We start from the raw sequence: 60,412 nt of genomic DNA on the forward strand, positions 1-60,412 counted from the left end.
TCCATAGGTTCATATTTTCTACACATGTTGCAGTTATTGTAGGGCCTTCCATCTGAGCTGCTTTCCGTACATCGTATCGGCCGTTTCTTTTTACCTTAGTTACTTCATATGGCCCGAGAAAACTGCTAGCTAGTTTTTTGCCAGTCACAAACAGATTTCGTTTAATAGCCACAAGATCTCCTTCTTTATATGTACGCTCGCCCTTGCGTTTGCGATAATAGCCGTCTTTATACTTAAGCTGTGCATGCTGAATATGTGTTTTTACCTCCTTGCGTAATTCAGCTCTCTCGACGGTCAGCAACTTGGCCAGGTGCTCTCGCTCAGCCTGCAGACGCTTGAACTCCTTTGGGTTGCTGCCACTTGAATGCCTCGGTGCGGAGCGAGGTGTTCTCCACATTAATCTCCTCGATCATCGATGTCAGTACCTTGTTGCTGCACTGCAGCGGGAACAGTTCCTTTTCCGCGCTGCTGATACGTTCAGTGAGGTCGGCGACGCGAAGAGTTAAAGCGTAACGCTGCGTTTCAGCAGCACGTCGCGCCCTCTCTGAGCTGGCCAGATCTTCAGTCAGCTGTAATACTTCTGCCTCCAGGGCCTTGACCTTGCGCTCGGCCTCCTTGCTCAACGCCTGTAGTTCCTCCTTGGCGGCCTTTGCTTCCTCGGCGTCTCGCAGCGCGTCCTTGACTTGCGCTTGCAGCTTTTTCACCTCGACGACTCGATGAAGATTTGCGCACAATGCCATCCTGCAACCAGGCGTCAACTTGTTTTGTAATCGACTCGGATTCCATAGCTGAGTGACGGTTTTGTTGATGACGAAATGGTTTTGTACGCTCCTCTAGCGAGGAGGATCTTCATCGACACCGGGCATTCAGCGTTGTTTTCTGCTGGCTTGTACTCAGCTATCATTGACTCGATCATCGGCTTGTACTGTGGAGAAGCATCTATGTTACTACCAGTCTCAACAATATTGTACATACTTAGCTCTTTTGATTCAGCGCATTCCGGCCGCGCTGACGCATTTGTAAAGGGACATTTTGAAGATATATGACCGCTGCCTGCACATTTAAAACATTTTGTTTCTGCCTTGCAGTCTTTTCTCATGTGTTCATTAGAACCGCAGTTGTAGCATTGGTTATATTTTTTCTGCCACCACTGTATTGCTTTTGCGGTTTTTCGATAGCACACTTGCTCTCGTACAACTCATATTTTTCCAACAGTTGATTTGCTGCCGTACAATGCAAATTTGAACTCGCTTTTAATATCCAGCCCGTCAACTATATAAGCGATAATAGACTCAACATCGACTTGTCCAAGCGCTGCAATTTTTTTCATTGTTAGCATGTATTCGTGAATGCTTTCGTCGCTCTTCTTCTTCCTGCGCGCCAACTTTGTACATGTACATCGGCACATTTCGACGCGCGCTTAAATTCGTCAATTAGGGCATTTTTAAGTTGCTCATATGTGCTCACCAACTCTGACTCCAGAGTTCGTATTTCGAATTTCGTATTCGCGCGCTTCTAGAAATTTCCGACCGACGCCAACAAACTTGCGAAATTTCACAACTTTTTATTTACAACTTTACAACTTTCTTCACGGTATTTTAAAATTATTTGGTCTATTGCTCATAGTACCCACAAGTTGCAGAGAAATAAAAGGTCCGCCCGGGCAGAGATCCGCAGTACCCGGGTAAGGCTAACTAGACCGGGCGGACGCCACTTGCCCGGACTCTCCGTCATCGACTGGGCTAGTTATTACACGGGCCCCCAGCCTGTCAGACCTTCGGCACGGGTCGAATAACACCTTAGTCCGGCCCGGAGGTGTGGAAATTTTTGAGAGTTACCAGCTCCAGCCCAACTACGATTAGCTAGTACTCTTAGCAGAGACATGACCTAACTAATTTGATTGATAATGATTTTTGAATGATATAATAAAAACCATTTTCTGTAAAAAAAATAATCGGTATTTTGATCAGAATTTTTTGAAATGATAAAAATTCAGAATGTTATGTATAGTTGATGAAAGATCTAATATTTTGTTATTACTAGACTAAGAAAAATTTGAAAAAATATTAATAAATAAATTGTATTTTATTTAATATAACTGAGTTATACGTTTATTAATGAATTTAATATTAAACATTTTCCTTTGGATACTATTTATAAAATAATATAAAAACGCTGTGCTTGCCGCCATTCAGTACTCGGCCGATTAAGGGTTACGGCCCAACTGACACATAGATGTCATTATGGCATAGTCATTTCGCACTGTACTTTTTATTATTTTTCATACGAGTGAACTCGTCGAGCCCGTGATTAACTAGATTTTTCCTATGGAAAAAATAGCAAATCACAGTAAAATCTTGTAGCCAGAACAACAGCAGCTGGATCAGTTGGTTCCTCGGGATCAAGGGCAACGAGTACCTCTGCCGCGTGCCCATCGACTACATTCAGGAGACGTTCAACCAGATGGGCCTGGAGTACTTCACCGAGACACTGCAAGTGATACTGAATCCGGGGTTCGACAGTTCCTTGGACTGGGTCTTCGGCGATGAGGAGAAGTGGTACGGCATGATCCACGCCCGATACATCATTTCGGAGCGAGGGGTGGATAATATGCACCAAAAGTATGAGAGAGAGGACTTCGAAGTGTGTCCAAAGCTCTCCTGTAGGCAGAAAGCCCTGCCTGTGGGCCCCAGCGACGTGTGGGTCAAGTCCAACGTGAAGATCTTCTGCCCTCGCTGTAACGATACACAGCCGCACCAAAGACACTAGAATAATTAGATGCGTAACACCATACGATTTTTTGGCAAGCGATTTTTTGGACGTGGCTCTAGAGGTGGCTCCAGGCTCTCTCGAGTTTTTGTTCGAGAGAGAAAGAGCGGAGAGCGCTACAGCAAACAGCTCTTTTCTTCGCATACAGTGACAGCAGACGACTGTATGTGTGCACACGTATGCTTATGCATTGTAAACTTTACAAAATATGCCCTTCACCTTAGAAGTTCGTTGACTTTAAATCTATTTTATTTTTTATCAATTGGCACCATTTGAAAAATTCTTGTTTTGCATTGCCTTAACGTTATTATTATTTAAATAAATCTTAGAAATTGTAATAACCGAATCTATGGCACTATGCAGCCACTTTTTTGGTGAAGGCCAAATTTGCTCTCTTTCCGCTCGCTTACGCTGGGAGCGTAAGAAATCTAAAAATAGAATTTGCTTGCTTGTGTGAGTAAAAACAAGAGGCGAGAACGCGTATATGTGTGCGTGTTGTGCTAGAAGACGATTTTCGGGCCGAAATCAATTCTGATCGAAGAAATGAATTTACATATTTGGAGTATTTCGTAGCAATATGATGAAATAAAATAATAATTAATTATTATCGAATTAGCTACCCTCTACATATCTATATTTATGTTGATAATTAATTATGTGTAATATATATACTACTTTTATTTGTGCACTTGATGTTCAACAATAAACTTTTTTATACACATTTGTTCTTTATTATTTTTAAAAATATTTCAAAATCTTTAATGTGTATTTTACAAATATTAAAAAAAGATCAGAAGGTACCTTTAGTTTTCCGAAGTATTAAAAATTTAAGTAATAAAAATATATAAAATAAATAAAAATTTGAAAAAAGGTTTGTTGCAAAAGTCATATCTGGAGGTGCGGACACAAGCACTCAACAATCATTGCCTTATTAATTTTTCACACGCCGCACGCTGAATACTCTAATGACTATTATTCTACTATAAAGTAATTTTTAAATTTATTTTGTGATATTATGATTCGGCTATTACTATTTCTAATCTATATGTAATAATAACAATGTAAGGCAATGCAAAACAAGAATTTTTCACATGGTGCCAATTGATCAATAATAATATAGATTTAAAGTCTAAGAACTTCTAAGGTGAAGGGCATATTTTGTCAAATTTACAATGCATGAGCATACGTGTGCAAGTTATCCAACCCGTGAACATAGCTCCCTTCCACAATTTATAAACAAATTCCAATTCTCAATCTCGCCGGAATTGCCCTTGTCTTTGTTTTTGTCATTGCCTTTGCCAGCACTCAGCTACCCGCTAACATAAGCAACCCAAACTTAACGTAAACACAGCTTCCGCTTGGAGACCAAGCCACGGCCGACTTATTGCGTATCAATCAAAAATTGCATCGATCAGCATAATTGAATTTCACAATGCAGTGGAAAATTTCCAGCATAAAGCTTTTATCGAAAGTTCGGTAATTTTCCGAAAGAAAAGCTTCTGGCCGAGGTTGATTGGATTAGGACTTAGAATTTGAAGATCAGTCTGAATCGGGAGTCTGAATCGGGAGTCTGAAAGAATCGGGACGAGATCGTCAACAGCTCGAAGTTAAACATAAGTTACCAAGTGTCTCGTAATAGTATAAGTGAAAAAGTTTATCACCAAATAAATGTTAAATAATAAAAAATAAAATTTATTTTTTAAATAAATAAAGAGTAACAATTTTAATTGGCGCCCAACGTGGGGCGGCGTATTCAAAAGTTCTAAATAAATATTAACGATAATAAGTTAAAAATAAAACGGAACTCGCGCCGCCAACAATCCATATTTTTAGTGGAAAAATTAAAACATCCACAACAATACAACGACGCCTAACTAATGTGAAAGTGATCGTGATAAAAAACTTAATTGGAAATCAATAAATGCAATAATCCAATTAAGTATTTAACATAAAAAGGTGGACTGAATACTTAATACAAATTACGAGAACATAATAATAATAATAAACATAACATAAACATAACATAATAATAAAGATTCAGAACTCAACTACGAAACCAAAGAAATTCAAACAAATTCAATTTCAAAATTCAAATTCAAAAATAAAAAGGCTATATAAAAAATTGAAGGAAGACCCCAATAAATAATTATCAAGACGACCCAATTGAAGGAAGACTCCAAAAAAGAATTATAAGGAACAACCAATTGAAGGAAGACACCAAAAAAGAATTATTAAGAACAACCAATTGAAGGAAGACCCCTACCCTCCACCAACTACGCTGAAGGAAGAACTCCCACGGAAAGTATCGTGAGCAGATAAAAAACAACACTAAGTCTTTAAATAAAATTAAAAAAAAAAAAAAAAAAATTAAGATTAAGATACAGAGAATACTACTTTGAAATTAAATATTACAATATCAATTTAATTTAAAACAATCTGGAAGATTTGATAAATAGTTTTGATAATTTAAATTTAACAATGGCAACCGGAGGTTCAGTATCAACCCTTTCTGCGGGCGGGATATCCAGCGCCAGTAATCTGACAATGGAATTAATAAACAGAATGATAAATGTACAGTTGAGTGAAGTAACCAGAAAACTTGAAGGGTTAGAAGAGCAGTTAGCCGCTAACAAAAATGAGGTAGAAGACTATAAGATCCAAACAATAGACCGAACCATAAAATGCGAAACTACATTAGAAGTAATTAAATCCTTACCAAAGTTCACAGGAGAAATAACCCAATATGGAGGCTGGAGAGAAGCGGCAGAAACCGCAATGAGTCTATATAAAATTGAAAGTGAACAATACTTTATCGCTTTAACAATTTTACGTAATAAAATCATGGGAGCAGCACATGATGCTCTAACCAACCATGGTACCGTTTTAAACTTTCAAGCGATTCTTTCTAGATTGGATTTTATCTATAGCGATAAAAGACCAATCCATATACTCGAAACAGAATTAAGCATCTTAAGACAGGGACGCATGACCATTAACGAATTCTACAACGAAGTAAATAAGAAAATGACGTTACTTATAAATAAAACTATAATGACTTATGGAAAGGACAGCCTAATAACCAAGGAAACAAATAAAACAATTAGGAGCAACGCGCTAAGAATTTTTATTTCTGGATTAAACGGTTCAATCTCAGAAACACTCTTCTCTCTCAACCCACCAGATTTGCCAAATGCTTTGGCAAAGTGTCAGGAATTAGAGTCTAACAACTTTAGAGCTCAGTTTGCAAATAGGTATAATGGATTTAGGAGTGAAAACAGAAATCAAGGAAACAACCTTAGATTTGCCCCTAGACAGATTAATAATACACCAAATAGGATAAATAATAATTGGCCGCAAAACGGGAACTTCGGAGCGAATAACAATTGGAATTTTAATAATAATTCCAAAGTTCAACCACCACCACACCACAACTTCGGAACGAATAACAATTGGAATTTTAATAATAATTCCAAAGTTCAACCATCACCAGAACCTATGGAAGTAGACGACTCCATAAGAGTTCAAAATCGTCCGTTTAAAAATTATAATCATCCTAGGAATAATAACAACCAGTGGAGTTATAATAATAACCGACACAATTTTAATAATAATTTCCAAAGAAATAATTATAATCAATACCCAGCGCAAAAACACAACACAAGCGCAGGCCTTGTAAATCAGTCCGAAACACACCCCCCGATAAAACGGGAATCAACGGGAACAGTCAACCAGCCAGCTCATAAAACAATGAGAGTAAATAATATCAACGAGAACCATTTTTTAGATCAGCACCTTACAGAGGGATGCCTCATATCACAAGGGTAGACAGAAAAACTAAAAGACAATTCAAAATATTAATAGACACAGGAGCCACCGCGTGTTATATAAAAAAGGGTATTTATGAGAATAAAAGGGAATTATCAATACACAAAAGAGTATCTACAGTTCATGGATATTCAATCATAAAATATTATCATTTGATAAATATATTTGGGGAACAACATTTATTCTATGAAATTGAGGGTTTAGAATCTGATCTATTAATTGGATTCAATTTGTTAAGAAAGATTGGAGCTAAATTAGATATCGAGAAAGGAATCATGGAGTATAAGGGAAATAAAGAGAAACTCCAATATTTTGACGAGGATAAAAACGATTTGTGTTTAATTGAGGAAAAAAATATTCTTCCATTAAAAGAATATATAATTAAAAAATATTTAGATGAGCAAAAGATATATAAAACCGAAACAGTAATTGCCGAAGGCAGTTTATATAGCTTGGGATCAATGAATCCTGAGCACGCCAGCGTAGATTTATCCGCTAATAAACAATATATCAGTTTGGGATCAAAAAATCCTGAACAAGCCGACGATGTTAATTCCGTCAGTCTTAAATCAAATAGCTTGGAATCCACAAATACCGAGCACGCAGTCGTTGAGTTTTCCGACAAAGAAAAAATTCATAACCTAAATATTATTTCAAATCAAATAAAAGAATTTGAAAAAAAAGTTATGAATAAAATTGAAAAGGAGCATTCTAAAATAAATACGCAAATTCCTTTTCGTACCGATATTCGAGGAGAAATAAATACAGTCAATGACAGAGCAATTTATAGCAAACAATATCCTTATGCTATGTCAGTCTCAGATTTCGTTAATAATGAAATCGATAGAATGTTAAAAGAACAAATTATAAGACCAAGTAGAAGCCCCTAAAATTCACCAGTTTTAGTAGTGCCTAAAAAAGGTCAAAACGAAGATGGATCTCCAAAACATCGATTAGTTATTGACTATAAAAAATTAAATGAAAGCACAATACCTGACAGATATCCGATGCAAGATCCGTCTGTAATATTATCTAACTTAGGGAAGTCAAAATATTTCTCAACCATTGATCTGGAATCAGGATTCCACCAAATTTTAATGAAAAATTCAGATATTGAAAAAACAGCATTCTCTATAAATAACGGAAAATTTGAATTCTTACGTATGCCATTTGGGTTAACAAACGCCCCTAGAATATTTCAAAGAGCAATGGATGACATATTGAGAGAACAAGTCGGAAAAACTTGTCATGTTTATATGGATGATATAATAATCTTTTCTAATACAATTGAACAACATTACACAGATTTAATTCAAATAATAAATATTTTACAACAAGCTAATATGAAAATTTCTCTAGAAAAATCAAATTCTTTAAATTAGAAACAGCATTTCTAGGTTATATAGTATCTCACAATGTAATTAAAACAGATCCTGAAAAATCTCCACAATTATGAAGTATCCGATTCCACAAAACATTAGAGAACTTCGAAGTTTTCTAGGCCTCACCGGCTATTACCGTAAATTTGTCCGAAATTATGCAAAAATTGCAAAACCTTTAACCAAACCTAGGAGGAGATAATGGAAAAATTTCTAGGAGAATGTCTACAAAAATTACAATACAGTTAGACGACCCAGCTGTTAAAGCTTTTAAAGAACTTAAAGATAATTTAATAGCACAAGTGGAATTAGTTCAACCAGATTATAACAAAAAATTCACTTTAACAACAGACGCATCAGATGTAGCTATCGGAGCAGTTTTATCACAGGATAATAAACCAATTACTTTCATATCCAAAACTCTAAATAAAACCGAACAACTTTATGCCACAAATAAAAAAGAATTGTTGGCAATAGTTTGGGCTCTTAAAAATCTCAGGAATTACTTATATGGTGTAATTGGTATAGAAATACAAACAGACCATCAATCTTTATCTTTCACAATCTCAGATAAAAACCCAACGTAGAAATGAAAAGATGGTACTCCTTTATAGAAAGTTTCACCCCGAAAATAATATATAAACCCGGAACAACTAATGTCGTAGCCGACGCATTATCTCGAATAAAAATAAATAATATTACTAACAGCGACTTAGAACAATCAAACTCAGATCAAAATACACAGCATTCTGCCGAAAGTAGTTTTGAAAATGTAATACAAGAGACCCGAAAACCGTTAAATCAGTTTCAACAACAACTGTTATTAACAAAGGGGAGGTATACAATACATGAGTCATTGAATGTTTTTGATAAGACTAGACATACAATTGAATATGATACGCCAGAAAACTTAATAGAAATATTAAGGGAATATATAAAACCAAACATAACGGTAGGAATTCATTGCACTTTAGAAGATCTTTATCATATTCAATTACCATTAAAAAATAACTTTAACAACAAATTTCTTTATACTAAAATATTTCTACAAGACGTGGAAAATAACGAAGATAAGGCTATCATAATAGAAGAAACACATAGTCGTGCTCACAGAGGATTAGACGAAAATTATAAACAAATTAATAGATTATTTTATTGGCCAAATTTATATATCAAATTAAAGGAATACATAAAAAATTGTACAATTTGCAACGAAAATAAATACAACCGGCATCCTATTAAAATCCCTATTGGAGAAGCTCCTATTCCAACTAAAGAAGGAGAGAATTTACACATCGACATTTTTTACGCGCAAAGTCTTATTTTCTTAACCTGTATTGACGCATATTCAAAATTCCTGGTTGTAAAAGAAATTCAAAATAAACTAAACATCGAGAATAAAGTAATGGAATTACTCCAACATTTTCCCCACGCCAAAGTAATTATGACAGATAATGAACCGAGCTTCACCTCAGCTCAATTTAAATCCTTTGCACAAAGATGTGGTTTAACTCTACATTTCGCCGACCCCAGACACAGTACCTCGAACGGACAAGTAGAAAGAGCACATTCAACATTAACAGAATTAGCTCGTTGTATAAAAGAAGAATTTAATCTACTGACTATTCTGAAATAATTATTAGAGCCGCAAAAGAATTCAATCAAAGCATTCATTCTACAACAAACCAAAAACCCTTTGATATTCTATATAATAAAATTAATCGCGAAAACATTTCAAGAATTCTAAAGAATACACAAGAAAAAATGTTAGTAACACACAATGAAGGTCGCAGAGAAAAAGAATATCACGTAGGTCAAGTTGTTTATGAGAAAAAACACGGCGAAAGAAATAAGCTAAAAACTAGATATAAAAAACAGGTTGTTAAGGAAACTTACCTAACAAAGTTATAATAAATAGTAGAAACAGGACTATTCACAAAGACAACATTAAGTTTTAACAAATACCATATTTTTTTATTAAATTACAGAAAATGCATTTCGTATTACTTTTAATAACATTCGTAATGATAACCACTTCAGAAATAATTGATTACTCCAATCACGAATTTTTCCTGTTCAAGGACAAAAAGGATGTCCTTACCTATGAATCATATGCTGATTTATACCACGTAACTAACTTAAGTTTTTATAAAGAAATAATCAATCTAGAATCAGGATATGTAAGAAAAGATAAAAATACACGGACACAATGGGAAATTACTTACGAAATACAGATAATAGAATTAATTTTGTCACAACTGATACCAACTAGATCAAAAAGGGGAATAAATGAGTTAGGCACTGTTTGGAAATGGTTAGCTGGAACTCCGGATCACGATGATTTCATTAAAATACAGAATAAAATAAATGATTTAATTGAAAACAATAACCAACAATTTATTATTAATTCCAAATTGTTTAAAGAGATAAAATCACTTTCCGATCATTTTAAAAACATTTTTATCGATCAAGAATTGCCATTAAGAAAACATCGCCTACGTTTATTAACATTTGACTTACAAAACATTATTGATACTATCACACTGGCCAAAATTGATTTATTCAACACAAAAATTTTAAACAATGAAGACATCAAAGAAATATTAGATCACGAAAAACAGCCTGTACTTATTGCAGACTTAATGGACATCGCCATATTCAAAATTGTATTGCATAAAGAACTCTTAATAATTTATATAAAATACCCCGTTATAACAAACAGATGCGAAATTTACTATGCCAGATCCATTTCACACAATGATGGAAAATTACTTATAAGTAATCAGGTCGCAAAATGCGAAAATACCTATTATGAAATATCTAATTTTAAGAACGAACTTTTGAACAACTATTGTATTATAAGTAAAGATAAGACTTGTTTTACCCGCTTACTAAATGGAGAAAAATCAATTTGCACTAAAATTCTAGAAAAGAATAAGAATATAGATATCATTCAAGAAGGTGCCATTCTAATAAATGGAAATAATATTGTGAACAATTCTCATTTAAATGGGTCATATTTAATAACATTTAACAGCACAACTACAATAAATAATATTTCATACACCAATTCAGAAAACAAAATACTTGAGTACATAACTACCAACCACTTTAAAAACTTAGAAATATCAGAATATATAAAATCAAACAATTCAGAACTTTCTCTTGACAACATTAATATTTTAAACCCATTTATTGAAATTTACAATTGGAAAATTTCAATTTCATTTATATTATTAATTTTAATCATTTTGTATTTCATTACTATATTAATAACAAAAATCAGGTATTATATATTTGTAACCAAACAAAAACGGCCAGAACCAGAAAAACCAAATAATGATGTAGAATTTTTAACAGAATTAAATGAACGTTTAAACGAAAGTAATAATGAAGCGGGACGCGTCATTTTAGAGGGGGGAGAGTTATCCAACCCATGACCATAGCTCCCTTCCACAATTTATAAACAAATTCCAATTCTCAATCTCGCCGGAATTGCCCTTGTCTTTGTTTTTGTCATTGCCTTTGCCAGCACTCAGCTACCCGCTAACATAAGCAACCCAAACTTAACGTAAACACAGCTTCCGCTTGGAGACCAAGCCACGGCCGACTTATTGCGTATCAATCAAAAATTGCATCGATCAGCATAATTGAATTTCACAATGCAGTGGAAAATTTCCAGCATAAAGCTTTTATCGAAAGTTCGGTAATTTTCCGAAAGAAAAGCTTCTGGCCGAGGTTGATTGGATTAGGACTTAGAATTTGAAGATCAGTCTGTAAGAGTCGGGAGTCTGAATCGGGACGAGATCGTCAACAGCTCGAAGTTAAACATAAGTTACCAAGTGTCTCGTAATAGTATAAGTGAAAAAGTTTATCACCAAATAAATGTTAAATAATAAAAAATAAAATTTATTTTTTTAAATAAATAAAGAGTAACAATTTTAATTTGCACACATGCAGTTGTTTGCTATCACTGTATGCGTAGAAAAGAGCTGTTTGCTGTAGCGCTCTCCGCTCTTTCTCTCTCGAACAAAAACTCGAGAAAGCCTGGAGCCACCTCTAGAGCCACGGCGAAAAAATCGTGTTCCAAAAAATCGTATGGCGTTACGCATCTTGTTATTCTAGTGTCTATGGCCAAACCAATGTATGGCCGTTACGCATCTTGTTATTCTAGAGTCTTTGGCTGGACGGAGCAATGTTCGGGACCAGCTTTTCGCACAACTTCTTCGCGAAGCGGCCGAACTTGAGACTCCAGCCGCCCCTGGACGTCCCCCGGTAAGTAATTCTCCGAATTTAGTCCTTGTTCTTTTCTACACAAAGTGCTTGCATTTGCAGTCTATTTGGCTACCGTTTTATACGAGACTGCCTTGATGAAGCTCGAATCGCCCGAGTCCTCGCCCAAGAATATCGGATCCTCGGTCAACAAGTCCCAATGAATGATCTGAATGTTTAACTCCACACGAGGGAGAGCAGAAATGTTTGTCCTATATATCAGTCAGCTTGTACTCACGCCAACAGACAAACATAAGCCTTTTCTATTAACGACGCGGACTGCGGCGCATGTTTTTCCTTCCCTTCACAAAAGGTTATGCGTGCACCAAAGTTGACAGGCCTGGTTGGCCAATGCTTGCTGCATACCGGCATCTCCGCAGCAACGACGTTACCAGCACCACTGAAAGCAGAAACAGGATTACTATAGGCAACGCGCAGGAACAGTAAGCTCAATTATTACAATAAGAAATAACACGCGAGTTTTCTGCTTCGTTTCCGCTTGGGAGAGGAGAGACCTGTTTCCCTAAATGCCATTGACACTGACAAACGCGAGTAACTGGCGGGAAAAATACTAGAATCCCAAAAATACTAACTTGAACAATTCTAGTATTTTTGCCCGATAGTCAGCTGGCGGAGAAAAAAGATACTAGCCGATAAACCCGCCAAAAAGGCTGGCGGGAAAATTGCTAGCATATCGATCATTCGCCGTGCCTTTGAGCTATCGAAGAAGCCCGCCTACGTGCCTAGCCCAAAGCTGCAAGTCAGTTGAGATTATAAAACCGACAGAGGCGCGCGCGCAACAGTAGCAGAAAGTGAAGCCAGCAGCAACAACAACATATGGACGGCCAGAACGTGAACCAAAGTGGAGGATGGGCATCGGTGTTATCCATCTCATCGGACGATGGTAACTGCTCATCCTCGCCGCCATCAATAATAGTCTCATCGCTGGATAGCACGTCATCGCTTAACTATACTCTAAAATTACCAAAACTATTTTTTCCTATTCCATAAGCTATTTCCTAAGTAACGTAATATTTAAATTTAAATTCCACACTCGAACCATGGCGCGCAAAACTGCCGCCAAGTAATTCAAAAATGTCTTCCGCAAATTTAAATCATAAATTAATACTTGTAACCACAAACCCCCCTCACCACACCCGTTTTCAAAAGCAAGGCAGCTCAATCCAAAGCCAGGAATGGACCCCCCGCCAGCCGTTACCCTACAGCATTAATGCTTCTGCTCGCAGCGCCCGGGAATGCCCCCCACCCCGTCAAAATTCAGATACAGAGCTATGACCACCTACCTCAAAATTAAAGAAGCTCTGACAGCTAACGGCTTCCCTCTATTCACCAACCAGCCCAAGTCCGAGAGGGGTTTTCGAGTAGTTATCAGACATCTCCACCACTCCCACTGATTAACCTGATTAACCACTGATATTTTTAAATATGTATATTAGTATTTGTAATGACTGAGTAAAGAATTATTAAAAAAATATATTTATTTAGATTGTATTTCAATGTAGTTGTATTTTGCAAAGTAAAAGTTTTGTATTTTTTTTTTTTTTTTTTTTTTTTTTTATTTCGCACGGGTCCCACGGCCACACCTCCCGCCCAACCGACCGAGGGGCGCTGCCGTGTATCGTACGGCTCGATTCGCGAGAAGATATAGACGCGATATAAAAAATAGAATAGGAACGAGGAAATGAATATAATGAGGAATAACTATGTTAAATATTAGTGTTAGTAGGATCTAATTATGTAATAGAAAAGATAGAATCGATTGTTTTAATAGCGGCAGAGAGTCAAGATTACAGATAATAGGATAAAGTCTATTATAGTCAGAACATAAAACTCTTTAAGGGTCATGCAACTCATAATTAGATCTACAATGATTTAAGATAAGGGGTATATAGTTTCTAGTGAATCTACTTGGAACCGAGAAGTTAAGCCGACTAATCAAGTCGGGACTCTCAACATCCCCACGGATAAGTTTACAAATAAAAACTGTTCCAAGCATAGTTCTACGGTTAGCTAGGGATGGTAAATTTATTAAAAGTAGTCTACTGGAATAAGGGGGTAATATATGGTTTGCATCCCAATTTAGGCGCCGCAAGGCAAAAAGTAAGAAGTTTTTTTGGACCGATTCAATGCGGTCCGAGTGGACTGCGTATTGTGGACTCCAAACAGGTGATCCGTACTCGAGAATCGGACGGACTAACGAAATAAATAAGGTCTTAGTCAAGTAAGGGTCATCAAATTCCTTAGACCACCTTTTTATAAAACTAAGCACACCCCTGGCCTTATTGACAATAGACGAAATATGGTCAGAAAATTTTAGTTTTGGGTCCAGAAGAACACCAAGATCATCAACTCGTGTTATTCTGTCCAGAGAGCACCCACTTAGAGTGTAAGTCGTGCGTATTGGGTTGGCACGACAAAAGGTCATAACTTTACACTTGGAGCCATTTAAGTTTAATATGTTATCACGGCACCATATTTGAAATCGGTCTAGATCGGATTGTAAGTCCAAATGGCAAGAAGTGTCCTTGTACTGGAGGCATAATTTAACATCGTCTGCGTACATAAGTACACGCGAATGTTTTATTATTAAGGGGAGGTCGTTAATGAATAAGGTAAAAAGAAGCGGACCAAGATGGCTCCCTTGTGGGACACCGGATGTGACTCGGAGAATAGAAGATAACGAATTTTTAAAGAGGACTTGTTGTGTCCTGCCATTCAGATAGCTTGAAATCCAATTTAGAAGATAAACAGGGAACCCTATAAGATCAAGTTTTTTTATTAGAAGGTAATGATTAACAGAGTCAAATGCTTTACTAAAATCAGTGTAGATGACATCTGTTTGAAGATTATTTTTGAAACCCTGTATTACAAAAGAAGTTAGCTCCAAGAGGTTAGTGGTTGTAGATCTGCGTTTCATAAAACCGTGTTGACACGGTGATATGATTGATCTACAAAGGTGCTGCAAATGAGGAGTGATAACATTTTCGAAAAGTTTTGGGATAGCCGACAATTTAGAGATTCCTCTGTAATTGCTTGCATCCAGTTTGCTGCCTTTTTTATGAAGAGGAATCACAAAGGACTCCTTCCATATACGAGGGAATTGTGAAGATTCCAAAGATAAGGTAAACAGTTTCAGTAGAGGCTTGCACAAGGCTTCCGCACAGAATCTGAGCAAACAGCCAGGGATTCCATCGGGACCTGGCGAATAGACCGGTTTAACGCGCTGAAGATCGTTAAGCAGTGAGCTTTCGTTTATAGTGGGGCAAAATATTAGATTCGACTTAGATACCGCATAAGAGTATGGCTGTTCGGAATGAGGTAAAGTTGAATATGTTGTTTGAAAAAACTTGGCGAATAGATCGGCTATTGCCTGATCCGAAGTAACCGTAGTGTTTTCAAAAAATAGCGAGGAAGGGTAAGAACTTGTTTTTCGCTTAGTGCTAACGAAATTATAAAACTGTTTCGGATCCTGTGCAAACTGGAACTTACAACGGTTTAAATAATTTTTGTAGCACTGAGCATTAAGCACGGTAAAGTTTAACCGTAACAATAACAATAAAGTAACAATAAAGTCATGTTGTGCTAAAGGGAGAAGGATATTCGATTGTTTTTCTGGGGACCATATTGTGCAAGGTATATTAAAATCACCTAGAACTACCAATTGGTCCCTGTCAGAAAGTTTATTCAAGATGGACTGGATAGCGGACAGATGATTCTGATATTCCGGGAATTCAGAAGATGGCGGAATATAGGAGCACGTAATATAAACTGATCTGTCGGAAAAAGACAGCTTTACACATACGAATTCCGAGTTACGGGAATCGTCCAAAAGTAACGTCTCCGACGCGAGGGTAGATCTAACCGCAATTAAGACTCCACCTCCCCGTCTGGAGGGACGGTCAAAACTATATATAGTGTACATACCTGGGAAGACTTCGGAGTTGAGTATCTCCGGCTTTAACCAAGTCTCTGTGAGCACTATAATATGGGATGCAAATGAAAGACTATCACAATACAATTTGATTAATTTGCTACGCAAGCCTCTAACATTTTGATAGGAGATAGTAAGTTTTGTAGTTAGTTTTTTGAAGAGGAAGAAGATGAAGAGGCGGATGGTGCAGTGGTCTGGCCACGTGAGGGAAGTTTAATTCCCACGGGCACCTTTGTCTTATTTTTGGTCTTAGCTTCAAACTCTTTTACCACCATACTATCCGGCCAAAAATCACCCGAACATATGGCCGAAAAGAGCTCGTTTGGGACAGTTATCTTGAAAGATGATATGTCCCTAGCATAAGAGAAATTAAATTTTTCCACTTTTATATTATCGGCTTTTGTTTTGTATATTATAATGTTTTTATTAGTTTTTTATTTGTGGTTGGCCAACCAAACAAAATGTATTAGGAATTACAAATTTTTAACCTATCTTTATGGACTATCTGTTTTTTATTTTTATTTCCTATAATTGTAATGTTGTCATTATCTCCTATTTCTGAAACTAAATATGGTCCTAAATAATTATTCCAAGGTTTATGACCCGTTTCGTTTTTAAGTAATATCTTATCTCCTATTTTTAATTCAAAGTTACTAATATTTCTATCATATTTATTTTTCTATCGGCTTTTGCCTTGTCTAACATATTTTTAGCTCTTCTATATGCTATTTCTAATCTTAGCTTAACTTCTTTTGAATAGTCATCCATGTTGTAAATAGGATCTATTCTGTCTATCCTGTTAAAATCTGTGAACTGTCTTGGTAATCTTCCGAATACTAATTCATATGGACAATATTCATGAATTATCTTATATTGTATTATATTGTATCTATATATCCCAATCGTTTTTGTCAACAGATATATATGAGCGACCATACTCGTTGAATGTTCTGTGACTTCGTTCTATTGTTCCTAATGTCTGGTGATGGTGTGCTGTTGAAGTAATGTTTTTTATCTTCATATATTTGCACAGGTCGTCTATAATTTGGTTTTTATATTCCGTTCCCATGTCCGTTATGATTGTTTTCATTGGACCGTACTTTAGAATAAAATTTTCGAATATAGCCTTAGCAACTGATCTTGCACTTTTATTTGGAATAGGTACCGTTACCAAATATTTTGTTAAATCGCAAATGATAGTAACAGCATACTCATTTCCGTTTTCTGATCTTGGCAGTGGACCGATAGTATCTATCAAAACTATATCAAGTTGCTGGCGTTTCTGTTATTGTCAAAGGTGTTTTAGTATGTTTTGTTGTCTTTGCTTGTTGGCATTTTGAACACGTTTTAACATATTTACTTATTTCCTTTGTCATTTGTGGCCGATAATAATAGTTTTTTATTTTCTTCAGGGTTCTAGAAATTCGTGAATGGCCTCCTTCTGACTGATTGATCTAAATCGATTAATTCATTAGAATAAAAATTAGTGATATCAAAACGTGTTATAATGTGTTTTCCTCTTTTTTACAAGCACTTATGGTTGTCTATTTTGAGTATAGATCTGTAGTGTAGATCTTGTTCTGACCTTTAGTATTTGTCTATTCATTGCTTTAAGTTCTCCGATGGTTATTCGGGACAAAGCGTCTGCAATATGATTTTCTTTCCCCGTCAGGTATTCTACAGTGAATTCAAACCCCTCCAAGTCCAGTCTCATTCTGGTTAATTTTGAACTGGGGTTTCTCATCGAAAGAATATTTAGAAATATTTCAAATGCGTATTTTACAAATATTAAAAAAAGATCAGATGGTGCCTATAGTTTTCCAAAGTATAAAAATTTAAGTAATACAAATTTAGAAAATCAAAATATGAAAACCGTTTGTTGCAAGAGTCATATCTTGAGGCTCGAAGTGCGGACACAAGCACTCATTTGACAATCATTGCCTTATTAATTTTTCACACGTTGCAAGCAGAATACTCTAATGACAAATATTCTAATATAAATTCATTTTTGAACTTTTTTTCGTGATATTATGATTCGGCTATTACTATTTATTACTATATTATTACTATTTTAATTAAATAAGAATAACGTTAAGGCAATGCAAAACAAGAATTTTTCACATGGAGCCAATTGATCAAAAATAATATAGATTTAAAGTCTACGAACTTCTAAGGTGAAGGGAATTTTTTGTTAAATTTACAATGCATGAGCATACGTGTGCACACATACAGTTGTCTGCTATCACTGCTGCGCTATCACTGTTGTTCGCTGTAGCGCTCTTCGCTCGAAAATATTTACAATCGTATACATTGAATTTTTGAAAAAAAATGAATAATTTGATTGAAAATGATTTTTGAATGATATAATAAAAACCATTTTCTGTAAAAAAATAATCGGTATTTTTTTCAGATTTTTTTTAAAATGATAAAAATTCAGAATGTTATGTATAGTTGATGAAAGATCTAATATTTTGTCATTACTAACTTTTGTCATTACTTAGAAAAATTTGAAAAAATATTTATAAATAAATTGTATTTTATTTAATATAACTGAGTTATAAGTTTATAAATGAATTTAATGTTAAACATTTTCCTTTGGATACTATTTGTAAAATAATATATAAACGCTGTGCTTGCCGCTTTGACGAGTTTGAGATTTTTGTAAAGGCCATTCAGTACTCGGCCGATTAAGGGTTACGGCCCAACTGACACATAGATGTCATTATGGCATAGTCATTTCGCACTGTACTTTTTATTATTTTTCCTACGAGTGAACTGGCAACATGTCGAGCCCGTGAGTAACTAGATTTTTCCTATGGAAAAAATAGCAAATCACAGTAAAATCTTGTAGCCAGAACAACAGAATCTGGATCAGTTGGTTCCTCGGGATCAAGGGCAACGAGTACCTCTAACCAGATGGGCCTGGAGTACTTCACCGAGACACTGCAAGTGATACTGAATCCGGGGTTCGACAGTTCCTTGGACTGGGTCTTCGGCGATGAGGAGAAGTGGTACGGCATGATCCTCGCCCGATACATCATGTCGGAGCGAGGCGTGAATAATATGCGCCAAAAGTATGAGAGAGGCGACTTCGAAGTGTGTCCAAAGCTCTCCTGTAGGCAGAAAGCCCTGCCTTTGGCCCCAGAGACGTGTGGGTCAAGTCCAACGTGAAGATCTTCTGCCCTCGCTGTAACGATGCACAGCCGGACCAAAGACACTAGAATAAGATGCGTAACGCCATACGATTTTTTGGCACACGATTTTTTCGACGTGTCTCTAGAGGTGGCTCCAGGCTCTCTCGAGTTTTTGTTCGAGAGAGAAAGAGCGGAGCGCTACAGCAAACAGCTCTTTTCTACGCATACAGTGACAGCAGACAACTGTATGTGTGCACACGTATGCTCATGCATTGTAAATTTTACAAAATATGCCCTTCACCTTAGAAGTTCGTTGACTTTAAATCTATATTATTTTTTATCAATTGACACCATTTGAAAAATTCTTGTTTTGCATTGCCTTAACGTTATTATTATTTAAATAAATCTTAGAAATTGTAATAGCCGAATCTATGGCACTATGCAGCCACTTTTTTGGTGAAGGCCAAATTTGCTCTCTTTCCGCTCGCTTACGCTGGGAGCGTAAGAAATCTAAAAATATAATTTGCTTGCTTGTGTGAGTAAAAACAAGAGGCGAGAAGAGGCGGATGTTCACGCTGTGGCGTTGCAGCAGCGACGAGAGCGATGGGCCTGGCGTGGCGGTAAACTCCTACGCTGAGTTGGCGGATTGTGCCGGCGGGAACGTTGGGACGAGTCCGAAGCTGCTTGCCGGGTTGGCACCGGTTGGAGACGCGAGCGCGCTCGCGACCGCGACAACGAGCTAGCCTGCTGGTGCATGTGGAGCAGTGTGTGGTGGGATCGGTCGCACTTCTTGCATCGATCACCGCTTCGGCAGTCTCCCGTGGAATGCTCGTGAGCGAGGCAATTGGCGCAGTATTTGTTGATGAGGACTGCTCGCAAACGCGGACTGCTGCAAACCGCGGCAGACTCGGCATCGGTAGGATTGAATACCCCGGGTACGTCTGCTCTCCAAGGCACGAGCATTGCGTGCGTTTTGTTGACGAGGGGCCATGCTGCGCGTAGTTGAATGTTGAAAGGAGATCGAAACGAAAAATAATGGATGATTAGTGCTAGTGAACTACAACTAGGGACGAAAGGAGCGCCTATTATTGTGGAGATTCGGAAGACTCCGTCGGCAAAAGCACCACTTTTGCCACTGGACGTTTAACAACTCCACGTGCAGTACGGATATTTACTACACGGACGTTGCCGTCGGCTCCTGGGAAAACAGACTCAATTGTGCCGAGCCGCCACTCATTAGAGGGTAAGTTGTCGTCCTTGATGACGACCATGTTATCGATGCGGTGATTTTTGGACGGGGCCTGCCATTTAGAGCGCTTGTGGAGTTCTTTGAGGTACTCTTCTTTCTATCGCACACGGAACTGCTGATGGAGAACTTTCAAATGCTGCCACCGATTAAGAATGGACTTCGTTTCCCCCTTTACTTCGGGTTCCACCGTGGACATAAGGGGTCCCCCGACAAGGAAATGACTTGGCGTCAGAGCCAGCAAATCTGTCGGATCCTCAGACATAAGAGAGAGCGGCCTGGATTTAAGGCACGCTTCTATTTTTGCCAAGAGCGTGGAGAGCTCTTCGAACGTGTATTTTCGTGTGGCAGTGCATTTGTAAAATAGCGTCTTAAAACTTGTTATGCCTGCTTTCCAAAGGCCTCCCATATGGGGTGCCCCCGGAGGAATAAATTGCCATTGCATCTCTTGATGAATATAGGCATTCGTCACCGACTCTTTTACGGCTTGAAGGAAATCGCGGGAAAGCAGGGTGGCAGCGCCAACAAAGGTTTTGCCATTGTCTGACTGGACTTGACGTGGACACCCTCTTCTGGATACAAAACGAGAGAAAGCGGCAAGAAACTTTTCGGTCGTTAAGTCAGATGTAGGCTCTAAGTGGATGGCCTTGGTGGAGAAACAAACAAACACTAAGACATACCCCTTTGTAATAAGACATGCTCTTCCCGTATAGTTCTTTATATCGAACGGACCGGCGTAATCCATGCCAGTGTACGTGAATGGTCGGGAGAACGATGCTCTTGCTTTGGGCAGGACACCCATCAGTTGGCTTTGCAACCGCTTTTTGTGGATCACACATACTTTGCACGAATTCACTACTGCTTTCATAAGGTTCTTAATTCTCGGAATCCAGTGTTTCGACCGGATGAGGCGCACCATTAACTGGTTACCACCATGGAGAGTTATGCGATGAGTGAAATTCGCAAGGAGGCGAGAAAGCAGGCAGTTATACGGAAGAATCACTGGATGCCGTTCATTGTATTGAAGGCTTTCGGAAGCCGCCACACGGCCGCACGCCCTGATCAGTCCTTGCGGATCTAGAAACGGGTTCATGCATAGGATAGCACTTGAACTTGGCACTGGACGCTTTTCACTTAGGCAGTGATATTCCACAGGGAATTCTCTGCGCTGAGTATTTGAAATTAGGAACCGGCGATTTCAGTGGCCAGCAAATGCACATCAGATGGAGATGTCTGCTTCCTGCACCGCTGAACGAAGCGATGAACATAAGCAAGGACCCGTAGAGCTTTCTCTAGCATGGAGAAACATGCCAACAACTCTTCAGAAGGAGCTTTTGCGAGATGGACTTTTAGAGCACGCTTCTCCAGGTCGGTCACCTGAGCGTTGTCGACCTAAGTTGGCCATTGGTTGCGTGGATTTTGCAACCAAGTCGGTCAGTGCCACCATAACTGGCTATCGGCTAGATCTTGGAGGGAAACTCCTCTACTTGCCAGGTCAGCTGGATTATGCTCAGATTGAACATGAGACCAATTCTCTATTTTTGTGGCCTGGGCGATCTTTGTCACCCTATTGGCTACAAATGTGGTCCACTGGCACGCTGGCTTGCTTAACCATGCAAGCACTATTGTGGAGTCCGTCCAACAGTAAAGTTCGGAGTTAATCGTAGGCATCTGCGGAATGATGGCTGCAGCCATTTCGGAAAGCAATAACGCTCCGCACAGCTCCAGTCTTGGGAGCGAAACCGTTTTGACTGGTGCTACCCGGGTTTTCGCGGTTAGGAGTTGCACCATAATGGTGCTGCCCACTTCTACGCGGACATATATTGCCGCCCCATAAGCCTTTTGCGATGCATCGCAAAAGCCATGATGCTCGACCTTGAAATCTGGACGAAACGATAGCCAGCGTGGAATGCGTATCTGCTCTAAAACCGAATAACTTTGGAAAAAATTAAGCCATCGCTGAAAAAGCTCATTTGGAATGTTTTCGTCCCACCCAAGCTCCTGCAGCCAAATCTCCTGCATGAATTTAGCTCGAACGATAAACGGCGCTAACCAGCCTGCAGGGTCGAACAATTTGTCAATTTGGGATAGGACTTGGCGTTTTGTAATGGACGTTTCGATAGCCAACTCTGGCGGGACGAAGAAGAATTCGTCGGAGGTTGTCTTCCAGCGAATACCGAGGGTTTTGTCAGTACTTTCTGCATCGATCTCGAGAAAATCAGTATTTAAAAGATGGTTGCTCTGAATTTCCGCTAAAACTTCCTTTTGGTTGGAGGTGCATTTCCTCAATGGAAATCCGGCGGAATTCAGAGCGTCTCGGAGCTCTTGCACCATGAGCTGAGCTTCTTCTGTGCAGTCCGCTCCGGCTAGAACATCATCCACATACATGAAATTTCAAATGACATTGCTAGCTTTTGGATGGCTGAGTTCTACGTCAGCTGCTAGCTGCTGCAGTACTCGGATGGCCAGGTAAGGCGCGCAATTGACTTCAAAGGTTACTGTTTTCAATTCGAAATCTCTGATTTCCCCTCTATTGTTACGGAAAAGCATTCGCTGGAATGGAGTGTGTTTCGGATCTACCCAGATCTGCCGATAAATTTTTTCGATATCGGCGCTGAACACGTATCGGAAATAGCGCCATAGATATCATTTAAACTGGTACCATTCGATGAAGGGCTGGAGGCATTAAATACTACACGGAGTTTAGTAGTTACGCTTTCCGGTTTTAAGACGGCGTGATGTGGCATATAATAGGCGTTGCAATCATGGGTAGGAAGAACTTGTCGCATGTGCTTTAAGTCGAGATATTCCTGGATAACCGAATCGTATCTCGTTTTCAAGGCCTCATCTCTTTTTAGACGCTGCTCATTTCTTAAGAACTGAGCCAACGCGAAAGACCTAGAATGCCCTAGCGCGGAACCGATATGTTCTGGGTCGCGAAAAGGCAGAGTAACGACATATTTTCCGCACTCGTTTCTCGTGATCGTTTGAAGGAAATTCTTCTTGCACATGGAATCGGATTCTTTTACCAACTTTGTTGGTATATCCTCCACCTCCCACAATTTTGTGAGGAGTTTGTCCAGTGAATTATCGTACGCGTGGGAGATCTGTGTCGAAAAAGAGGAAATTCTGCTTTGGGCTGAGGCTGACACTGGCCCAGTTAGTATCCAGCCGAAAGTGGTCTCTTGCCCCAAGAGAGAGCCACAGATGTTGGTTTTTGCTCCACTCAGAAGCACCGAAGGTAGAATGTCGGCTCCGATAAGGACATCTATTTGTGCGCTCTCATAGAATTTTGGATCCGCCAGTGGAAAATCGGGAAGATCCCGAAGGAAATTTTGCGGAATTGGGTAGGAAGGCAGATTTCCGTCTAGTTGAGGGAGGACATAGGCCGTCGTCTCCAACTGCAACGCGGGCCTAGTCGGAGATCGGATGTTGAAACTGCAGAGCTTCTTGGACTGAGCAGCTACTGTTTGGTTCAAGCCCGAGACTTGGGCTTGAACCACCTGGAATGGCAATCTAATTAGATTGAACAGTCGCTCGGTTATGAATCTCGCCTCTGATCCGGAGTCGATCAGGGCGCGTGCCTTAAAGTTAGTGCCAAGATGGGAAATATTGATTATGGCAGTGCCAAGAAGGATAGCTCTTGAGCCCGTGGAACGAAATTGGCCTGATTAGCGGAAATTGGCCTTGCAGGATTTGAAGGAAACCCTCGTTGGTGAGAGGCGAAATCGAAACTATGGCATGCGCGTCGCCACTTGTTTTGGCATTTAAATGGAATAACTTTTCAACCGGAGTCAGCCGTGTATTATTGATATAAATGGCTGTGAAAAGATCCCGGAAAGTCGGCCAGCGAAGATAGTCGCCTGCGAAAACTTCTGTATCGCATGGAGGCAACCGACAGCCAGAGGAAATGTAGGCCTGGGGCGCAGCGTTCGCGGTTGGGATGGACTGAGACGTGCCCTGCTCGATTTTATCAACGAGCTGGGCAACACACCTTTCATAGACTGAATACCAATAACTGTATTTAGCCCTGAGAATAGGCATGTTGCTTGCTGCCGCTTCGCCCGCTGACACAAAGCACTCTGAGCAGAGGTCGAATTCCTTTTCAACTTTGTCCCATAGGGTTCGGACTTGGTCGCGACGGACGCCAAGCATCGTGACGGTTGGAGCTGCGGATTCCGGAGTGTTGATCTGAGCCTCAAATTCGCTTAAGCGGTCAGAAACCGAAATGAATTTGGCTAGCGCTAGATCGGAAGCAGCCATATTTTCAGCTGTGCGCTGTACTGTGGCTTTGGATGGAGTAGCACAGTCGTCGGAAATCAGCGCAGGCGTTTTCACCGAAATGCTTGGGATTCTTGGACTCTAGGGCCCTTGTGGTGAAAAAATAGACCTGGGTTTGTCAGCGGACAATTTCTTCTTATAAATGACCTGTGATTTATGGTAATTGGGCCCACCATTTTTACGGTTGGAACACTTGGAATTTGGAACACGGTGAAATAAAATGTTTATTAGAACGAAGAACGATTTTTGTTTACAACTGGAAACGGAGAAAATGGAATGGTGGAATTGGAGTCTTTTCTCCGCGTTGTAAGTACTTCTAAAACAAACACAAATTAATATCCAAGCAATACAGGAAATATTTTTCGGGTGAACGACTTGTATTTGGCGGTCGTATTATTTATTTATGTATGATATTTTAAAAAATTTTCAAAAAAAATTTTAAAAATAATTTAATAAATATTGAAAAAGTTACATGTTAAAATAAAGAGAAAAAAACGCTTTTAATTTATTGCTCTGAAATTAATTTGGAAATTTACGGAAAAAATTGATGGAAAACAAAACGCCTTTTCCGCGTCGGCACTTGGAATAAATTTTATTTGTGGTTTGGATTTGCCGACGGGAAACAATTTAAACTTTGGTATATGTTTAAAAGGAATGCAGATAATATGGGCAATTTATGTCGGTAATATATGTGGATTAATATATGTTGATGTAATATATGTAATATATATATTTACGAATTCAGACCGAGTGTTTAATAAAAAAAGAACACAGGAGGTTATTTTATTTATTATTAAACGTTTTATTATTTCCAGTAAAGGAAGAACTATAGCCTTTGGATTATCACTAGGTTGGATAATGGACTTCGAGGTTGAAGTGGGCTTAGCAGTGTTATCGCGGACATGTTTGGGTTTATATAGGCGGATTGGGATAGCTTAAGAGCGAAGTTTAAGAGAATAAAGTTATCAACGTCTATTCTCCCGGAAAGAGAGGTGTCTATTCTCCCGTTAAGAGAGGAGCCCCGAAAAATAGGAGTAATTTGAGAATCCTGAGACGATTGTGTGGGCGGAAGTTTTTGTTATTTCAGTTGGCTCGCCAAGTGATGGAATGTTTAGGGGACGTGGACATTGGCTCGCCCCAGAGTCTAGACTTTGGACTTCGGACTTTTGCACTTTGCTGTGCGTAGATGAAAGCTAAGCATAATCGAAGGGCTCTCGATCTTTGAATACATTTCGTACTTAGACATTAATGTGTGTGTGTGATTGTTTACAATAGTGTGTGTGGTTGTGATTGGGGGGAGTTGTGGGTGTAGATATTTTACTTCCCCATCCTTAAGAAAAAAGCCTGTCCTCAGGCGTTTAGAGTAGGGTACAATCAAAGACACTAGAATAACAAGATGCGTAACGGCCATACAAATTTTTGGCACGCGATTTTTTGGCCGTGGCTCTAGAGGTGGCTCCAGGCTCTCTTGAGTTTTTGTTCGAGAGAGAAAGAGCGGAGAGCGCTACAGCAAACAGCTCTTTTCTACGCATACAGTGATAGCATACAACTGTATGCGTGCACACGTATGCTCATGTATTGTAAATTTGACAAAATATGCCCTTCACCTTAGAAGTTCGTTGACTTTAAATCTATATTATTTTTTATCAATTGGCACCATGCGAAAAATTCTTGTTTTGCATTGCCTCAACGTTATTATTATTTAAATAAAGCTTAGAAATAGTAATAGACGAATCTATGTACATCACAAAATAAATTTCGAAAATGACTTTATATTAGAATACTTGTCATTAGGGTATTCAGCTTGCGGCGTGAGAAATATTAATAAGGCAATGATTGTTGAGTGCTTGTGTCCGCACTTCGTGCCTGACGATATGACTTTTGCAACGAACTGTTTTCATATTTTTATTTATTTTATTAATTTTTATTTTCTACTACGTATTATTATTTTTTATGAAATATTATTATGAAATATTATTATTTTTATTATTTATTAATAAAATTATTATTTTTATTATTTATTAATAAAATTATTATTTTTTTATGAAATTAAAAAATAATTATTATTTTTATGAAATATTTATTTCTCAATGTTATGTCTTCTTTTTGGAAAATTTATGTTTCAAATTACAGTAGTTATAATAATTTCCTTTGTATTTGCTTTAATTATTATTATAATAATTATTATAATAGTCAGGGAATTTTTATTTTATTTCATCATATTGCTACGAAATTGGACACAACTCCAAATATGTAAATTCGTTTCTTCGATCAGAATTGATTTCGGCCCAAAAATCGTCTTCTAGAACAAGTACGCACACATATACGCGTTCTCGTCTCTTGTTTTTACTCACACAAGCAAGCAAATTCTATTTTTATATTTCTTACGCTCTCAACGTGAGCGAGCGGAAAGAGAGCAAATTTGGCCTTCACCAAAAAAGTGGCTGCATAGTGCCAAACGAATGTATGGCCGTTACGCATCTTGTTATTCTAGTGTCTTTGGTACAATACAGGGGTATTGGGGGGTGCAGTATTGTCTGTTCCAGGACTTATAATATTTTCATTTTTTTGCGTTTGATTTTTACATTTTACAATTAACTTTTGGGGTATAGTTTTATATTTATAGATAAAGTACAATATCACAATAATAACTATCATGATTAATGTTGCAAGTGTTATTATTTGAAAGATATTATTCGTCTGATTGTGTTGTTCGATTATTTCTTTTGCCTGGATGTATTCGAGTGGTTCAAGTTTTGTTACATTATTGTTTACATAGATAGTTTGAGTATAGTTTAACATTGTGCTGGTAATTAATATTTCTTCTAATTGGACCGAACAATTAAATGCTTTTATCATGTTATTGCCTTCTATTATAGTTTCTCTATTGATACAGTTTTGGTTTAGGATAGTCTTGGGAAGGTTCCAAGTTGTGATTATATTAGGTTCTACATATTTTATTTTAAAATCAGAATGTGTTTTACTGTATCTACATTGTGTTGGGACCTGGTTTAGTGTACCAATTATACACTTATTTACAACTAAGCTTTGAGAACTTGCCGTGTATGTTTGATTATTGTGTGAAAAATATTTGTCATGTATTGTTTCGGTTAGTATGTAACATTTTCCGTCTATTAGGGTAGGGTATTATTTTAAAAACAGGTGTTTTGGTTATTTCTCTTTGAATTTGGGATATTATCAGGATTTCGTTTGTATCAGATTCAAGCCAAGCTGAAGTTTTAATATTAAGAAGTTTTTCAGAATTGACGTGAATTAATGAGTCGTGTTTTAAAAGTTTTGGATTAAAGATACCTAAGCGTGTCAGTTGCAAACCAAGCTCTATGTCTTCAATGTATTCAGTGAATTGTTGTAAGTTGAAAATTATTAGATTTATCATTTGTTCTCCTTCAAAGTTATTATTTAGATGGTTGGTCAATTCGATTCCTTGGTTAATGACTTCTATTACGTGGTTAAGTTCTTTTATTTGTACATTATTTTTAGAGATGTCGGCTATTTTTTGTTGTAATTCTTCTTTATCTTCTTGATCTAAGGTACCGAATAAGTATTTGTAAATTGTTCCCATAAAGTTAACAAGACCGCGTTTACTACGTTTTACAATTCGTATACCGTTCATTTCTCTGTTAAGTTTTTCTACTAGATACTGAATTTGTGGTGAGTTATTAAAATGTTGAGTTTGTTTAATAAGTTCTTTATAAGTATTTTCTGTTTTAGTTAAGTTAATAGATAAGTAATGATATTCGTGGTTTATCGGTAAATCTATTGATCCGGTTTGAAAGATTAGGTAACCGTTTTTAGCCTGGATAGGGGTTACTTCTAGGTATTGTGTGTTAATTGTCGATAGGCAATGTGTGTGACTTAGACTTATAGTGTGTTATATTTCTACCTCTATTTGTTTCTTCGAAATGTTTATCATCTATTTGTCTTGCATTTCCTGTCTTTTTGAATGGGTTAGTCGTTTTTGATCTAACTAGAGGTGATTCTTTGAAGTTTGTGTTTATGTTTAAGTCGTGTCTATTTTCGTTGAGTTTGTCAATTTTGTTTACTTTATTTTGTTGAGTGTTATAGGCAGGGGTTCCTGCAAAAATGAAGATGTCTGCTGGGGTTCTACCAGTTGTGTTGTGTTTTGTTTTGTGATTGTAAATGTAAAGTATTTTTTCAAATTTTGTGAATTGGTTTTCAGGTTCATTTTCGCTTGTTATTATTCTTAATTTTTCATTAACGGTTTTATGAAATCGCTCAACGTCAGAGATTCCATTTTTACTTGTTGTTATATTTAAAGTTACTCCTTCTGATTCTAACCAAATTTTAAGTGCAATGCACATGAAGGCGGAGTCTTTGTCGGCTTTTATTTCTATGGGTTTACCCATATCGTTGAACATGCGTAAAATAGCTCTTTTGGTTTCAAGCCAATCTCTACTATTTACTTCTATCAGGGAGGCGTATTTAGAATAAATGTCAATGCATGATAGGAATTGTTTATTGTTTACTAAGTAAAAATCCATGACATACTTTTCTCTGGGACTAAAGGATTCTGGGGTTGTTTCAAGAATTAAATTTGTGTTTCTATGTTCAGTTTTAGCGATGTTACAGATTTCACATTCGTTTATGATGTTTTGGATAAGTTTTTGGTAATCAGGGTAATAGTAAAGTTCTTTGAACTGAAGTGTGAGTTTTTCTATACCAGGGTGTAATAATTCTTTATGTGTTTTGAGAATGATTTCCTTGAATTGGGCGTATGTTTGAATGTCTATTAGTTTTCTGCTGGTTTTCATAGTTTTAGTGAAACTGTCGGGACTTATGATTTGAATATACGCATTTTGAAATATTTGAAAGTCGATCTCATCAGGAAAGTAAATAACACTTTTCTTAGTGCAAATGTATTCTTTAATGATATCTTTAGCAAGGGTATCAGTCATTTCTTTATAACTGATTTTAATTCTGGTTTTATGGAAATATTTTATTATTTGGACGTCGTCAAAATTGTCTTTTATGAATTCGAATTGTCTGTTATAATAATTAAGAGGTCTTTCTGTTATTGAAATGTGATTTTGGTTGTCTTCTTGTGCACTATGCACAGTAGCTGTTGTGAGCAGGGAAGCTGGGTCATCTTCTCCTAGGAAGTTTTCCTTAATTTGAACTCTAGATAGAGCGTCAGCTACATGATTTTCTTTACCGGGTAGATATTGAATATTATAATCGTATTCATTAAGTTTTATCTTCCATCTCTGTAATTTCATATTGGGATCTTTTATGTTATTTAGCCATACAAGTGGTCTAAGATCACTTAATATGTAGAACTTTATACCGAATAGGTAGGACCTGAAATATTTTGTTGCCCATAATAGTTCTTTTTCTATAGTTAAGTTTATGTTCGTTTAGAGTTCTGCTTGCATAGCAGATGGGTTTATGTTCTTGGGATAATACAGCACCTATGGCTATATTACTAGCGTCTGTTGTCAGTGAAAATTTCTTTTCGAAGTTGGGGTATATTAGGATTGGATCGGACGTGATGAGTACTTTTAGTTTCTCGAAGGCGGACATGTAATCATTATCTTTTGTGTTAATTACTGCTCCTTTCTTTAATTTGGACGTCATAGGTTTTGCTATTTTTGCAAAATTGGGAATGAACTTAGGGTAGAATCCGCAGAGTCCAAGGAATGATTTTATTCCTTTTGTGGTTTTAGGAATAGGAAAATTAATAATTGCATTTATTTTGTTAGGGTTTGGTTTTATACCGTCTGTTGTGATAATGTGACCGAGAAATTCTGTTTCTTTCTTCAGAAATTCAAGTTGCAATTTTAGATTAGCTAATCGTAGCTTATCAAATACCTTTTTTAGTGACATTATATGTTCTTCCAATTAAGTGGAATAAATGATAATATCATCTAAATAAACTAAACAATCTTTATAAATTAAGTCTTCTAGAAGATTGTTCATGCAGCGTTGAAATGTTGCTGGTGCATTTTTCAGACCAAAAGGCATACGAGTATATTCGTAATGTCCATGTTTTGTTGAAAATGCTGTTTTGGATATTGATTGCTTGTCCATTTGAATTTGATGGAAACCTTTAGCTAAATCAATGGTTGTGAAGTATTGACAGCGTCCAAGCTTGTCTAATATTTCGTCCATTACTGGAATAGGGAATTTGTCGTCGATGGTTATTTCATTGAGACTACGATAGTCTATGACAAATCGAAATTTTGGTTTACCAGAAGCATCACTTTTCTTTGGCACAATCCAAATTGGAGAACAATAGGGCGACTTAGATTTCCTAATTATTTTTTGTTCTATCATTTCGTTGATTTGCCTGTTGACTTCTTGATCAAACGCTTGGGGGTATTTATATGGTTTTTTATAGATAGGGTCTTCGTGTTTTGTATGAATGGAATGTTTAATCGTACTCGTGAAGGTCAAAGTTTCACCTTCTTTGTACTGAATATCATGGTATTCAAGCAAAACGTGGGAAAGTTGCTCCCTTTCTTCCGTATTTAGATGTTCTAATCTAAATACGTTAGATTCTTTTAACTCGTCATCTAGGGCGTAGTTAGAGGATGTTACTAGAAGGGCTTCTTCTATGTATGGGTTAATAAGAGGGTTTTCCTCAAATTTAGAAGTCTTGGGACACTCATAGGTAGTCTTGGACTCTTCTGGGTTAGATGAGCTGGGGCACTGATTGGATGCTAACTCATCTATTTTTAAGTGGTGTTTCCGCTTAATTTTCTGGAGGTGTTTCTCCTTTTTTTGTATATGTAGAGGGGTTTCCTCTGAATTGGATGATCTGGGGCACTCATTGGTAACCTTTGACTCATCTGATTTTAAGTGGGGTTTCCGCTTAATTTTCCGGAGGGTTTTCTCCTTTTTTGGGTATGTAGAGGGGTTTCCTCTGAGTTAGATGACTTGGCACTCATTGATGGCCTTGGATTCATCTGTTTGGATGTGGTCGTACCACATTTTAAATGTGTAGCCATTTATAGTGACTGTTTGTGTTGAATAATTAATCTGAGTGTTAGTTGGTTCTAAATAGTTTCTGCCTAATAGTAAGTCATATTTTTCTGAAAAGTTTTGAATATAGAATGTTTGTTTAATGGGACAAAGTTTGCTTGACTGCAATGAAACGCTTTGATTTAACGTTATAATGCCATTAATAGTGTGGACTTTAACTTTAGAAGGTTTGAATGGGAAATTAAAGAAATTTTGTTTCATAATATTAATTGACGAACCGGTGTCTACTAAGCATTTGAGAGTAATATTATTCATTGTAATTTTTAAGAATGGGTTTCCTCCTCCTCTGAATCGCTTTCTGATTCCGAGGCTGGTTGAAGAAAATTTTCGCATCCTGTATCCATTCTGTATTGGGCACTATCACTTTCTCTCTGTCGTTTGACGGGAGGGTTTGGGGCACTATTATTTCTTTGTTGAAAATTTAATGGATTCTGGACTCTTCCTGTATTTAATTTTTGTGTGAGTTCTCTTGCTAACCTTGGATTTAGTTCGCAGGGTTTCGGAGTAGTGCTTGGATTTGACTTAGTTGTGTTATGCATAGCATTGCTCACGAAATTTTGATAGTTTCCCTTATTCTTAGAGGTTTGTGGTTGGATTTTGTTAGGATCGGAATAATTTTGGGGTCTTGTTCTGTCATTGAAAGTTATTTCGTATACGCCTTCTTGTTGCGCTATTTGTTTGAGTTTAGATACTGTCGTAATGTCAAATCTAGCAAGAGTCATAAATAACCTATCGAGCAATTTTCTCATGATTACATCTTTGATTGTATTATTTAATGCATTTGTGTATAATACAGTATTATTGATATCATTTTCTAGGATAAGTTTATTCGATATCGTGAATGATTTTATTTCTAATTCTTCGACGAACTTACGGATACTTCCGTTGAAGGGTGTGTTGTAAATACGACGGAGTAGTTCTTCACATGGTGTTTGGGTTTTATACTCGCTGATGAGCGCATTCATAAGGGTTGGCCAGGTTGTTGCTCCGGATAACTGGGATACACGTTGAGCATCTCCTGCAAGTTGCATTTCAATTGCGCTGAAGAATACATGCCTTTGCCCGATGTCCGTCGATGGATAGAGCTGAAGTATGAACTCAATCCTTCGGATAAAGGCACTGAGTTCTTGGGTGTTACCGCTGAATATTGATATTTGCCTAATTTGGCTTAGGGCTTGATTAAGATGGGATTCCGATAACAATTGTACTTGCTCGGTTGCCATGGTTGTTGGTTTTATTATTTTTCGTTTTTTGTTTTTACACTTTCGTTAACCGTATGCAGTAGATTTGACTATTATGTGTCAACCACCGATTATACGTAGTTCATTTGCGGATAAAAAGAGTTAATTGTATTACGATATTATGTTCACTTTAGCGCCGATTCGCGTGGTTCAATCTTAAAAGATACGCTTGGTCGTACAAGGATCTTTTGTCACTAGATTGATATATGTAAACAACTCGCACAACTTTTTCTATTTATCCTACCGACTGCGCCATTTACGAATTCAGACCGAGTGTTTAATAAAAAAAGAACACAGGAGGTTATTTTATTTATTATTAAACGTTTTATTATTTCCAGTAAAGGAAGAACTAGAGCCTTTGGATTATCACTAGGTTGGATAATGGACTTCGAGGTTGAAGTGGGCTTAGCAGTGTTATCGCGATTGATAACGTACTCAGAACTGAACTAGTGTATGGGGACATGTTTGGGTTTATATAGGCGGATTGGGATAGCTTAAGAGCGAAGTTTAAGAGAATAAAGTTATCAACGTTTATTCTCCCGGAAAGAGAGGTGTCTATTCTCCCGTTAAGAGAGGAGCCCCGAAAAATAGGAGTAATTTGAGAATCCTGAGACGATTGTGTGGGCGGAAGTTTTTGTTATTTCATTTGGCTCGCCAAGTGATGGAATGTTTAGGGGACGTGGACATTGGCTCGCCCCAGAGTCTAGACTTTGGACTTCGGACTTTTGCACTTTGCTGTGCGTAGATGAAAGCTAAGCATAATCGAAGGGCTCTCGATCTTTGAATACATTTCGTACTTAGACATTAATGTGTGTGTGTGATTGTTTACAATAGTGTGTGTGGTTGTGATTGGGGAGTTGTGGGTGTAGATATGTTACTATATGGATGTAGTATATGTTAATGTAATTAATATATGTAATATATATGGATGTTGATGTAATATATGTTGATGTAATATATGGAACTGGCGGGTAAGTGTTTAATTAATATTTTATTTGGAATGGCCAGAGGGTATGTGTTGTTTGTTTCGTTGTTGTATTCTTCGATAGCAAAGCAAATTGTATTAAGTGGACTGCGGAGTTAAAGCAAATAATGTGTTGCGAAAAGAATTTGGCTTTCGTTGGACACAGTGAAACGAGAACAGAATTTTTGCCACTTTTGGCAGAGCTTTGGACTTAGAAATTTTCACTGAACTTGGCACAAATTATTTTCACTTTTTCAAATTTGGAATTTTCGTAATTGCGCGGGCGCGACCGGCAGCGGAGACTCCTTGGAGACTCTGTGGTGAAGAGCGGGAGAGCGTAAGATGGAGCGGAGAGCGTAAGAGGGAGCGGAGAGCGGGTGACAGTCCAAACCCCGAAACTTGAACATGGAGTATTTCGTAGCAATATGATGAAATAAAAAAATAATTAAAAATTCACGCCCGTTCGAATTAGATACCCTCTACATATTTATATTTATGTTGATAATTAATTATGTGTAGTATATATATTCTACTTTTATTTGTGCACTTGATGCTCAACAATACATTTTTTTATACACATTTGTTTTTTATTATTTTTAAAAATATTTAAAAATCTTTAATGTGTATTTTACAAAAATTAAAAAAAAGATCAGAAGGTACCTTTAGTTTTCCGAAGTATTAAAAATTTAAGTTATAAAAATATATAAAATAAATACAAATTTGAAAAAAAAGTCATATCTGGAACCACGAAGTGCGGACACAAGCACTCAACAATCATTGCCTTATTAATTTTTCACACGCCGCACGCTGAATACTCTAATGACTATTATTCTACTATAAAGTCATTTTTAAAATTTATTTTGTGATATTATGATTCGGCTATTACTATTTCTAAACTATATTTAAATAATAACAATGTAAGGCAATGCAAAACAAGAATTTTTCACATGGTGCCAATTGATCAATAATAATATAGATTTAAGGTCTAAGAACTTCTATGGTGAAGGGCATATTTTGTCAAATTTACAATGCATGAGCATACGTGTGCACACATACAGTTGTTTGCTATCACTGTATGCGTAGCAAAGAGCTGTTTGCTGTAGCGCTCTCCGCTCTTTCTCTCTCGAACAAAAACTAAAGAGAGCCTGGAGCCAACTCTACAGCCGCGGCCAAAAAATCGAGTGCTAAAAAATCGTATGGCGTTACGCATCTTGTTATTCTAGTGTCTATGGCCAAACCAATGTATGGCCGTTGCGCATCTTGTTATTCTAGTGTCTTTGGCTGCACGGAGCAATGTTCGGGACCAGCTTCTCGCACAACTTCTTCGCGCAGCGGCTGAACTTGAGACCCCAGCCGCCCCTGGACGTCCCCCGGTAAGTAATTCTCCGAATTTAGTCCTTGTTCTTTTCTACACAAAGCGCTTGCATTTGCAGTCTATTTGGCTTCCGGTTTTTACGAGACGGCCTTGATGAAGCTCGAATCGCCCGAGTCCTCGCCCAAGAATATCGGATCCTCGGTCAACAAGTCCCAATGAATGATCTGAATGTTTAACTCCACACGAGGGAGAGCAGAAATGTTTGTCCTATATATCAGTCAGCTTGTACTCACGCCAACAGACAAACCTAAGCATTATCTATTGACGACGCGGACTGCGGCGCACGTTTTTCCTTCCCTTCACAAAAAGGTTATGCGTGCACCAAAGTTGACATGCCAGGCTGGCCAATGCTTGCTGCATACCGGCATCTCCGCAGCAACGACTTTACCAGCACCACTGAAAGCAGAAACAGGATTACTATAGGCAATGCGCAGGAACAGTAAGCACAATTATTACAATAAGAAATAACACGCGAATTTTCTGCTTCGTTTCCGCTTGGGAGAGGAGAGACCAGTTTCCCACTGACAAACGCGAGTAACTGTCGGGAAAAATACTAGAATCCCAAAAATACTTACTTGAACAATTCTAGTATTTTTGCCCGATAGTCAGCTGGCGGAGAAAAAAGATACTAGCCGATAAGCCCGCCAAAAAGGCTGGCGGGAAAATGCGATTGCTAGCATATCGATCATCCGCCGTGCCTTTGAGCTATCGAAGAAGCCCGCCTACGTGCCTAGCCCAAAGCTGCAAGTCAGTTGAGATTATAAAACCGACAGAGGCGCGCGCGCAACAGTAGCAAAAAGTGAAGCCAGCAGCAACAACAACTTATGGACGGCCAGAACGTGAACCAAAGTGAAGGATGGGCATCGGTGTTATCCATCTCATCGGACGATGGTAACAGCTCATCCTCGCCGCCATCAATAATAGTCTCATCGCTGGATACCACGTCATCGCTTAACTATACTCTAAAATTACCAAAACTATTTTTTCCTATTCCATAAGCTATTTCCTAAGTAACGTAATATTTAAATTTAAATTCCACACTCGAACCATGGCGCGCAAAACTGCCGCCAAGTAATAGAAAAATGACTTCCGTAAATTTAAATCATAAATTAATACTTGTAACTAAGGCGCGCATATCTGCCGCCAAGAAATCCGAAAATGTAATATGCCACAAATTGTCACTATATATTTTTAAGCAAAAATCGGAGGACATGGAACAGCGTCATTAGACGTTAAAAATATATAAAAAAAAAACAAAAGATTATGCTCGACATTTAACTTCGAAACTCCCAGCCTTTCCCCCCCAAACGGTGGGCAAACGGTGGATATTGAAAGGACACGGGAACCGGTCCAGTGCTACAGATGCCAGGGCTTCAGGCATGCCAAAAATGAATGCATGGGGCCGCCAAGATGCATGAAATGCACTGGCGATCATCTGTCACCCTGCTGCACCAAGCTAAATCCACCCCTGCCACTTGCGTCAACTGCTCTGGAGAGCATATTAGTGCGTACAAGGCGGTTTCTGGCGGCAAGCAACATTGACATAAACAAAATACGGACAGTTAAAGACGCAACAAATAACATTTATAGACGACAAGGCCCCCCTCCACGCAATAATACCCTTCGTCAGCCGTACAGCTCAGCAATCCTGAGCAGGTCAATCGGTGAAGCTCGCCAGGAGGCCGCCAGAAAGGCGATGCTAAACGACAGAAGACCACCTTTCTCCTCCCATGACACGGCCATTCAGAAGCGAGTGAATAAATGGCGCCGGAACACAAATAAGATCCAAAAAAGAAAAGGATCGCTTCAAAAGACAAAGCAAATCCGCGACCTTTATCCAAGACAAGCAACCCAGCGCAAAAACATCTGGAAAACTACCAGGACATGCTCCGAAAAGAAAGGAGTGAAAAAAAATGACCAGGAACACCACGCGAGTCGGCAATGACAGCCCTCCGACCACCAGCAGAGCCGCCAGAGCTAGCTTTAAGCCAAGAATCATTGACGAAAACACACCATCGCCAGGAAATTCCAACCCATATTTACAAAAAAGCTTCTCGACCCCACCACAAACCTAGCTAAGATAGTCGACAAGCTAAAAGAGTGACGGCCAAAATTGCTCTCTGTCCGCTCGCTTACGCTGAGAGCGTAAGAAATCTAAAAAAAAAATTTGCTTACTTGTGTGAGTAAAAACAATAGACGTACTTGTGCTGAAAGACGATTTTCGGGCCGAAATCAATTCTGATCGAAGAAACGAATTTACATATTTGGAGTTTTGGCAATATGATGAACAAAATTAAAATTAATAATTCACGCCCTGACTATTATAATTTTAAAGTTTTTTAAATTCGTATGTTAAGATCGCCGCTCGAATTAGCTACCCTTTACATATATATATAGTGAAATATCCATAAGTCCCTAAGACTTAAGCACATTCCTACACAGCACACCCAAATACACCCTCCACTATTCCGGATGTACCTAATGGATTCCAGATAAGAATAATATGATCCTAACGACTGGGTTGAGTGGAAAATTCCCAACTCCAAATAAGTCACCCACAGGTAGACTAAACATCGGTCCCGTAATTTAAACATTCCTTGCCTAAGCCCTCACCCCATCTTCATGTTCCCACGTTCAAAGCTCGGACTCGCAATCCCGAAAACAAAAGTAGATTTCAATAAACAAAACTATAAGAATCTAAGAGCACTTGTATGCAAGAGAAATCCAAAGACAATTAAAGTCAGCAACTCCAAAGCTCTTTCTCTTCACTTGATCAGATCCCTTAAGTCCAAAGTCCAAATCAGAAAAGCTCGATACCGAGGCTTGAACGTCAATCAAATCAGACTAATTAGAGGAGTTCAGTTTGAGACCTAATTGTAATCGGTCGGTGTTCTTCAACAAAAATAAAAAATTGTAATCATTCAGTGAAATAAAATTATATTTTTTTCACATATGAGTATTGCAAACATTTAATTATATATTGGTATGCCTATGCTGTAGAATTTTATGTAAAACCTGGTAAAGCTGCCAAATAGGTAGCAGTAACAATTAACAAAATTTACAAAAAAAAAAACTTTATATTTGATAGGAGCTGCTAGAGTTTACAAAATATAAAACAGGCCTTGTAATAAACGTCAAGTTCATATACATTGTCAGTAGAATATTTGGAGCGTCCAAATGCCAATATACTGATTCTAGCATCATACCATACCTTTCAGGCCTTTGTAATATAGAAGTAGCCCCGTGAAAACGCACTCAACTGCATTCGCTGTCGTATTTTAATTGAATTTAAGCGGAGAGCAGCTCTCGCGTTCGTCTAGTCGCGCTTGGTCAGTCGTGAGGTGACAGTGTTGCAACTATAATGGATTATGAGCCATCCGAAAAGATCATAGGTAATTTAATTTCCCTAAGTGGTACTGCGCTACTCTTCCCATACCGTTGAACTTTGTTCCTTTTCGAGAAGAGCAGCAGATTAATGCAATTTTTTTCGGCAGATCGCTACCATGTCATCCGTAAATTGGGCTGGGGCCACTTCTCTACTGTTTGGCTGTGCTGGGACTTGCAGGCAATGAGATATGTGGCAATTAAAATTCTCAAGTCGGCACCGCACTTTGCCGAGACGGACGAGATAAATATACTCAAAACGGTGCGCGAGACCGATCCATCGAATCCACCCATATTTGTATTGTGTTCGAGGTGCTTGGTGACAATCTCCTGAAACTCATACAGAAGTCCAACTTACGCGGTATTCCACTGGCCAACGTCAAAGCTATTACCCGCCAGGTGCTGGAGGGTCTTGACTATCTTCACACGTGCTGCCAGATCATCCACACGGACATAAAGCCCGAGAATGTCCTCCTGTGCGTGGACGAGCCTCATGTGCGCTCACGCTCCGTGGAGAATACATCTTCGGCTACGAATGGACCGCATTCGAATCCAACGTTGCCAACACCTCCTCCGCCGCCGCAAGCAAAGCACAAGGCTATACAGGATCCGGCGTTAGAGGAATGCAAAGTCAACGTAAAGATCGCCGATCTGGGCAACGCTTGTTGGGTTGATCATCACTTGACCGAGGCCATTCAAACGCGCCAATATCGATCACTAGAAGTTATTATCCGTGCGGGCTATAACACCTCGGCGGATATCTGGAGCACTGCATGCATGGTATTCGAACTGGCCACCGGTGACTATCTTTTTGAGCCACACTCCGGCGAATCGTACACCCGCAACGAGGACCATTTGGCCCACATCATCGAGCTGCTGGGTCCAATACCGCGGAACATTTTGTTAAACGGCACCTATGCGGCGAAGTCGTTTACCCGTTCCTGCGAGCTACGAAATATCTCGGGCCTTAAGCCCTGGGGCCTAATGGACGTTCTTCTGGAGAAGTACGAGTGGTCGCAAAAGGATGCGGCGTCATTCGCTTCGTTCCTTAAGCCCATGCTCGAGCTCGATCCGAACAAGCGTGCCACCGCTGCGGAGTGTCTGCAGCATCCGTGGCTTAAATAAGATACGATGCAACCTGGTTGTTGGCTGCGTGCCATACAACCAGCGACAGCAGATGGAGGGGGAGCTCTAGCAGGAACCGGAACAGGAAAAGGAAAAAGAGCAAGAGCAACAGCACTAAAAGGTAGATCACCGGCAGTAACAGCAGACGGAGAAGTTGGCAGCGGCTATATAGAATCTTCGGCATCGGTGGCTACCTTGGCTTTCATCTCATCAATTGCTTCCACATCGGCTGCAGCAATAGCGGCACTGAAGGCCAGACCTTATCTGGTTGCACCCTTTGTAACCACAGCCTCAGCACCACACACTCCACAACCCTACGCATCCATTTCGACAAACACGGCCCGCTCATCGCCAGCTACACCTACACGTCGTCGCATCGCTCCCGAAAACGATTTGCACTTGGTTGAGGACCCGCAGACACCCACCAAGAACAAATCGCATCGCTTTTTCTGGCGCAAGGCACTGCGACGTGTCTTCCAGCGTCGTAAGTGACGGCGTCGCCGGCAGGACTTGCCCCGCTGGCATCGTCCCGTCCGTCGCTGTCGTCGTCGCAACCTGGCTGAGACGCATCTGCGCCTGCTGTGCCTACGGCCAGATCCACTGCGTGCAGCCCGCGTGGCCCTGCTCAGTTGCATCCGCTGCATCCGCTGGCGAGCTCTGGCTACATACGCAACAACAACTTTTACTTCAGCAACCACTAAAGCATCAGCAGCCAGCCAGCCAACCAGCAGTCGCTAATCTCCGTGATCCAGTTAACTCAATTACCATTCGATTTAGTTTTACACATGCCAGCGCTTAACTTATTTCCTGTGTTTTAGATCGACAATTAGACCATCTTTGTTGCTACATATGAAACTATAATATTGTATTACCGCCTACACGAACACTTCCCCACGAATCCTGTACATAGGCTCGACAGTTCTCGATACCATTATTCATTTTAATTAAAGCGACGCATAAGAGTGCGATGGTAGAGCATGAGCAATTGCCCAATACAAAAGCGAATGCTTTTCTATAACGTAACAACCACAAGTGAAAGTATCCTTAACCCCTAATCGGAACTAATAAGCGTATAAATATAATTAAATCATCCGCCACAAAAAAATCGTATTTTTCTACATTAAATAGTAGTGCAAGCGCAAAACAATTGCAGCTTTATCAAATAGATAAATGTTCAAGACACAGGCACACCAAATTTGGCACATTATCAAGACTAGAGGCACACAAAATTTATGGGTTGGGACACGACAACTTTCGGCTTCAAGATCTTTTAACTACACCACTTTCAACTCGCTTTGTTCTACTTCGACTCTCTCTATGCTTGTCCTATTTTCTTATATCTACTTGCACTCACGACGCTACCCATTGCGATGATTTTTGATCATCGCCTATCGATAACTATTGTTACATTCGGCCATCCTGATCACTGTCGTCTGACCCAGACACCCATAGATCTTCCTTTGTAGACGCGTACTTCATATTTTCAAAATATGTACGACCTTCCATCTGAGCTGCTTTCCGTACATCGTATCGGTCGTTTTTTTTTACCTTAGTTACTTCATATGGCCCGAGAAAACTGCTAACTAGTTTTTTGCCAGTCACAAACTGATTTCGTTTAATAGCCACCAGATCTCCTTCTTTATATGTACGCTCGACCTTGCGTTTGCCACCATAGCCGTCTTTATACTTATGCTGTGCCTGCTGAATATGTGTTTTTACCTCCTTGCGTAATTCAGCTCTCTCGGCGGTCAGCAACTTGGCCAGGTGCTCTCGCTCAGCCTGCAGACGCTTGAACTCCTCTGGGTTGCTGCCACTTGATTGCCTCGGTGCGGAGCGAGGTGTTCTCCACATTAATCTCCTCAATCATCGATGTCAGTTCCTTGTTGCTGCACTGCAGCGGGAACAGTTCCTTTTCCGCGCTGCTGATACGTTCAGTGAGTTCGGCGACGCGAAGAGTTAAAGCGTAACGCTGCGTTTCAGCAGCACGTCGCGCCCTCTCTGAGCTGGCCAGATCTTCAGTCAGCTGTAATACTTCTGCCTCCAGGGCCTTGACCTTGCGCTCGGCCTCCTTGCTCAACGCCTGTAGTTCCTCCTTGTCTGCCTTTGCTTCCTCGGCGTCTCGCAGCGCTTGCAGATTTTTCACTACGACGACTCGACTGGCAAAGTTCGATGAAGATTTGCGCACAATGCCATCCTGCAACCAGGCGTCAACTTGTTTTGTAATCGACTCGGATTCCATAGCTGAGTGACGGTTTTGTTGATGACGAAATGGTTTTGTACGATCCTCTGCTGGCTTGTACTCAGCTATCATTGACTCGATCATCGGCTTGTACTGTGGAGAAGCATCTATGTTACTACCAGTCTCAACAATATTGTACATACTTAGCTCTTTTGATTCAGCGCATTCCGGCCGCGCTGACGCATTTGTAAAGGGACATTTTGAAGATATATGACCGCTGCCTGCACATTTAAAACATTTTGTTTCTGCCTTGCAGTCTTTTCTCATGTGTTCATTAGAGTTGTAGCATTGGTTATATTTTTTCTGCCACCACTGTATTGCTTTTGCGGTTTTTCGATAACACACTTGCTCTCGTACAACTCATATTTTTCCAACAGTTGATTTGCTGCCATACAATGCAAATTTGAACTCGCTTTTAATATCCAGCCCGTCAACTATATAAGCGATAATAGACTCAACATCGACTTGCGCTGCAATTTTTTTCATTGTTAGCATGTATTCGTGCATGCTTTCGTCGCTCTTGTTCTTTCGACGCGCGCTTAAATTCGCCAATTAGGGCATTTTTAAGTTTCTCATATGTGCTCACCAACTCTGACTCCAGAGTTCGTATTTCGAATTTCGTATTTGCGCGCTTCTAAAAATTTCCGACCGAAGCCAACAAACTTGCGAAATTTCACAACTTTTTATTTACAACTTTACAACTTTCTGCACGGTATTTTAAAATTATTTGGTCTATTGCTGTCTATTGCTAGTACCCACGAGTTGCAGAGAAATAAAAGGTCCGCCCGGGCAGAGATCCGCAGTACCCGGGTAAGGCTAACTAGACCGGGCGGACGCCACTTGCCCGGACTCTCCGTCATCGACTGGGCTAGTTATTACACGGGCCCCCAGCCTGGCAGACTTTCGGCACGGGTCGAATGACACCTTAGTCCGGCCCGGAGGTGTGGAAATTTTTGAGAGTTACCAGCCCAACTACGATTAGCTAGCACTCTTAGCAGAGACATGACCTAACTAATTTGATTGATAATGATTTTTGAATGATATAATAAAAACCATTTTCTGTAAAAAAATAATCGGTATTTTGATCAGAATTTTTTGAAATGATAAAAATTCAGAATGTTATGTATAGTTGATGAAAGATCTAATATTTTTTCATTACTAGACTAAGAAAAATTTGAAAAAATATTAATAAATAAATTGTATTTTATTTAATATAACTGAGTTATAAGTTTATTAATGAATTTAATGTTAAACATTTTCCCTTGGATACTATTTATAAAATAATATAAAAACGCTGTGCTTGCCGCTTTGACAAGTTTGAGATTTTTGTAAAGGCCATTCAGTACTCGGCCGATTAAGAGTTACGGCCCAACTGACACATAGATGTCATTATGGCATAGTCATTTCGCACTGTACTTTTTATTATTTTTCATACGAGTGAACTCGTCGAGCCCGTGAGTAACTAGATTTTTCCTATGGAAAAAATAGCAAATCACAGTAAAATCTTGTAGGCAGAACAACAGCAGCTGGATCAGTTGGTTCCTCGGGATCAAGGGCCACGAGTACCTCTGCCGCGTGCCCATCGACTACATTCAGGAGACGTTCAACCAGATGGGCCTGGAGTACTTCACCGAGACACTGCAAGTGATACTGAATCCGGGGTTCGACAGTTCCTTGGACTGGGTCTTCGGCGATGAGGAGAAGTGGTACGGCATGATCCACGCCCGATACATCATGTCTGAACGAGGGTTGGATAATATGCACCAAAAGTATGAGAGAGGGGACTTCGAAGTGTGTCCAAAGCTCTCCTGTAGGCAGAAAGCCCTGCCTGTGGGCCCCAGCGGCGTGTGGGTCAAGTCCAACGTGAAGTTCTTCTGCCCTCACTGTAACGATACACATCCTCACCAAAGACACTAAAATAATAAGATGCGTAACGCCATACGATTTTTTGGCACCCGATTTTTTGGACGTGGCTCTAGAGGTGGCTCCAGGCTCTCTCGAGTTTTTGTTCGAGAGAGAAAGAGCGGAGAGCGCTACAGCAAACAGCTCTTTTCTTCGCATACAGTGACAGCAGACGACTGTATGTGTGCACACGTATGCTCATGCATTGTAAATTTTACAAAATATGCCCTTCACCTTAGAAGTTCGTTGACTTTAAATCTATATTATTTTTTTTATCAATTGGCACCATTTGAAAAATTCTTGTTTTGCATTGTCTTAACGTTATTATAATTTAAATAAATCTTAGAAATTGTAATAGCCGAATCTATGGCACTATGCAGCCACTTTTTTGGTGAAGCCCAAATTTGCTCTCTTTCCGCTCGCTTACGCTGGGAGCGTAAGAAATCTAAAAATTGAATTTGCTTGCTTGTGTGAGTAAAAACAAAAGGCGAGAACGCGTATGCTAGAAGACGATTTTCGGGCCGAAATCAATTCTGATCGAAGAAACGAATTTACATATTTGGAGTATTTCGTAGCAATATGATGAAATAAAATAATAATTAATTATTATCGAATTAGCTACCCTCTACATATTTATATTTATGTTGATAATTAATTATGTTTAATATATATTTACTACTTTTATTTGTGCACTTGATGCTCAACAATGAACTTTTTTATACACATTTGTTTTTTATTACCATATTTTTAAAAATATTTCAAAATCTTTAATGTGTATTTTACAAATATTAAAAAAAGATCAGAAGGTACCTTTAGTTTTCCGAAGTATTAAAAATTTAAGTAATAAAAATATATAAAATAAAAAAAAAAATTGAAAAAAGGTTTGTTGCAAAAGTCATATCTGGAGGCACGAAGTGCGGACACAAGCACTCAACAATCATTGCCTTATTAATTTTTCACACGCCGCACGCTGATTACTCTAATGACTATTATTCTACTATAAAGTCATTTTTAAAATTTATTTTGATTCGGCTATTACTATTTCTAATCTATATGTAATAATAACAACTTGAGACCCCAGCCGCCCCTGGACGTCCCCCGGTAAGTAATTCTCCGAATTTAGTCCTTGTTCTTTTCTACACAAAGCGCTTGCATTTGCAGTCTATTTGGCTTCCGGTTTTTACGAGACGGCCTTGATGAAGCTCGAATCGCCCGAGTCCTTGCCCAAGAATATCGGATCCTCGGTCAACAAGTCCCAATGAATGATCTGAATGTTTAACTCCACACGAGGGAGAGCAGAAATGTTTGTCCTATATATCAGTCAGCTTGTACTCACGCCAACAGACAAACCTAAGCATTTTCTATTGACGACGCGGACTGCGGCGCACGTTTTTCCTTCCCTTCACAAAAAGGTTATGCGTGCACCAAAGTTGACATGCCAGGCTGGCCAATGCTTGCTGCATACCGGCATCTCCGCAGCAACGACGTTACCAGCACCACTGAAAGCAGAAACAGGATTAATATAGGCAATGCGCAGGAACAGTAAGCACAATTATTACAATAAGAAATAACACGCGAATTTTCTGCTTCGTTTCCTCTTGGGAGAGGAGAGACCAGTTTCCCTAAATGCCATTGACACTGACAAACGCGAGTAACTGGCGGGAAAAATACTAGAATCCCAAAAATACTAACTTGAAAAATTCTAGTATTTTTGCCCGATAGTCAGCTGGCGGAGAAAAAAAATACTAGCTGATAAGCCCGCCAAGAAGGCTGGCGGGAAAATGCGATTGCTAGCATATCGATCATCCGCCGTGCCTTTGAGCTATCGAAGAAGCCCGCCTACGTGCCTAGCCCAAAGCTGCAAGTCAGTTGAGATTATAAAACCGACAGAGGCGCGCGCGCAACAGTAGCAAAAAGTGAAGCCAGAAGCAACAACAACTTATGGACGGCCAGAACGTGAACCAAAGTGGAGGATGGGCATCGGTGTTATCCATCTCATCGGACGATGGTAACAGCTCATCCTCGCCGCCATCAATAATAGTCTCATCGCTGGATACCACGTCATCGCTTAACTATACTCTAAAATTACCAAAACTATTTTTTCCTATTCCATAAGCTATTTCCTAAGTAACGTAATATTTAAATTTAAATTCCACACTCGAACCATGGCGCGCAAAACTGCCGCCAAGTAATAGAAAAATGACTTCCGCAAATTTAAATCATAAATTAATACTTGTAACTAAGGCGCGCATATCTGCCGCCAAGAAATCCGAAAATGTAATATGCCACAAATTGTCACTATATATTTTTAAGCAGAAATCGGAGGACATGGAACAGCGTCATTAGACGTTAAAAATATATAAAAAAAAAAAAAAAAACAAAAGATTATGCTCGACATCTACTTCGACTTCGAAACTCCCAACTGGCGATCATCTGTCATCCTGCTGCACCAAGCTAAATCCACCCCAACCACTTGCGTCAACTTCTCTGGAGAGCATATTAGTGCGTACAAGGCGGTTTCTGGCGGCAAGCAACATTGACATAAACAAAATACGGACAATTAAAGACGCAACAAATAACATTTATAGACGACAAGGCCCCCCTCCACGCAATAATACCCTTCGTCAGCCGTAAGGCTCAGCAATCCTGAGCAGGTCAATCGGTGGAGCTCGCCAGGAGGCCGCCAGAAAGGCGATGCTAAATCCTTTTCGGCAAAACTTGAACAGGATGACCACGTTTCTCCTCCCATGACTCGGCCATTCAGAAGCGAGTGAATAAATGGCGCCGGAACACAAATAAGATCCAAAAAAAATAGGATCGCTTCAAAAGACAAAGCAAATCCACGACCTTTATCCAAGACAAGCAAGCCAGAGCAAAAACATCTGGAACACTACCAGGACATGCTCCGAAAAGAAAGGAGTGAAAAAAATGACCTGGAACACCACGCGAGTCGGCAATGACAGCCCTCCGACCACCAGCAGAAAGCCAAGAATCATTGACGAAAACACACCATCGCCAGGAAATTCCAACCCATATTTACAAAAAAGCTTCTCGACCCCACTACAAACCTAGCTAAGATAGTCGACAAGCTAAAAGAGTGACGGCCAAAATTGCTCTCTGTCCGCTCGCTTACGCTGAGAGCGTAAGAAATCTAAAAAAAAAAATTTGCTTTCTTGTGTGAGTAAAAACAATAGACGTACTTGTGCTGAAAGACGATTTTCGGGCCGAAATCAATTCTGATCGAAGAAACGAATTTACATATTTGGAGTTTTGGCAATATGATGAACAAAATTAAAATTAATAATTCACGCCCTGACTATTATAATTTTAAAGTTTTTTAAATTCGTATGTTAAGATCGCCGCTCGAATTAGCTACCCTTTACATATATATATAGTGAAATATCCATAAGTCCCTAAGACTTAAGCACATGCCTACACAGCACACCCAAATACACCCTCCACTATTGCGGATGTACCTAATGGATTCCAGATAAGAATAATATGATCCTCACGACTGGGTTGAGTGGAAAATTCCCAACTCCAAATAAGTCACCCACAGGTAGACTAAACATCCGTCCCGTAATTTAAACATTCCTTGCCTAAGCCCTCACCCCATCGTCATGTTCCCACGTTCAAAGCTCGGACTCGCAATCCCGAAAACAAAAGTATTAGATTTCAATAAACTAAACTATAAGAATCTAAGAGCACTTGTATCCAAGATAAATCCAAAGACAATTAAAGTCAGCAACTCCAAAGCTCTTTCTCTTCACTTGATCAGATCCCTTAAGTCCAAAGTCCATATCAGAAAAGCTCGATACCGAGGCTTGAACGTCAATCAAATCAGACTAATTAGAGGAGTTCAGTTTGAGACCTAATTGTAATCGGTCGGTGTTCTTCAACAAAAATAAAAAATTGTAATCATTCAGTGAAATAAAATTATATTTTTGTCACATATGAGTATTGGTATGCCTATGCTGTAGAATTTTATGTAAAACCTGGTAAAGCTGCCACATAGGTAGCAGTAACAATTAACAAAATTTACAAAAAAAAAAAAAACTTTATATTTGATAGGAGCTGCTAGAGTTTACAAAATATAAAACAGGCCTTGTAATAAACGTCAAGTTCATATTGTGTCATTGTCAGTAGAATATTTGGAGCGTCCAAATGCCAATATACTGATTCTAGCATCATACCATACCTTTCAGGCCTTTGTAATATAGAAGTAGCCCCGTGAAAACGCATTCAACTGCATTCGCTGTCGTATTCTAATTGAATTTAAGCGGAGAGCAGCTCTCGCGTTCGTCTAGTCGCGCTTGGTCAGTCGTGAGGTGACAGTGTTGCAACTATAATGGATTATGAGCCATCCGAAAAGATCATAGGTAATTTAATTTCACTAAGTGGTACTGCGCTACTCTTCCCAAACCGTTGAACTTTGTTCCTTTTCGAGAAGAGCAGCAGATTAATGCAATTTTTTTCGGCAGATCGCTACCATGTCATCCGTAAATTGGGCTGGGGCCACTTCTCTACTGTTTGGCTGTGCTGGGACTTGCAGGCAATGAGATATGTGGCAATTAAAATTCTCAAGTCGGCACCGCACTTTGCCGAGACGGACGAGATAAAGATACTCAAAACGGTGCGCGAGACCGATCCATCGAATCCACGCCGTCGCAAAACCGTCCAGATGTTGGACGACTTCAAGATCACCGGCGTTAATGGCACCCATATTTGTATTGTGTTCGAGGTGCTTGGTGACAATCTCCTGGAACTCATACAGAAGTCCAACTTACGCGGTATTCCACTGGCCAACGTCAAAGCTATTACCCGCCAGGTGCTGGAGGGTCTTGACTATCTTCACACGTGCTGCCAGATCATCCACACGGACATAAAGCCCGAGAATGTCCTCCTGTGCGTGGACGAGCCTCATGTGCGCTCACGCTCCGTGGAGAATACATCTTCGGCTACGAATGGACCGCATTCGAATCCAACGTTGCCAACACCTCCTCCGCCGCCGCAAGCAAAGCACAAGGCTATACAGGATCCGGCGTTAGAGGAATGCAAAGTCAACGTAAAGATCGCCGATCTGGGCAACGCTTGTTGGGTTGATCATCACTTGACCGAGGCCATTCAAACGCGCCAATATCGATCACTAGAAGTTATTATCGGTGCGGGCTATAACACCTTGGCGGATATCTGGAGCACTGCATGCAAATTAAAATTGTTACTCTTTATTTATTTAAAAAAATAAATTTTATTTTTTATTATTTAACATTTATTTGGTGATAAACTTTTTCACTTATACTATTACGAGACACTTGGTAACTTATGTTTAACTTCGAGCTGTTGACGATCTCGTCCCGATTCTTTCAGACTCCCGATTCAGACTGATCTTCAAATTCTAAGTCCTAATCCAATCAACCTCGGCCAGAAGCTTTTCTTTCGGAAAATTACCGAACTTTCGATAAAAGCTTTATGCTGGAAATTTTCCACTGCATTGTGAAATTCAATTATGCTGATCGATGCAATTTTTGATTGATACGCAATAAGTCGGCCGTGGCTTGGTCTCGAAGCGGAAGCTGTGTTTACGTTAAGTTTGGGTTGCTTATGTTAGCGGGTAGCTGAGTGCTGGCAAAGGCAATGACAAAAACAAAGACAAGGGCAATTCCGACGAGATTGAAAATTGGAATTTGTTTATAAATTGTGGAAGGGAACTATGTTCATGGGTTGGATAACTCTCCCCCCTCTAAAATGACGCGTCCCGCTTCATTATTAATTTCGTTTAAACGTTCATTTAATTCTGTTAAAAATTCTACATCATTATTTGGTTTTTCTGGTTCTGGCCGTTTTTGTTTGGTTACAAATATATAATACCTGATTTTTATTATTAATATAGTAATGAAATACAAAATGATTAAAATTAATAATATAAATGAAATTGAAATTTTCCAATTGTAAATTTCAATAAATGGGTTTAAAATATTAATGTTGTCAAGAGAAAGTTCTGAATTGTTTGATTTTATATATTCTGATATTTCTAAGTTTTTAAAGTGGTTGGTAGTTATGTACTCAAGTATTTTGTTTTCTGAATTGGTGTATGAAATATTATTTATTGTAGTTGTGCTGTTAAATGTTATTAAATATGACCCATTTAAATGAGAATTGTTCACAATATTATTTCCATTTATTAGAATGGCACCTTCTTGAATGATATCTATATTCTTATTCTTTTCTAGAATTTTAGTGCAAATTGATTTTTCTCCATTTAGTAAGCGGGTAAAACAAGTCTTATCTTTACTTATAATACAATAGTTGTTCAAAAGTTCGTTCTTAAAATTAGATATTTCATAAAAGGTATTTTCGCATTTTGCGACCTGATTACTTATAAGTAATTTTCCATCATTATGTGAAATGGATCTGGCATAGTAAATTTCGCATCTGTTTGTTATAACGGGGTATTTTATATAAATTATTAAGAGTTCTTTATGCAATACAATTTTGAATATGGCGATGTCCATTAAGTCTGCAATAAGTACAGGCTGTTGTTCGTGATCTAATATTTCTTTGATGTCTTCATTGTTTAAAATTTTTATGTTGAATAAATCAATTTTGGCCAGTGTGATAGTATCAATAATATTTTGTAAGTCAAATGTTAATAAACGTAGGCGATGTTTTCTTAATGGCAATTCTTGATCGATAAAAATGTTTTTAAAATGATCGGAAAGTGATTTTATCTCTTTAAACAATTTGGAATTAATAATAAATTGTTGGTTATTGTTTTCAATTAAATCATTTATTTTATTCTGTATTTTAATGAAATCATCGTGATCCGGAGTTCCAGCTAACCATTTCCAAACAGTGCCTAACTCATTTATTCCCCTTTTTGATCTAGTTGGTATCAGTTGTGACAAAATTAATTCTATTATCTGTATTTCGTAAGTAATTTCCCATTGTGTCCGTGTATTTTTATCTTTTCTTACATATCCTGATTCTAGATTGATTATTTCTTTATAAAAACTTAAGTTAGTTACGTGGTATAAGTCAGCATATGATTCATAGGTAAGGACATCCTTTTTGTCTTTGAACAGGAAAAATTCGTGATTGGAGTAATCAATTATTTCTGAAGTGGTTATCATTACGAATGTTATTAAAAGTAATACGAAATGCATTTTCTGTAATTTAATAAAAAAAATATGGTATTTGTTAAAACTTAATGTTGTCTTTGTGAATAGTCCTGTTTCTACTATTTATTATAACTTTGTTAGGTAAGTTTTCCTTAACAACCTGTTTTTTATATCTAGTTTTTAGCTTATTTCTTTCGCCGTGTTTTTTCTCATAAACTACTTGACCTACGTGATATTCTTTTTCTCTGCGACCTTCATTGTGTGTCACTAACATTTTTTCTTGTGTATTCTTTAGAATTCTTGAAATGTTTTCGTGATTAACTTTATTATATAGAATATCAAAGGGTTTTTGGTTTGTTGTAGAATGAATGCTTTGGTTGAATTCTTTTGCGGCTCTAATAATTATTTCAGAATAGTCAGTGAGATTAAATTCTTCTTTTATACAGCGAGCTAATTCTGTTAATGTTGAATGTGCTCTTTCTACTTGTCCGTTCGAGGTACTGTGTCTGGGGTCGGCGAAATGTAGAGTTAAACCACATCTTTGTGCAAAGGATTTAAATTGAGCAGAGGTGAAGCTCGGTTCATTATCTGTCATAATTACTTTGGCGTGGGGAAAATGTTGGAGTAATTCCATTACTTTATTTTCGATGTTTAGTTTATTTTGAATTTCTTTTACAACCAGGAATTTTGAATATGCGTCAATACAGGTTAAGAAAATAAGACTTTGCGCGTAAAAAATGTCGATGTGTAAGTTCTCTCCTTCTTTAGTTGGAATAGGAGCTTCTCCAATAGGGATTTTAATAGGATGCCGGTTGTATTTATTTTCGTTGCAAATTGTACAATTTTTTATGTATTCCTTTAATTTGATATATAAATTTGGCCAATAAAATAATCTATTAATTTGTTTATAATTTTCGTCTAATCCTCTGTGAGCACGACTATGTGTTTCTTCTATTATGATAGCCTTATCTTCGTTATTTTCCACGTCTTGTAGAAATATTTTAGTATAAAGAAATTTGTTGTTAAAGTTATTTTTTAATGGTAATTGAATATGATAAAGATCTTCTAAAGTGCAATGAATTCCTACCGTTATGTTTGGTTTTATATATTCCCTTAAAATTTCTATTAAGTTTTCTGGCGTATCATATTCAATTATATGTCTAGTCTTATCAAAAACATTCAATGACTCATGTATTGTATACCTCCCCTTTGTTAATAACAGTTGTTGTTGAAACTGATTTAACGGTTTTCGGGTCTCTTGTATTACATTTTCAAAACTACTTTCGGCAGAATGCTGTGTATTTTGATCTGAGTTTGATTGTTCTAAGTCGCTGTTAGTAATATTATTTATTTTTATTCGAGATAATGCGTCGGCTACGACATTAGTTGTTCCGGGTTTATATATTATTTTCGGGGTGAAACTTTCTATAAAGGAGTACCATCTTTTCATTTCTACGTTCGGGTTTTTATCTGAGATTGTGAAAGATAAGGATTGATGGTCTGTTTGTATTTCTATACCAATTACACCATATAAGTAATTCCTGAGATTTTTAAGAGCCCAAACTATTGCCAACAATTCCTTTTTATTTGTGGCATAAAGTTGTTCGGTTTTATTTAAAGTTTTGGATATGAAAGTAATTGGTTTATTATCCTGTGATAAAACTGCTCCGATAGCTACATCTGATGCGTCTGTTGTTAAAGTGAATTTTTTGTTATAATCTGGTTGAACTAATTCCACTTGTGCTATTAAATTATCTTTAAGTTCTTCAAAAGCTTTAACAGCTGGGTCGTCTAACTGTATTGTAATTTTTGTAGACATTCTCCTAGAAATTTTTCCATTATCTCCTCCTAGGTATTTGGTTAAAGGTTTTGCAATTTTTGCATAATTTCGGACAAATTTACGGTAATAGCCGGTGAGGCCTAGAAAACTTCGAAGTTCTCTAATGTTTTGTGGAATCGGATACTTCATAATTGTGGAGATTTTCTCAGGATCTGTTTTAATTACATTGTGAGATACTATATAACCTAGAAATGCTGTTTCTAATTTAAAGAATTTTGATTTTTCTAGAGAAATTTTCATATTAGCTTGTTGTAATATATTTATTATTTGAATTAAATCTGTGTAATGTTGTTCAATTGTATTAGAAAATATTATTATATCATCCATATAAACATGACAAGTTTTTCCGACTTGTTCTCTCAATATGTCATCCATTGCTCTTTGAAATATTCTAGGGGCGTTTGTTAACCCAAATGGCATACGTAAGAATTCAAATTTTCCGTTATTTATAGAGAATGCTGTTTTTTCAATATCTGAATTTTTCATTAAAATTTGGTGGAATCCTGATTCCAGATCAATGGTTGAGAAATATTTTGACTTCCCTAAGTTAGATAATATTACAGACGGATCTTGCATCGGATATCTGTCAGGTATTGTGCTTTCATTTAATTTTTTGTAGTCAATAACTAATCGATGTTTTGGAGATCCATCTTCGTTTTGACCTTTTTTAGGCACTACTAAAACTGGTGAATTGTAGGGGCTTCTACTTGGTCTTATAATTTGTTCTTTTAACATTCTATCGATTTCATTATTAACGAAATCTGAGACTGACATAGCATAAGGATATTGTTTGCTATAAATTGCTCTGTCATTGACTGTATTTATTTCTCCTCGAATATCGGTACGAAAAGGAATTTGCGTATTTATTTTAGAATGCTCCTTTTCAATTTTATTCATAACTTTATTTTCAAATTCTTTTATTTGATTTGAAATAATATTTAGGTTGTGCATTTTTTCTTTGTCGGAAAACTCAACGACTGCGTGCTCGGTATTTGTGGATTCCAAGCTATTTGATTTAGGACTGACGGAATTAACATCGTCGGCTTGTTCAGGATTTTTTAATCCCAAACTGATATATTTTTTATTAGCGGATAAATCTACGCTGGCGTGCTCAGGATTTTTTGATCCCAAACTGATATATGGTTTATTAGCGGATAAATCTACGCTGGCGTGCTCAGGATTTTTTGATCCCAAACTGATATATTGTTTATTAGCGGATAAATCTACGCTGGCGTGCTCAGGATTCATTGATCCCAAGCTATATAAACTGCCTTCAGCAATTACTGTTTCGTTTTTATATATCTTTTGCTCATCTAAATATTTTTTAATTAAATATTCTTTTAATGGAAGAATATTTTTTTCCTCGATTAAACACAAATCGTTTTTATCCTCGTCAAAATATTGGAGTTTCTCTTTATTTCCCTTATACTCCATGATTCCTTTCTCGATATCTAATTTAGCTCCAATCTTTCTTAACAAATTGAATCCAATTAATAGATCAGATTCTAAACCCTCAATTTCATAGAATAAATGTTGTTCCCCAAATATATTTATCAAATGATAATATTTTATGATTGAATATCCATGAACTGTAGATACTCTTTTATGTATTGATAATTCCCTTTTATTCTCATAAATACCCTTTTTTATATAGCACGCGGTGGCTCCTGTGTCTATTAATATTTTGAATTGTCTTTTAGTTTTTCTGTCTACCCTTGTGATATGAGGCATCCCTCTGTAAGGTGCTGATCTAAAAAATGGTTCTCGTTGATATTATTTACTCTCATTGTTTTATGAGCTGGCTGGTTGACTGTTCCCGTTGATTCCCGTTTTATTGGGGGGTGTGTTTCGGACTGATTTACAAGGCCTGCGCTTGTGTTGTGTTTTTGCGATGGGTATTGATTATAATTATTTCTTTGGAAATTATTATTAAAATTGTGTCGGTTATTATTATAACTCCACTGGTTGTTATTATTCCTAGGATGATTATAATTTTTAAACGGACGATTTTGAACTCTTATGGAGTCGTCTACTTCCATAGGTTCTGGTGGTGGTTGAACTTTGGAATTATTATTAAAATTCCAATTGTTATTCGTTCCGAAGTTGTGGTGTGGTGGTGGTTGAACTTTGGAATTATTATTAAAATTCCAATTGTTATTCGCTCCGAAGTTCCCGTTTTGCGGCCAATTATTATTTATCCTATTTGGTGTATTATTAATCTGTCTAGGGGCAAATCTAAGGTTGTTTCCTTGATTTCTGTTTTCACTTCTAAATCCATTATACCTATTGGCAAATTGAGCTCTAAAGTTGTTAGACTCTAATTCCTGACACTTTGCCAAAGCATTTGGCAAATCTGGTGGGTTGAGAGAGAAGAGTGTTTCTGAGATTGAACCGTTTAATCCAGAAATAAAAATTCTTAGCGCGTTGCTCCTAATTGTTTTATTTGTTTCCTTGGTTATTAGGCTGTCCTTTCCATAAGTCATTATAGTTTTATTTATAAGTAACGTCATTTTCTTATTTACTTCGTTGTAGAATTCGTTAATGGTCATGCGTCCCTGTCTTAAGATGCTTAATTCTGTTTCGAGTATATGGATTGGTCTTTTATCGCTATAGATAAAATCCAATCTAGAAAGAATCGCTTGAAAGTTTAAAACGGTACCATGGTTGGTTAAAGCATCATGTGCTGCTCCCATGATTTTATTACGTAAAATTGTTAAGGCGATAAAATATTGTTCACTTTCAATTTTATATAGACTCATTGCGGTTTCCGCCGCTTCTCTCCAGCCTACATATTGGGTTATTTCTCCTGTGAACTTTGGTAAGGATTTAATTACTTCTAATGTAGTTTCGCATTTTATGGTTCGGTCTATTGTTTGGATCTTATAGTCTTCTACCTCATTTTTGTTAGCGGCTAACTGCTCTTCTAACCCTTCAAGTTTTCTGGTTACTTCACTCAACTGTACATTTATTAATCTGTTTATTAATTCCATTGTCAGATTACTGGCGCTGGATATCCCGCCCGAAAGGGTTGATACTGAACCTCCGGTTGCCATTTTTAAATTTAAATTATCAAAACTATTTATCAAATCTTCCAGATTGTTTTAAATTAAATTGATATTGTAATATTTAATTTCAAAGTAGTATTCTCTGTTTCTTAATCTTAAATTTTTTTTTTTAAATTTTATTTAAAGACTTAGTGTTGTTTTTATCTGCTCACGATACTTTCCGTGGGAGTTCTTCCTTCAGCGTAGTTGGTGGAGGGTAGGGGTCTTCCTTCAATTGGTTGTTCTTAATAATTCTTTTTTGGTGTCTTCCTTCAATTGGTTGTTCTTAATAATTCTTTTTTGGAGTCTTCCTTCAATTGGGTCGTCTTGATAATTATTTATTGGGGTCTTCCTTCAATTTTTTATATGGCCTTTTTATTTTTGAATTTGAATTTTGAAATTGAATTTGTTTGAATTTCTTTGGTTTCGTAGTTGAGTTCTGAATTTTTATTATGTTATGTTTATGTTATTATTATTATTGTTTATTATTATTATGTTCTCGTAATTTGTATTAAGTATTCAGTCCACCTTTTTATGTTAAATACTTAATTGGATTATTGCATTTATTGATTTCCAATTAAGTTTTTTATCACGATCACTTTCACATTAGTTAGGCGTCGTTGTATCGTTGTGGATGTTTTAATTTTTCCACTAAAAATATGGATTGTTGGCGGCGCGAGTTCCGTTTTATTTTTAACTTATTATCGTTAATATTTATTTAGAACTTTTGAATACGCCGCCCCACGTTGGGCGCCAATTAAAATTGTTACTCTTTATTTATTTAAAAAAATAAATTTTATTTTTTATTATTTAACATTTATTTGGTGATAAACTTTTTCACTTATACTATTACGAGACACTTGGTAACTTATGTTTAACTTCGAGCTGTTGACGATCTCGTCCCGATTCTTTCAGACTCCCGATTCAGACTGATCTTCAAATTCTAAGTCCTAATCCAATCAACCTCGGCCAGAAGCTTTTCTTTCGGAAAATTACCGAACTTTCGATAAAAGCTTTATGCTGGAAATTTTCCACTGCATTGTGAAATTCAATTATGCTGATCGATGCAATTTTTGATTGATACGCAATAAGTCGGCCGTGGCTTGGTCTCCAAGCGGAAGCTGTGTTTACGTTAAGTTTGGGTTGCTTATGTTAGCGGGTAGCTGAGTGCTGGCAAAGGCAATGACAAAAACAAAGACAAGGGCAATTCCGACGAGATTGAGAATTGGAATTTGTTTATAAATTGTGGAAGGGAACTATGTTCATGGGTTGGATAACTTGCATGGTATTCGAACTGGCCACCGGTGACTATCTTTTTGAGCCACACTCCGGCGAATCGTATACCCGCAACGAGGACCATTTGGCCCACATCATCGAGCTGCTGGGTCCAATACCGCGGAACATTTTGTTAAACGGCACCTATGCGGCGAAGTCGTTTACCCGTTACTGCGAGCTACGAAATATCTCGGGCCTTAAGCCCTGGGGCCTAATGGACGTTCTTCTGGAGAAGTACGAGTGGTCGCAAATGGATGCGGCATCATTCGCTTCGTTCCTTAAGCCCATGCTCGAGCTCGATCCGAACAAGCGTGCCACCGCTGCGGAGTGTCTGCAGCATCCGTGGCTTAGATAAGATACGATGCAACCTGGTTGTTTGCTGCGTGCCATACAGCCAGCAACAGCAGATGGAGGGGGAGCTCTAGCAGGAACCGGAACAAGAAAAGGAACAAGAGCAAGAGCAACAGCACTAAAAGGTGGATCACCGGCAGTAACAGCAGACGGAGAAGTTGGCAGGGGCTATATAGAATCTTCGGCATCGGTGGCTACTTTGGCTTTCATCTCATCAATTGCTTCCACATCGGCTGCAGCACTGAAGGCCCGACATTATTTGGTTGCACCCTTTGTACCCACAGCCTCAGCACCACCCACTCCACAACCCCACGCATCCATTTCGACAAACACGGCCCGCACATCGCCAGCTACACCTACACGTCGTCGCATCGCTCCCGAAAACGATTTACACTTGGTTGAGGACTTGGGTGTGGCACTTGCTCAAATAGAGGACCCGCAGACACCCACCAAGAACAAATCGCATGGCTTTTTCTGGCGCAAGGCACTGCGACGTGTCTTCCAGCGTCGTAAGTGACGGCGTCGCCGGCAGGACTTGCCCCGCTGGCATCGTCCCGCCCGTCGCTGTCGTCGTCGCAACCTGGCTGAGACGCATCTGCGCCTGCTGTGCCTACGGCCAGATCCACTGCGTGCAGCCCGCGTGGCCCTGCTCAGTTGCATCCGCTGCATCCGCTGGCGAGCTCTGGCAACATACGCAACAACAACTTTTACTTCAGCAACCACTAAAGCATCAGCAGCCAGCCATCCAACCAGCAGTCGCTAATCTCCGTGATCCAGTTAACTCAATTACCATTCGATTTAGTTTTACACATGCCAGCGCTTAACTTCTTTCCTGTGTTTTAGATCGACAATTAGACCATCTTTGTTGCTACATATGAAACTATAATATTGTATTACCGCCTACACGAACACTTCCCCACGAATCCTGTACATAGGCTCGACAGTTCTCGATACCATTATTCATTTTAATTAAAGCGACGCATAAGAGTGCGATGGTAGAGCATGAGCAATTGCCGCATACAAACCATATATGTGTTAGTGTACTTTTACCCGAGATGCGAATCGGCAAATCTACATTTATAAGCGTACGTAGTTAAATGAAATGGAGTCGATCCATCGATGGGTGTCTCACACGCGTCATCGTCGATTCGATGGAATAGGGCAGTAGGGCAACGCGTCTGGATTTTTATAAGCATATGTATATGTACATGGATGCAGAAACTTGAGCTGAACATAACAATAATGATAACGTAGTTAATTAGTTTATCCTCGGCTTAGTGATCGACATGAACAATTGGCGGCCTTTGCATGGGTTGCTGCCACTTGATTGCCTCGGTGCGGAGCAAGGTGTTCTCCACATTAATCTCCTCGATCATCGATGTCAGTACGTTGTTGCTGCACTGCAGCGGGAACAGTTCCTTTTCCGCGCTGCTAATACGTTCAGTGAGATCGGCGACGCGAAGAGTTAAAGCGTAACGCTGCGTTTCAGCAGCACGTCGCGCCCTCTGGCCAGATCTTCAGTCAGCTGTAATACTTCTGCCTCCAGGGCCTTGACCTTGCGCTCGGCCTCCTTGCTCAACGCCTGTAGTTCCTCCTTGGCGGCCTTTGCATCCTCGGCGTCTCGCAGCGCGTCTTTGACTTGCGCTTGCAGCTTTTTCACCACGACGACTGGCAAAGTTCGATGAAGATTTGCGCACAATGCCATCCTGCAACCAGGCGTCAACTTGTTTTGTAATCGACTCGGATTCCATAACTGAGTGACGGTTTTGTTGATGACGAAATGGTTTTGTACGCTCCTCTAGCGAGGAGGACCTTCATCGACACCGGGCATTCAGCGTCGTTTTCTGCTGGCTTGTACTCAGCTATCATTGACTCGATCATCGGCTTGTACTGTGGAGAAGCATCTATGTTACTTCCAGTCTCAACAATATTGTACATACTTAGCTCTTTTGATTCAGCGCATTCCGGCCGCGCTGACGCATTTGTAAAGGGACATTTTGAAGATATATGACCGCTGCCTGCACATTTAAAACATTTTGTTTCTGCCTTGCAGTCTTTTCTCATGTGTTCATTAGAGCCGCAGTTGTAGCATTGGTTATATTTTTTCTGCCACCACTGTATTGCTTTTGCGGTTTTTCGATAACACACTTGCTCTCGTACAACTCATATTTTTCCAACAGTTGATTTGCTGCCGTACAATGCAAATTTGAACTCGCTTTTAATATCCAGCCCGTCAACTATATAAGCGATAATAGACTCAACGTCGACTTGTCCAAGCGCTGCAATTTTTTTCATTGTTATCATGTATTCGTGCATGCTTTCGTCGCTCTTCTTCTTCCTGTGCGTCAACTTTGTACATGTACATCGGCACCATTAGGGCATTTTTAAGTTTCTCATATGTGCTCACCAACTCTGACTCCAGAGTTCGTATTTCGAATTTCGTATTCGCGCGCTTCTAAAAATTTCCGACCGAAGCCAACAAACTTGCGAAATTTCACAACTTTTTATTTACAACTTTACAACTTTCTGCACGGTATTTTAAAATTATTTGGTCTATTACCCACGAGTTGCAGAGAAATAAAAGGTCCGCCCGGGCAGAGATCCGCAGTACCCGGGTAAGGCTAACGAGCCCGGGCGGACGCCACTTGCCCGGACTCTCCGTCTTCGACAGGG

At 38.6% G+C, this 60,412-nt stretch overlaps 2 protein-coding genes and 2 pseudogenes across 2 annotated transcripts; all 4 read left to right on the plus strand.

Annotated features, from left to right (window-relative positions):
• Window positions 1-2,373: 2,373 nt before the first annotated feature.
• LOC117150189 (stellate orphon protein at 12D-like) lies at window positions 2,374-2,769 on the plus strand (the record flags this gene model as incomplete). Its single annotated transcript, XM_033316972.1, has 1 exon — window positions 2,374-2,769. A coding segment is annotated over one exon (396 nt), but the record flags the coding sequence as incomplete, so codon positions are not given.
• Window positions 2,770-38,617: 35,848 nt separating this feature from the next.
• On the plus strand, window positions 38,618-39,985 carry LOC117150182 (annotated as a pseudogene).
• A 3,727-nt stretch (window positions 39,986-43,712) lies between these two features.
• LOC117150190 (stellate orphon protein at 12D-like) lies at window positions 43,713-44,126 on the plus strand (the record flags this gene model as incomplete). The annotated part of the gene is made up of 1 exon (XM_033316973.1): window positions 43,713-44,126. A coding segment is annotated over one exon (414 nt), but the record flags the coding sequence as incomplete, so codon positions are not given.
• Window positions 44,127-48,252: 4,126 nt separating this feature from the next.
• LOC117150181 lies at window positions 48,253-58,759 on the plus strand (annotated as a pseudogene).
• Window positions 58,760-60,412: the final 1,653 nt, after the last annotated feature.

This window comes from Drosophila mauritiana, unplaced genomic scaffold (genome assembly GCF_004382145.1).
Source record: "Drosophila mauritiana strain mau12 unplaced genomic scaffold, ASM438214v1 Y_41, whole genome shotgun sequence".
Lineage (NCBI taxonomy): Eukaryota > Metazoa > Arthropoda > Insecta > Diptera > Drosophilidae > Drosophila > Drosophila mauritiana.